At 48.1% G+C, this 71,208-nt stretch overlaps 7 protein-coding genes and 1 pseudogene across 7 annotated transcripts; 4 read left to right on the top strand and 4 right to left on the bottom strand.

Moving 5' to 3' along the window:
* Positions 1-91: 91 nt before the first annotated feature.
* On the top strand, positions 92-753 carry LOC142246389 (histone H1.3-like). Its single transcript, XM_075319437.1, has one exon. The coding sequence runs from the start codon at positions 118-120 to the stop codon at positions 751-753; it is 636 nt and encodes a 211-aa protein (XP_075175552.1). The 5' UTR covers positions 92-117.
* A 714-nt stretch (positions 754-1,467) lies between these two features.
* LOC142246734 (histone H3) lies at positions 1,468-1,878 on the top strand. The gene has a single exon (XM_075319785.1). The coding sequence runs from the start codon at positions 1,468-1,470 to the stop codon at positions 1,876-1,878; it is 411 nt and encodes a 136-aa protein (XP_075175900.1).
* A 2,304-nt stretch (positions 1,879-4,182) lies between these two features.
* Positions 4,183-4,494, top strand: LOC142246388 (histone H4). The gene has a single exon (XM_075319436.1). It carries the CDS (start codon positions 4,183-4,185, stop codon positions 4,492-4,494), a length of 312 nt encoding a protein of 103 aa, XP_075175551.1.
* A 30,326-nt stretch (positions 4,495-34,820) lies between these two features.
* Positions 34,821-35,231, bottom strand: LOC142246387 (histone H3). Its single transcript, XM_075319435.1, has one exon. The coding sequence runs from the start codon at positions 35,229-35,231 to the stop codon at positions 34,821-34,823; it is 411 nt and encodes a 136-aa protein (XP_075175550.1).
* Positions 35,232-35,945: 714 nt separating this feature from the next.
* On the bottom strand, positions 35,946-36,581 carry LOC142246385 (histone H1.3-like). Its single transcript, XM_075319434.1, has one exon. The coding sequence runs from the start codon at positions 36,579-36,581 to the stop codon at positions 35,946-35,948; it is 636 nt and encodes a 211-aa protein (XP_075175549.1).
* Positions 36,582-55,605: 19,024 nt separating this feature from the next.
* Positions 55,606-56,070, bottom strand: LOC142246384 (histone H3). Its single transcript, XM_075319433.1, has one exon. It carries the CDS (start codon positions 56,014-56,016, stop codon positions 55,606-55,608), a length of 411 nt encoding a protein of 136 aa, XP_075175548.1. The 5' UTR covers positions 56,017-56,070.
* A 677-nt stretch (positions 56,071-56,747) lies between these two features.
* LOC142246383 (histone H1A-like) lies at positions 56,748-57,383 on the bottom strand. The gene has a single exon (XM_075319432.1). It carries the CDS (start codon positions 57,381-57,383, stop codon positions 56,748-56,750), a length of 636 nt encoding a protein of 211 aa, XP_075175547.1.
* Positions 57,384-57,885: 502 nt separating this feature from the next.
* Positions 57,886-67,104, top strand: LOC142246732 (high mobility group protein B1 pseudogene; annotated as a pseudogene).
* The last annotated feature ends 4,104 nt before the right edge of the window (positions 67,105-71,208 follow it).

Here is a 71,208-nt window from a genome sequence, read left to right as displayed (position 1 = left end):
GCAGCTCAGCAGCCAATCAGTGCGCAGTAAGACTGTATATAGAACAGACGCCTCCAGCTCCGGCCTCAGTGGTTTCCTCACAGGAGATTTTTTTGTGTTTTATTTCCGCATCACACGATGGCAGAGACCGCACCAGCCGCCGCTCCTCCTGCCGCCGAACCGGCCGCCAAATCTAAGAAGCAGCCGAAGAAATCCGGGGCCGCCAAGAAAAGCAAGAAATCCTCCGGTCCCAGCGTCTCCGAGCTGATTGTCAATGCCGTGTCCGCCTCTAAGGAGCGCAGTGGGGTCTCTCTGGCCGCCGTGAAGAAGGTCCTGACTGCCCGAGGCTACGATGTAGAGAAGAACAACAGCCGGGTGAAGCTGGGCGTCAAGAGTCTGGTCACCAAAGGCGTCCTGCTCCAGGTGAAGGGCAGCGGCGCCTCCGGATCCTTCAAGCTGAACAAGAAGCAGGAGACCAAGGACAAGGTGGCCAAGAAGAAGCCAGCAGCTGCGGCCAAGAAACCCGCTGCAGCCAAGAAAGCGGCCAAATCTCCTAAGAAGCCCAAGAAGGCCCCGACCGCGGCCAAGAAGAGCCCGAAAAAGGCCAAGAAGCCCGCAGCTGCCAAGAAGGCGGCAAAGAGCTCCAAGAAGAAGGCCGCTCCGAAGCCCAAGAAGGTGACAAAGAGCCCGGCTAAGAAGGCGGCAAAACCCAAAGCTGCCAAGAGTCCGGCTAAGAAAGCGGCGAAAGCCAAGAAGCCCGCGGCTAAGAAATAAGCTGCAGCCGCCCTGATACTTCCTCACAAAGGCTCTTTTCAGAGCCAACACCTTGTCCCGGCAGAGCTGTGATCAGGAGCGGACATTGTATTTTCATTCTTCCGCACAGTGTCGCCATCTACAGGATCCCGCACACTGGTGTCACTATAATGAGGGTTATTTCCCCGGCTCTGGCGCTGTATTCCCGCCATATCACGTGTGCAGCTGATCACACCCCGGCCGCGTCCTGCAGGTCACAGCAGCGGGAGTGATGCGCGTGTAATGAGCTCTTCTGTCGCTGCTCCCTTGTGAGCGCAGATTAATGCCTACAAGTCACATGTACCCGCATCACTATCATCAGATTTTGGAGCCGGGAACATAGAAACCCGCGTTAGGATGAGGAGGGGGAGCGGCGCTGTACAGCTCTGCGGGAATATACAAATATAGGCACATCGTCGGCTCCTGTAACACCCGCTGCTCTGATACAGACACTACCCACAAGGGGGAGCTGCGGAGACCCCACCCGCATCTGTAGGGCGGGATTACTGGCCCTCAGGCTCCGCCTCCTGTGAGCAATGATTGGTCGCGGACATCACACCCTATTGGCAGCTCGTGATATTTTATAAAATATCCAATGGGGGTGCTCTGCATGAAGCGGGAAAACGAGCAGCAGAGTATAAATCTCCTGCTCTCTGCGCTGCTCCTCATCACATCTGTTCTCCTCTATACTGAGCTATGGCCAGAACTAAGCAGACCGCCCGTAAATCCACCGGAGGGAAAGCTCCCCGCAAGCAGCTGGCCACTAAGGCCGCCAGGAAGAGCGCTCCGGCCACCGGCGGAGTGAAGAAGCCTCACCGCTACCGGCCAGGCACAGTCGCTCTCCGTGAGATCCGCCGGTACCAGAAGTCCACGGAGCTGCTGATCCGTAAGCTTCCCTTCCAGCGCCTGGTAAGAGAAATCGCCCAGGACTTCAAGACCGATCTCCGCTTCCAGAGCTCGGCCGTCATGGCCCTGCAGGAGGCCAGCGAGGCTTATCTGGTGGGGCTGTTTGAGGACACAAATCTGTGCGCCATCCACGCTAAGAGGGTCACCATCATGCCCAAAGACATCCAGCTGGCCCGCCGCATCCGTGGGGAGAGGGCTTAGATCTGTCCTGCACCCCGAGTACAACACAAAGGCTCTTCTCAGAGCCACCACATCCTCCTCATCAGAGCTGGTGCCGCTTATATCCGCCATTATGTTCCGTACTAGTGTCTGCACCAGACGGTTTATATGGCAATGTCGGTATCTACATCCATCCTCCATTACTGCGATTACTGCGGAGCTGGAAGTCAATGCGGGAAATAATCGGATTGATCTTAGTCCATATCCCTGGGATCAGACACGTGCGGGCAGTGAGTGATACAATCTTACATTAATGGGTGAAATTTACTGTAAGTGACCGCCCGTGTGCGCAGGTACATAGCGGACTACAGCTTGGATCTGTCCTGATCACCTCAATATCAGTCTTATCACCACAAAGTTCACTTTGAAGAGCTGATCCTTCACATCTGCCTGTTATTTTCCTCTTAGTCCTTTTGTTCTACAAAGTGTCATAACAATTGTAGTCACACAACCATAAAGTCATTCCATGCAACAATAAACATTGTTATATTATGTACTACAATGCAGGAGGATTTTTTTTTTTGCAAAAAAAACGGATTACATACCTAACCATAATAGTTTAAATCAATGCAGGGATAAAGTGCCAGCAGTGCAAGGTTTTGGATCTAGCAACAAAACTGCCACACACCTGCTTAATTGCATGAATGGTATATAGGTAAGTACTACCCTTCAAAAAAAAAAGTCATAATTGCAGTCCCAAACGTGCAGCCATTTCATCAAATACTAAGTATTGATTGACATATTGAGTGCAGCAAAGCAGGAGGAATATTATTGCAAAAAAACAGGGATTAAATACCTAAACATGATAGGTTGAATAGAATAGACTCCCCTCATTTCTGGTCTGATGAAGCCTGCTCTGTGACACGCAAACTGCTGTTACCTCTCCTGAGGGGACTCCACACTCTTGCACTTTATCCCTGCATTGATTTACATTCTATTCTGTTTTGGTATGTAATCCCTGTTTTTTTGGGTTTTTTTTTGTTTCTTTTTTAAAAATCTTCCAGCATTGCAGCACCTGTCAGTACTTAATATTTGATGAAATGACTGTATGTTTGTGAGTACATTTTTTTTTCTTTAAGGAGGGCAGTACTAATTGTTTAAGTTTGTAGGGGTTTTGTTAATATCCAGACCCTTGCACTTTATCCCTGCATTGATTTAAACTCTTGTTTTTTGGTATGTAATCCCTAGGGGTTTTTTTTTCATTTTTTTTTTATTCCTCCTACATAGTATAATTTTATATATAAATAATAATTATTTAATGGAATGACTACATGGTTGTGACTACAATTGTTATGACTTTGGCAGCAGGGTGGTACTTACCCATATGTAATTACACAGGTCTGTAGTGTTTTTTTTTCCTGCCAGAAGTCTATTGCATCTGTCATCTTTTCCTCTTTATTATATTCAATATTTGTATCTGATATGGTTTTTGTACCCAAATCAATGTCATAGTTTTGCAGGATACCCCACTTGTTTCTCCGGTTTTTCTTTTCATTTTTTTATTAGTGGTTTTGCAATCACCCCATGGGTAACCAAACAGGTCTCCCTGAGGTCTCTCTATTTACTCGATCTTTTTACTAGTATTTACTTGGATAATATCTGAAGGATTTAGTTTTTTCTAAGCTTCTATTGCTATGGACCTCTCACGCTCCGGTCAGGAAGAGCCTCCGCCAGTCGGAGCATTATGTGCGATCCCCGCCCCAGTTATACGGCCGTGTGACTGCTGCCTAACTACTGCTCCCATCATCCAGTGCCTGCTCTGCACTACTACTCAGCAATCTTCATACTCTGGCTGGTGATAGATGAAGCCGTTTATATCTCTCCACACACCGGACATTGGCGCCTGAGTGTGAGGCCGCTTCTCTGGGAAAATATAAGATCATGTTATAGCACGGACCTCCTGCTTGTAGCTGTGGAACTGATCTGTACATAGACTGCAGGAATAAGCGACTGGGGAGATAATGACGGAGATCTGGAAAGCTGCTTACATAACACATTAGTGTTCGGTGGATTTTATCTATGGACTGTATTTGGGATAATTCTCATGGGGAAGAAGTTATATTAGAGTCAAAAGAACTGCAGAAGAAGCAGAAAGGGCGGTAAATTCAAACTCCCTAACAGTTCCGTATTCAGCTAATCAGCAGAGGAAAGGGCGGAGTTCTCAGTCTATAAAACACGCCCAGGACACGCGTCATCTCCTCAGTTCTCCTTCTGGTCCGACCATCCTCTACATAAAGGAGGAGTCGGCGGCCGTTCATCACTTGTTCTGTTCTCACTTCTCTGAAAATGTCTGGTCGTGGTAAAGGAGGAAAAGGTCTCGGGAAAGGAGGGGCCAAGCGGCACAGGAAGGTGCTCCGTGATAACATCCAGGGCATCACCAAGCCCGCCATCCGCCGTCTCGCCCGCAGAGGAGGCGTCAAGCGCATCTCCGGCCTCATCTACGAAGAGACTCGCGGAGTCCTGAAAGTTTTTCTGGAGAATGTGATCCGTGACGCCGTCACCTACACCGAGCACGCCAAGAGGAAGACCGTCACCGCCATGGACGTGGTGTACGCGCTGAAGCGCCAGGGCCGCACTCTCTACGGCTTCGGAGGTTAATTCTGCTCTATTCTGTTCTCACAACACAAAGGCTCTTTTCAGAGCCACCCACATCTACCTGAAAGGCTACAATGTCCTGCTGCTGTGGGGTGAGCGGAGGGCGGATCTCCTGTGCCCTGGTGAATGCTGTTCGCTCTCACTGATCTATCATGTGGCTGATCATATAACACCGGGGTACATGATGGGGGTGGTATAGCCGAACATGGCGATATCTGAGCACAGTCCATATCCTGCTGTGCTGCGGTCACTACAGAGTAAGAAGCTAAGTTCTGCTGTGAGATGAATGTGTTAATGCCGCTTAATGATATTTTTAGGATCAGACCCGTGTGGGTGATCGGGTGCAGCGAATATTCACCGGAAATAACGCTGTATGAGGCAGCTGGATAGATGGACGAACTGTACCGGGTTTATAGACTCCGTGTAATCACCGCGTCTTGGGCACTTTAATCTCGGATCGATGGCGTCCACCGAAGATTAATGATAACCCTTCAGAATAATAATGGCGGCTTATCCTCCATCCAGCGCGATCACCGTGTGCGGGGGCAGCAGGTCTGGAGGACAGGACTGCGCTGTATCCGGAGTATTGTAGAGCTGCCCCAGACCTGAACCCTCACAATATAATCTCCCCTATATGCAGAGGCGCAGGCTATAATCAGATGGACGGAGAGCAGCGATTGGGGGGATGTTCACAATAACGGCAGGAGGGTCACAGCAGCGGAGACTGAAAAGTAACTGTAAACGAAGATGAATACGGTCACGGTGACACCAAAGGGTTAACACACGGATGAGCGCTCTTAATGACATGACGTGTATATAGGCGGAGCTACAACGAATTTGAAATTCCCGCTCAGTGGTGATGGTTTCTTCTGTCCCTTTTCTGTGACACGTGCTCCTGCCTTCTTTACAGTTTGTCCTGCTGCTGTGGGGTGAGCGGACTGCCGATCTCCGGGGAATGCTGTAACTGTCACTGATCTGTCATGTGTCTGATAATACAGATAAGTCCGGGGTGTATAGTCCAGTACAAGTGTCTCCTTCCCGTATTTAACTCATTACTGGCCAAGTATCGGCCGATCCCGCTCTACAATAGTACCCGTTGCCCTGACATATGGCGACTGAGGAGAACGGGTATTATTGTACCCCCCAAACCCCTGCAGCGCCCACATCCTGCTAGAACCATACGAGGTGATCGGGCAGATCTACCTGTATCCATAGTTCCGGCTGCGCATGACTGTGACCCTATTTAGCGGGGAAGTTTGTGACTTCTGTAAGATTGCTTCTAGGTAGCCGCACTAAGTTATATGAAAACCCGGCGTCTCCACTTCACGGCAAAGACAATACATTTCTGTCCTCAGCACAAGACCCTCCCTCCCCTGTATATACTGAGCGCTGCTGTATACACTATAGAATTGTGCCAACTGAAAAGCAACCGCTGCTCCATCGCCACATGTCAGCTCTGGAGCAGATCAGCCCATTCATTTCACGCCCTGAATATCTGCTCTGTAGGAAACGCAGCACAGGAGTGCGGGAAGTACATATATCTATACACCGCCTGGTGCTCCTGTTCTATCAGACAATCCGATAAGTTCAGACATCGGCTGATATCAGCGGCACCAGCTCTGATGAGGAGGATGTGGTGGCTCTTAGAAGAGCCTTTGTGTTGTGGATGATGCGGATCAGCGGCGTCACTTTCCCTTCTTGCCGCTCTCGGTCTTCTTGGGCAGCAGCACGGCCTGGATGTTGGGCAGGACGCCTCCCTGGGCAATGGTCACCCCACCCAGCAGCCTGTTCAGCTCCTCGTCATTGCGCACGGCCAGCTGCAGGTGCCGGGGGATGATGCGGGTCTTCTTGTTGTCCCGGGCAGCATTGCCGGCCAATTCCAGGATCTCAGCGGTCAGATACTCGAGCACAGCGGCCAGGTAGACCGGAGCGCCGGCGCCCACTCTCTCGGCGTAATTGCCCTTGCGGAGAAGCCTGTGCACACGACCGACCGGGAACTGCAGTCCTGCCCGGGATGAGCGGGTCTTGGCCTTAGCGCGGGCCTTCCCTCCTTGTTTGCCGCGTCCAGACATCGCTGCGGTTTCAAAGATCAGCAGATAAAGAACTGTAATGTGACGCGTGTGCGGCTCCGGAGTGTTTTATAAGCGGCTGCTCCGCCCTCCTCTCCTGTCATTGACTGAATCTGAAGTCAGCCATGGAAATGAGACTTGTGGATCCTCCAATGAGCTGCAGGGGCGTTGATCATGATGTTTCCACAAGTCACATGCCTTTTTCCCCCAATGGAACAGCGATGTGGATCAGTGCTCATTTGCATGGCCGGTCTATAAATACGGCCGCTCTGGGAGGAGCAGGATCATTATTCTCTTCTCTTGTGACAAGTTCTGTCTGTGCTCATCATGCCTGATCCCGCCAAGTCCGCCCCAGCCGCCAAGAAGGGCTCCAAGAAAGCCGTGACCAAGACTCAGAAGAAGGACGGCAAGAAGCGGAGGAAGAGCCGGAAGGAGAGCTATGCCATCTACGTGTACAAGGTGCTGAAGCAGGTGCACCCCGACACCGGCATCTCCTCCAAGGCCATGGGCATCATGAACTGCTTCGTGGGTGACATCTTCGAGCGCATCTCAGGGGAAGCCTCCCGCCTGGCTCATTACAACAAGCGCCACACCATCACCTCCCGGGAGATCCAGACCGCCGTGCGCCTGCTGCTGCCGGGAGAGCTGGCCAAGCACGCCGTGTCCGAGGGCACCAAGGCCGTCACCAAGTACACCAGCGCCAAGTGATCACCACCGCTGCTCCCATCCTCCACACCACAAAGGCTCTTCTAAGAGCCACCACATTGTCTACAGCAGAGCCTGATACTGGAGAGACTGGGTATATACAGCACAATGACGCGGTATATAGTGTTATATAGTTGGAATGTCAGTATACACAACCATTTTGAGATTTAGGAGGGTATGGAGAGAACAGTACTATATGGGGGTACTAGAAAACTGGGAACATCGCGGGCAGTAACAGGTTAACACAGCGTTTATGGGCGGAGCCAGAGCCTTACTGACTGCTGATTGGCTGAGCGTTAAATTTGAAATTCCCGCTTTATGGCTGAGAGTTTCCGTTCTTTGTTCTCGGTACACGCGGTGATTCGTTTTATTTCATCTTCTCGAATAAGGAATAACATTTGGAACACCATTCTAAGTCTGAACTGGGTGCAAGAACCTAAAAAAAATCACTAAATTCATGTCAGTATTCACACAGCAGTTTCTGCTATTACATGTACATACCTCCCAACTTTTAAAGAAGGAAAAGAGGGACAAAGTTTGCGGCGCGCGTAGCGCGCCGCGGCAAATTTTTAAGCCACGCCCCCTAACCACACCCATTTCACAGTCACGCCCATATCCACTCCCCATCCACACCCATTCAGCACAAACACGCAGGCAGCCGGCGGGCCTCCAGCACGGACACGCAGGCAGCCGGCGGGCCTCCAGCACGGACACGCAGGCAGCCGGCGGGCCTCCAGCACGGACACGCAGGCAGCCGGCGGGCCTCCAGCACGGACACGCAGGCAGCCGGCGGGCCTCCAGCACGGACACGCAGGCAGCCGGCGGGCCTCCAGCACGGACACGCAGGCAGCCGGCGGGCCTCCAGCACGGACACGCAGGCAGCCGGCGGGCCTCCAGCACGGACACGCAGGCAGCCACAGTGAGGCGGCCGGTCGCCTTCACAGACAGGCGGCCGGCCGCCTTCACAGACAGGCGGCGGGCCGCCCGCACAGAGAGGCGGCCAGCCGCCCGCAGAGAGAGGCGGCCGGCCGCCCGCACAATGAGGCGGCGGGCCGCCCGCACAGACAGGCGGCGGGGGGCGCCCGCACAGACAGGCGGCAGGGGGGCGCCCGCACAGACAGGCGGCAGGGGGGCGCCCGCACAGACAGGCGGCAGGGGGGCGCCCGCACAGACAGGCGGCAGGGGGGCGCCCGCACAGACAGGCGGCAGGGGGGCGCCCGCACAGACAGGCGGCAGGGGGCGCCCGCACAGGCGGGGGGCGCCCGCACAGACAGGTGGCGGGCCGACCGCACAGACAGGCGGCCGGCCGACCGCACAGACAGGCTCCGGCCGGGGGTGAGGGGGGAGGGAGGGAAATCAGCGCTGGGGAGATTAGTTTACTGTACCAGCAGCAGCACAGGCAGCGCTCCTCTCTATGCCACGTCTACTAGGATGGTAGGAGGGAAAAGCAGGGAGGCGGAGAGAGAGTGGGTGGGCGGAGCCCGGGAGCCGGCCGTCCCGCCCGTGGCAACGGGACAAACAACGTAAAGCGTGAAAGTCCCGCTGTATCCGGGACGGTTGGGAGGTATGCAGCATGTTAGAATGTGTACATAAGATCCCGCTGGTGGTGGCCGCAGCTTATAGGCCCCAAATCTGGTGACAGGTTCCCTTTAAAGTGAACCTGTCAGGTGCAATATGCACTCAGAGCCAGGAGCAGTTCTGGGTGTATATTGCTAATCCCTGCCTAACCGTCCCTGTATACACTAGCATAGATAAAGAGATCAAGAACAAATATTTTTAAAGATCTTATATCTTATGCTAATGAGCGCGGGGACTAGTCACAAGGGCGTTACTTCACTTGGCTAGTCGGCTCGCATAGCATGTTAGCATGTTATTACGCCCCTGTGTGAGTACTAACACGCTATATGAGCCGACTAGCCAAGTGAAGTAACGCCCTTGGGACTAGTCCCCGCGCTAATTAGCATAAGATATAAGCTCTTTAAAAATACTTTTTCTATAGATGCCTTTATCTATGCTAGTGTATACAGGGACGGTTAGGCAGGGATTAGCAATATACACCCAGAACTGCTCCTGGCTCTGAGTGCAGATTGCACCTGATAGGTTCCCTTTAAAGGGAAACTGTCACCAGAAATTTAGCAAAAAAAATAAAAGATTCCCCTCTGCAGCTCCTGGGATGAATTCTGGAAAGGTTCCTGTTGCTATTGTGCCCCCTTTGAGACCTAAAATAATACTTTATGAAGTCTTACCTTTTTGTATGCAAATCTGTTTTTATGGTCACGGGGGCGGGCTGCCTGGCGTCCGTTATTCCCCCTCCTGCCGTTGTACGCCGTCCCCCATTGCTCATTTCCATACATGAGGACGCCTTCCTCATGTAACTGTCCTCCTGAAGTTTTGTGCATGCCCAGTGCCACTCTCGCGGGAGTGAGCACTGTGCAAAGTGTGAACGCTTTTGAGGTGATTGCGCAGGCGCGAGATTATGGGCGGCGCTGTGATTGTCATCAGCAGCGTCATCCAAGTACCCGCCCATAATCTCGTGCCCGCGCTTCTCACTCTGCCTCCACCGTTATGCGCAAGCACTGGCCATATGAACCACGTTACCTATTACCATGGGCGCGAGATTATGGGCGGCGCTGTGATTGTCATCAGCAAAGTCATCCAAGTACCCGCCCATAATCTCGTGCAAGCAGTAATAGGTAACATGGTTCATATGGCCAGCACTTGCGCATAACGGTGGAGTCAGAGGGAAAAGTGCGGGCACGAGATTATGGGCGGGTACTTGGTTAACGCTGCTGATGACAATCACAGCGCCGCCCATAATCTCGCGCCTGCGCAATCACCTGAAAAAGCGTTCACATGCGCAAAACTTCGGGAGGACAGTTACATGAGGAAGGCGTCCTTGTGTATGTAAATGAGCAATGGGGGACTGCGTAAAGCGGCAGGAGGGGGAATAACGGACGCCAGACAGCCCGCCCCCGTGACCATAAAAACACATTTGCATACAAAAAGGTAAGACTTCATAAAGTATTTTTGTAGGTCTCAAAGGGGGCACAATAACAACAGGAACCTTTCTAGAAGCAGCCCAGGAGCTGCAGAGGGGAATCTTTTATTTTTATTGTGAAATTTCTGCTGACATGTTCCCTTTAACTGGTAGAGGAGCCAGGATAAAGCAGAGCTGAAGCTGTTGGGAAGCTAGGACCCAGCAGCTCTGCTCCACAGGCAGGAGACCACTGATCGGTAAGCTAATAGAAGCCTGCAGATGTCACTCTGCATAGGTTATTGTCACTGCTATCTGCAGGAGATAAGTGCTGATTGCACGGTCTCCTCAGCTTCCTGACTCCCCGCGTGTCTGCAGCAGTGAGAAGCCGCACACGGGGAATCAGAGAACAGCTGCCGACAAACGCAGGCTCCGGGACTGGGGGGGTCGGCTCTGGTGCAGGGGGGGGGCTCTGGTGCAGGGGGGGGGCGGCTCTGCTGCAGGGGGTGATTCATACCTCAGCAGCAGTCACAGGAGTAGGTGCGCGCTCGGCTCTGTGCGCGCTCGACTCTGTAATGAATAGTAGAAGGGAGAAACAGCGAGGCGGGGCTACAGTGGGTGGGTGGAGCCGGGATAAACAGCCTCACGGGCGGGACCCGGGATCAAAGGCTCAGAAGAGGGACTGTCCCGCTGTATCCGGGACGGTTGGGAGGTATGCATGTATTCCCCTTGCATAGTCACTGGTGTGCATACCTTCTCTCCATATATTTAGTCCTCAGGCCGGGAGTGATTGATCTGTCCGCACTATATTGCTGTATACAGCGCTGTATGGGCTTTTCATATTCTACTAATACTGGACTGTTTGGAGTAACACTGAATATTACTATGAAAGCTTTATATGGGTGTAAAAAGTACAATATGGGAAGTAGCATGGAAGGTGCACAGCAGTATATGCATGATAAGGCCTTAATTTAGGTTGATGCCATTCCGTCGTGCATCCCTCTTAAACGGTCTGCAGTCCAAATTATGAGTCACCCGTGGTAGCATGCATAACCACTCTCTCTCACACTAGAGACGGGCTCAGATATGAATAGAAAGTAAGACTCCTCTTATATATAAGATCAGGTCCGTTCAAGGCCTTATCAAACATCAACTATCGACCGGACTTGTCACACTAGTGTATACACTATATACATAACAGTATACATAAACAGCATACTTCAAAGTACAGCTTCAGAGTTTTTTTTTTTCTTCACTCATAGAAGAAACAGCTTCAATATATCAAAGTACATTCTCGTGACACTTCCTCTTTTTCCGTAAACCAGTAAGTACGAACAAAGCACATAGAACTTCCTCTTTTTCAGGCAGCCAGCAAGTACTCCGCTTGCTGCAAATAAACAGACATTTCAACAGGTAAACACAAGTAAACACAATGACATAACAATAAGGACACTATATACACCATCCAGGTGGCTGATCTCACCTGCAGATATAACCATATATATCCATATAGCCAGCGTATATAACAACTTCCTCATTTTCCCCTGCAGTTAAGTCAGAGAAAAATAACATAGAACTTCTGCTTTTCTCCAAAGAGCAGACAAAACCTCAAACCACATTACATTTCATGTGATTTAGAATTACATTACAGACAGCTTAAGGTGAACCTGACCACCTTGGTGTGGGATCTCTTAGGACGGCTTATCTCATGCGAGATGGCGGTCATTAGGTGTCTAGACTGGGACAGCCCAACCCCCCCTTCGAAATGCAAGTACACGCATGAGGTTTGCAAGGTGAGATCATACAAATGTTCTCACCTGCAGCTGGAGTGCGCATCTCCACCTATCGCGTAGTTGCCTTTCGACTGAAGGTGTCAGCACGGCCGTCCGCCATCCAGAGCTCCGTCCTAAGGTACGTTGGGCGCCAAATGATAAGGCCTTAATTTAGGTTGATGCCATTCCGTCGTGCATCCCTCTTAAACTGTCTGCAGTCCAAATTATGAGTCACCCGTGGTAGCATGCATAACCACTCTCTTTCACTCACACTAGAGACGGGCTCAGATATGAATAGAAAGTAAGACTCCTTTATTCCGGAAGTTTGTACAGATATATATAACCAGCTTCTTGGCTAGGTGCCAAGAATACGTAACACGTCTCCTATTGGATAAAATAGAACAGCTTATTCTGTGATATACAATTTACTGTAATATGCTTGGTTCCTCATTTATATTAAGCAATGTCAGCATGATTCACTAGTCACAAGAATAGCCCAGACTGTCTGTCTGAGTCTTATGCCAAGAGATATGTGTGGTACAGTTCAAACACCATCTTAAATCCTGTTCTTTATGAATATCTCCATGTAACTCTTATATACTCATAATAATTCATAATCTTGTCCATAACATGCATACCTCACAACTTTTGAAATAAGGAAAGATGGACAAATCATGCGTTGCGCGCAGCAGCAAATTTTGACCCCGCCCCTAGCCACACCCATTTGGCAGTAAGGGTCATTCAGTAGATGCCCCGGACTGTTCGTTAATAGTCATAGCAGCCAGATTTTTCTTATTTCTATGTGTCACTATATGACATGTTGCTTATTTGTGCCTATAAGGCCATGTTCACACGTTGCATCAATTGTTTATTTTTGTTTCTGCCGCTGTCTGCACTATACTATGCAATAACAATCTTCTCTGATTTTTCCTGCATTTTTTTCTGCCTTTTCTCTATTATTTAATGCGTTTTTGGTTCAGATGTGAATCTGCGTTTTTAAGTGTTTTTATTGTAGAGAGGCTTTTTCCTGCGTTTTTTTAAGTTCCACATAGAAACCTCCAGAGAAAAAAAGCATCAAAATTGCAGAGATCAGCGGCGTGTTCTCATGGAATCCACTTTACTTGGACAATTAAACACAGCAAAATATGTGTGCAAAAAAACAGCAGAAAAAAAATGCAGCATTTACACTACATGTGAACACGGACTAAATGTCCAAGCAAAGTGGATGAGACGTAATGAAATCTCCGTCCTCGGTCTGAAGTCGCTGCTGAACTGTGCGGATTTGGTGTTTTTATTCTTTATAATCTTCAGGATTCACATCAACACAAAACGTATCAAATAAGGGGACAATGCATAATAAATACCGCAAACACGCAATAATCAGAGAAGAATGTTATTGCGTTCGTGGTGCGGACACCTGCAGATAAAATGCAGCATTTACACTACGTGTGAACACGGCCTCAGCGATGCATTTTTATTACATTTTTATGGGATTTAATAAATAAAAATAATTTGCGCTATTTTTTTCCCGCCATTTACCAATCCCCATAAATAGTCTGATCGCTGTCTTGTTCAAGTCTTTACGATTACAGGGACACCAAATATGTCCATGTTATTTGCTGATTTGTGATGTTTATTATTTTATAAAAAGTGTAATAAAATGACATTCTATTTTTTTTTTATTATTTTTAGTAATTTTAATAGAAGAAAAAAACCCTCTTTTCCTCTCCCTCTAGAATAAAGGACACAGAGACGCTGCTCTGTACAATGGAGCTCTGTGCCCTGTGCAATCAGAGGCTTCATTGTAGGTTTATTCATATAAAATCCTCCCTATTACATCATCAATTCCTAGTGGAACAATAGCTAGAGCAGCGGTGGGGAACCTCCGGCCCGAGAAGACTTTTTCTGCGGCCCCCTGGCTGATTCCTGGGAACTGCAGTCGCATCTTGCTGGCTGCTGGCCCTTTAAAACCCCACACAGCGCGTTCAATGCTGAACACTGCATTTCCTGTACCTGAAAGACTACGTCCCCACGCTGGCACTGCCTACGTGAGGACATACTTTGTAGGTGGGGTCGGCGTGAGGAGCGCTAGAATCAAACAGGAGAGGATTGACTGCCAATCCTCCCCCAGGTCTGTTCCCGGCGGCGGTGGCGGCTCCCTGTGCCCGGCCGTGGCTCCCTGTACCCGGCGGTGGTGGCTCCCTGTGCCCGGCGGTGGTGGCTTCTTGTGCCCCGCGGCAGCGCCTCCTCTCCATGCCTGCAGCCACCTCCAGCACTCAGTGATCCAAGCCTCCCCCAGTTCTCTAACTGCCACCAAACTCCCCCAGGTCTGTCTGTGTCCCCAGCGCTCTGTGCCCCTCTTTTTCCCAGTGATCTGTGCCCCCCCCCCAGTCTCCCCAGTGATCTGTGCCATCTCCCCAGTCTCCCCAGTGATCTGTGCTGTCTCTCCAGTGATCTGTTCTGTCTCCCCAGTGATTTCCGTGCCCCCCCTAGTCTCCCCAATGAGCTCTGTGCCCCCCCAGTCTCCCCAGTGAGCTCTGTGCCCCGCGCCTCTCCCAGGTCTGTCTGTGCCTTCAGCCTCTCCCATCCTTCTCTGTGCCCCCAGCGTCCCCCAGGTTTGTCTGTGCCTCCATCCTCTCCCATCATTCTCTGTGCCCCCAGGGCTGTCTGTGTCCCTCCGGCATCCCCCAGGGCTGTCTGCCCTTGGCTATGTCTATAACCCCAGCAATGTTTGTGCCCCCAGCTAAGTCTGTGCAACACAGTGATGTGTGTATATACCCCCAGTACAGTCTGTGCTGCCCAGTGATGTTTGTATCCCCGGTGACGTCTATGCCCTGCTACTTCCCTAGTGATGTATATTCCTCCCAGCCCTCCCCAGCAATGTTTATGCCCCCCCAGCTATGTCTGTGCTCCCCATCAATGATGTATGTACCCCCCAGTGATGTCTAATCCCCCAGCCTCCCCAGTGATCTATATTCCTCCCCACCCTCCCCTGTGATGTATATACAGCAGTCCCAGACAACTCAAATTTGGAAAAGCAACAAGAACATTGCCTAATATTACAGCTGCACCGAAGAGTAGAAGCTCCAGCCGCCACAGTGAGTTAATTGTTTTAACAAATATACAGTGCCTACAAGTAGTATTCAACCCCCTTCAGATTTAGCAGGTTTGATAAGATGCAAATAAGTTAGAGCCTGCAAACTTCAAACAAGAGCAGGATTTATTAACCCCTTCACCCCCGGCCACTAAAACACCCTAATGACATGGCCATTTTTTGCAATTCTGACCAGTGTCATTTTGACAGGTTATAACTCTGGAACGCTTCAACGGATCCTGGCGATTCTGAGATTGTTTTTTCGTGACATATTGTACTTCATGTCAGTTGTAAATTTAGGCCGATATTTTTTGCGTTTATTTGTGAAAATTTAGGAAATTTGGCGAAAATTTTGAAAATTTCGCAATTTTCAAACTTTGAAAATTTATGCCCATAAATCTGAGAGATATGTCACACAAAATAGTTACTAAATAACATTTCCCACTTGTGTACTTTACATCAGCGCAATTTTCGAAACAAATTTTTTTTCCGTTAGGAAGTTAGAAGGGGTCAAAGGTCATCAGCAATTTCTCATTTTTCCAACAAAATTTACAAAATAATTTTTTTTAGGGACCACATTACATTTGAGGTGACTTTGAGAGGCCTAGGTGACAGAAAATACCCAAAAGTGACCCCATTCTAAAAACTACACCCCTCACACTGCTCAAAACCACATCCAATAAGTTTATTAACCCTTTAGGTGCTTCACAGGAACCAAAGCAATGTGGAAGGAAAAAATGAAAATTTTACTTTTTAACACAAAAATGTTACTTTAGCCATAAAATTTTCATTTTTACAAGGGAGAAAAGAGAAAGTACACAATTCAATTTATTGTGCATGTTCTCCTGAGTACGCTGATACCCCATATGTGGTAAAAATCAATTGTTTGGGCGCACGGCAGAGCTCGGAAGGGAAGGAGCGCCATTTGAATTTTTGAACGCAAAATTAGCTGCACTCATTAGCGGACGCCATGTCGGGTTTGAAGACCCCCTGAGGTGCCTAAACAATGGAGCTCCCCCACAAGTGACCCCATTTTGGAAACTAGAGCCCTCAAATAATTGTTCTAGATGTTTGGTGAGCACTTTGAACACCTGGGGGCTTCACAGAAGTTTATAGCGTTGAGCCGTGAAAAGAAAACATTTTTTTTTTACAACAAAACGGTTGCTTCAACTAGGTAGCTTTTTTTTTCACAAGGGTAACAGGAAAAAATGCACCATAAAATGTATTGTGCATTTTCTCCTGAGTACGCAGATACCTCATATGTGGTGGAAATCAAATGTTTGGACACACAGCAGTGCTCGGAAGGCAAGGAGCGCCATTTGAATTTTTGAGTGCAAAATTAGCTGCACCTGTTAGCGGACGCCATGTCGGGTTTGAAGACCCCCTGAGGTGCCTAAACAATGGAGCTCCCCCACAAGTGACCCCATTTTGGAAACTAGAGCCCTCAAATAATTTTTCTAGATGTTTGGTGAGCACTTTGAACACCTGGGGACTTCACAGAAGTTTATAGCGTTGAGCCGTGAAAAGAAAAAAATTTTTTTTTACAACAAAACGGTTGTTTCAACTAGGTAGCTTTTTTTTTCACAAGGGTAACAGGAAAAAATGCACCATAAAATGTATTGTGCATTTTCTCCTGAATACGCAGATACCTCATATGTGGTGGAAATCAAATCTTTGGACACACGGCAGTGCTCGGAAGGCAAGGAGCGCCATTTGAATTTTTGAGTGCAAAATTAGCTGCACTCATTAGCGGACGCCATGTGGGGTATGAAGACCCCCTGAGGTGCCTAAACAATGGAGCTCCCCCACAAGTCACCCCATTTTGGAAACTAGAGCCCTCAAATAATTTTTCTAGATGTTTGGTGAGCACTTTGAACACCTGGGGGCTTCACAGAAGTTTATAGCGTTGAGCCGTGAAAAGAAATTTTTTTTTTTTTTACCACAAAACGGTTGCTTCAACTAGGTAGCTTTTTTTTTCACAAGGCTATCAGGAAAAAATGCACCATAAAAAATGTATTGTGCATTTTCTCCTGAGTACGCAGATACCTCATATGTGGTGGAAAGTAATTGTTTGGGCGCATGGCGGGGTTCAGAAGAGAAGGAGCGCCATTTGACAGCAAAATTGGTTGGAATCATTAGCGGACGCCATGTCACGTTTGGAGACCCCCTATGGTGCCTAAACAGTGGAGCTCCCCCGCAAGTGACACCATTTTGGAAACTAGAGCCCTCAAATAATTTTTCTAGATGTTTGGTGAGCACTTTGAACACCTGGGGGCTTCACAGAAGTTTATAGCGTTGAGCCGTGAAAAGAAATTTTTTTTTTTTTACCACAAAACGGTTGCTTCAACTAGGTAGCTTTTTTTTTTCACAAGGCTATCAGGAAAAAATGCACCATAAAATGTATTGTACATTTTCTCCTGAGTACGCAGATACCTCATATGTGGTGGAAAGTAATTGTTTGGGCGCATGGCGGGGTTCAGAAGAGAAGGAGCGCCATTTGACAGCAAAATTGGTTGGAATCATTAGCGGACGCCATGTCACGTTTGGAGACCCCCTATGGTGCCTAAACAGTGGAGCTCCCCCACAAGTGACACCATTTTGGAAACTAGAGCCCTCAAATAATTTTTCTAGATGTTTGGTGAGCACTTTGAACACCTGGGGGCTTCACAGAAGTTTATAGCGTTGAGCCGTGAAAAGAAATTTTTTTTTTTTTACCACAAAACGGTTGCTTCAACTAGGTAGCTTTTTTTTCACAAGGGTAACAGGAAAAAATGCACCAAAACGTATTGTGCAATTTCTCCTGAGTACGCAGATACCTCATATGTGGTGGAAAGTAATTGTTTGAGCGCATGGCGGGGCTCAGAAGAGAAGGAGCGCCATTTGACTTTTCAAACGCACAGACGCAGTGCACTGATCGGTCGCTGCAGGACGCACGGTCGGATGCGATAAAAAAAGCGTCGGGGATACGTAAAAAAAAAAGTCAAAAATTGACCATGGATGCAGATACGTTATGTGCATCCCTGATCAGCGCTTGGCGGGACGCACGGACGGATGTGATACAAAAAGCGTCGCAAATACGGAAAAAAGTCACGCCAAAAATTGAGCAGGGATGCCGATCCGTTATCTGCATCCCTAATCAGCGCTCGGCGGGACGCACGGACGGATGCGATACAAAAAGCGTCGTGAATACGGAAAAAAGTCACGCCAAAAATTGACCATGGATGCCGATCCGTTATGTGCATCCCTGATCAGCGCTTGGCGGGACGCACGGACGGATGCGATACAAAAAGCGTCGGGGATACGGAAAAAAAAGTCACGCCAAAAATTGAGCAGGGATGCCGATCCGTTATCTGCATCCCTGATCAGCGCTTGGCGGGACGCACGGACGGATGCGATACAAAAAGCGTCGGGGATACGGAAAAAAAAGTCACGACAAAAATTGAGCAGGGATGCCAATCCGTTATCTGCATCCCTGATCAGCGCTTGGCGGGACGCACGGACGGATGAGGTGTAAAAATGGACAAGGGATACGGAAAAAAAAAAAAAGTTATACTCACAGTACCCACAGGACTAGCAGGAGGATCACTGACCAGAAGAGCTGCAGAGGAACAGATGGCAGAGAGATGGACAGCTTTACAGGAGCAGCAGGCAGATCAGCAGAATGCCCAGGAAGGACCCAGCGATGGACGCAGATGTGATCAGGCTGGTGAAGACAGGTAAGAGGACGTCGGGGGAGAGCAGAGGGGGACAGGGGGGGGGAGAGCAGAGGGGGGGCTGAGAGCAGAGGGGGGGCTGAGAGCAGAGGGGGGGCTGAGAGCAGAGGGGGGGGAGCAGAGGGGGAGGGGGTAGAGCAGAGGGGGAGACCGGAGAGGGAGCTGCAGAAGCAGAACAGAGATAATGGGGGAGGCAGTCAGAGGGGGGGGGGGGTTGGGGGTAGCAGATCGCGGGGGGGGGGCACGGCAGGGGCTATCACGGCAGCGCGCAGGGGCACCACGGGAGCGCGCACGGGCTGCAAAGTGAGCACAGTACTCACGGGCAGCAGCAGCAGCGGCGGCGGTGGCGTGGTACCACAAGTACCAGCCACTGCACGCTGCAGACATGTTGGGGGAGGGCTCGCAGCGGCAGGGGGCATATCGCAGCAGGGAGGCAGATGGCAGCAGGGGGCAGATTGCGGCAGGAGGCAGATCGCAGCAGTGGGGCACATCATGGCAGAGGACAGATCGCAGCAGGAAGCAGATTGCAGCAGGGGGGCACATTGTGGCAGGGGGGCAGATCGCAGCAGAGGGGCAGATCGTGGCGGGGAGCAGATCGGGGGGACACATCGGCAGGGGGCAGGGCCATCACAGGAGCGCGCAGGGGCTATCAGGCGCGCAATACTCAAGTGGGGCAGGAGCGGCGATCGGGCGGCGGCAGCAGCGTTGTGTGGTACTACAAGTACCAGCCAGTGCACGCCGCAAACATGCTGGGGGAGGGCTTCCCAAACCAACACAGGCCTGGGGAGGGCGGCCACCTCCAGATCAGACCGCCCCACTGCACACTGATTGGAGCGATTGCGCGTCATAGCACGATCGCTCCAATCAGTGCTGCAGGGGCTGGGGGCGGCATGTTTGAGGTCCACCTATGATATGCTGCAGCAGCTGCGGCATCTCATAGCTGGATCTCACAGGATCGCACTAATTCGGGCATTATTTTTGCCGAAATTAGTGCGATCGATGTGGTTGGCGGTTCAGATTTGAACAGCCAATCACATCGATCGTCGATAGGGGGTGGCGATGCCGCCCCCCCTGGGGTCAAGCAAAGGTCCCCTGCTGTAAGAAACAGCAGGGGACATCATTTGAAAGCCGTTGCTATGGCCACGGCAATCAAATGAAGTTTAGGCCGTAAAATTACGTCCCTGGTCGTTAAGTCACGTTAAAATAGGACGTAATTTTACGGCCCGCGGTCGTGAAGGGGTTAACAGATGCATAAATCTTACAAACCAACAAGTTATGTTGCTCAGTTAAATTTTAATAAATTTTCAACATAAAAGTGTGGGTCAATTATTATTCAACCCCTAGGTTTAATATTTTGTGGAATAACCCTTGTTTGCAATTACAGCTAATAATCGTCTTTTATAAGACCTGATCAGGCTGGCACAGGTCTCTGGAGTTATCTTGGCCCACTCCTCCATGCAGATCTTCTCCAATTTATCTAGGTTCTTTGGGTGTCTCATGTGGACATTAATCTTGAGCTCCTTCCACAAGTTTTCAATTGGGTTAAGGTCAGGAGACTGACTAGGCCACTGCAACACCTTGATTTTTTCCCTCTTGAACCAGGCCTTGGTTTTCTTGGCTGTGTGCTTTGGGTCATTGTCTTGTTGGAAGATGAAATGACGACCCATCTTAAGATCCTTTATGGAGGAGCGGAGGTTATTGGCCAAAATCTCCAGGTAGGCCGTGCTATCCATCTTCCCATGGATGCGGACCAGATGGCCAGGCCCCTTGGCTGAGAAACAGCCCCACAGCATGATGGTGCCACCACCATTCTTGACTGTAGGGATGGTATTCTTGGGGTCGTATGCAGTGCCATCCAGTCTCCAAACGTCACGTGTGTGGTTGGCACCAAAGATCTCGATCTTGGTCTCATCAGACCAGAGAACCTTGAACCAGTCTGTCTCAGAGTCCTCCAAATGATCATGAGCAAACTGTAGACGAGCCTTGACATGACGCTTTGAAAGTAAAGGTACCTTACGGGCTCGTCTGGAACGGAGACCATTGCGGTGGAGTACGTTACTTATGGTATTGACTGAAACCAATGTCCCCACTGCCATGAGATCTTCCCGGAGCTCCTTCCTTGTTGTCCTTGGGTTAGCCTTGACTCTTCGGACAAGCCTGGCCTCGGCACGGGTGGAAACTTTCAAAGGCTATCCAGGCCGTGGAAGGCTAACAGTAGTTCCATAAGCCTTCCACTTCCAGATGATGCTCCCAACAGTGGAGACAGGTAGGCCCAACTCCTTGGAAAGGGTTTTGTACCCCTTGCCAGCCTTGTGACCCTCCACGATCTTGTCTCTGATGGCCTTGGAATGCTCATTTGTCTTTCCCATGTTGACCAAGTATGAGTGCTGTTCACAAGTTTGGGGAGGGTCTTAATTAGTCAGAAAAGGCTGGAAAAAGAGATAATTAATCCAAACATGTGAAGCTCATTGTTCTTTGTGCCTGAAATACTTCTTAATACTTTAGGGGAACCAAACAGAATTCTTCTGATTTGAGGGGTTGAATAATAAATGACCCTCTGAATAAACTTTTCACAATTTGAAAAAAGAAATAACATTCTTTTTTGCTGCAGTGCATTTCACACTTCCAGGCTGATCTACAGTCCAAATGTCACAACGCCAAGTTAATTCCGAATGTGTAAACCTGCTAAACCTGCAGGGGGTTGAATACTACTTGTAGACACTGTATTAGGGTAATTTTCAAGTTGATAATTTTGTGCGGCCCCCGAAGGTTGGTAGAAATTTGCAAATGGCCCCCGGCAGAAAAAAGGTTCCCCACCCCTAAGCTAGAGCAACTAGAAAGCCTAGGAGGCTGCTAGACACATGTTTGAAAGTTGCTGGTTTGAATCCAAGGTGGTGAAAATAAAAAACGTATTTGTCTTTTTTTACTCATTTCTTTATAATAGTTTTATCAGAAGAAATGCATCTGACTCTTTCCTTCACCTGCAAAGAGATGCAGTATTTATCTATCCCTCTATCCTCTATTTATCATCTATCCATGTATCCTTTACCTATCCTCTATCCTTCTATATAATCTATCCTCTATCTTCTGTCCTTCTATCTAATCTATCCTCTATCAATCCTATCTAATCAATTCTCTATCTTCTATCCTTCTATCTCATCTATCCTTCATCCTCTATCTAGCCTCTATCTAGCCTCTATCTATCCTTCTATCTAATCTATCCTCTATCTTCTATCCTATCTAATCTATCCTCTATCCTTCATCCTCTATCCTTCTATCTAATCTATCCTTCATCCTCTATCTTCTATCCTTCTATCTAATCTATCCTCTATCAATCTATCATCTATTCTCTATGGCCTTGTGCGCACACTGCGTTTTTACCGGCAGTTTTACCCGCGATTTTGCTGCGGAAATTTCTTGAGAAATGTTTGAAATCTTTCTGCAGACATTTCCCAGAAAAACCTATGGGAAAAAATTAGATGTCCGCACACTGCGTTTTTTTCTAAAGAAAATTCTTTCTGCAGAATTTCTTGAGAAAATGTGCATGTCCCTTCTTTTCCGCAGGGACCTGCAGTATTTCACTCCATTCACTGTAATGTAATCGCGAAATACCGCGGGTATACCGCAGGTAGCAAATGCTGTGCGGTATACCCTCGGTATAGCCGCGATTTACCTGCGGTAATGTTTATCACTTCCCTGCATTTTGCAGGGAAGTGATGCCATTACGACAGGAAGAGGAAGTGGAGCAGAGTATAAACACACACACACGTCACACTCCCTGGATGCCGCACAGAATCACTTCCGTGTGACCTCCTGGTGCCCGTGTAGTCTGTGTCCCACTCCAACCCCGCGGCTGCCTGCACTGCAGCGTTTTAGTGTCTGCCCGCAGTATCAGCAGCTTCTCACGCTGCAGTGCTGGCAGCCGCGGGGATGACGAGCGCTGCTGTCAGGAGGTTAGGATGAGATCATTACCTGCTGTGACGATCTCCTGCTCTCCTGACATCAGCGCTGTCACTGACTTCTATGGTATGGATCGGATCGCCGTAGGACGCCATTATTGGATTACGCCGGACCTTGAATTGATTGTTCTTTTCAATAAATTGGTGAAAGAGGGAATGTTTTGGGGGAGTGTTTTTTCAAATAAAACTTTTTTTGTTGTCTATTTTTTATTTCTTACGGACTGGGTTGGTGATATCAGGTATCTGATAGACGCCGTGACATCACTAACCCCAGGGCTTGATGCCAGGTGACATTACACATCTGGCATCAACCCCATATATTACCCTGTCTGCCACTGCACCAGGGCAATGGGATGAGTTGGGGCGAAGCGCCAGGATTGGCACATTCAATGGATGCGCCACTTCTGGGGCGGCTGTAGCCTGCTATTTTTAGGCTGGGGAGTGTCCAATAATGGTGGACCTCCCTAGTCTGATAATACCAGACCACAGCTGTCCGCTTTACCTTGGCTGGGGATCCAATTTGGGGGGGACCCCACGTTTTTTGTTTTAAAGTATTTATTTAATGTAAAATAATAGCGTGGGGTGCCCTCTGTTTTGGATTACCAGCCAAGGTAAAGCTGCCAGCTGTGGTTTGCAGGCTGCAGCCGTCTGCTTTACCCTAGCTGGCTACAAAAGATGGGGGGACCTCACGTCGTTTTTTTTTTAAATTATTTATTTATTCTTTGGCTAAATACAAGGCTAAGCACCCTTTAGTGCCACATGAAAGTCACTAAAGGGTGCCAGCTTAGAAAATGCAGGGAGGTGGGACATTATATAGGTCTTTCTCATCTATTATCTATCCCTCTATCTATTCATCTATCCATCTTTCCCTCTATCTATTATCTGTAAGCATAAAAAAAAACCGCAGGGACCAACCTGCGGAAAAAATGCATGCGTTTTTTCCGCGGTTTTGGTGCATTTTTTTACCGCAGGTGCGGTAATCTTCAACTCCCAGAAGATTCCTGCTATGTGCGCACTAGAAAAGTGATTTTTCTCAAGAAAATTTCTTGAGAAACTTCTGGGAGTTGAAGATTACCGCATTTGCGGAAATAAAAAGCACCAAAACCGCAGTTTTGCTGCGTTTTTGCCCCGTTTTTTCCGCAGGTTGGTCCCTGCGGTTTTTTATAAATAAAGCATGTTGAAAAAGTGAAAAAAAAGGTAATGTCCTTCTGATATAGATAGATAGAGAAATAGATAGATATGGATAGATAGAAGAATGGATAGATAGATAGATAGATAGATAGAGGGATAAATAGATAGATAATGGATAGATAGATAGCTAGAAGGATAGATAGAGAAATAGATAGATATGGATAGATAGAAGAATGGATAGATAGATAGATAGATAGATAAATAGATAGATAATGGATAGATAGATAGCTAGAAGGATAGATAGAGGGATAGATAGAGGACAGATCAATCAATAGATAGAGTCCCTGTGAGCACACACTGCATTTCTCACGAGCGGTAGTGTGTTCACATTACCGAACGTGGGAAATGACCTGTAATTACCTCTGCAGTCTCATTGCGAGCTTGCATTCTGCACAGTGTCAGTCGCGGCTGGATGCAAGCGTCGTGGGACCTACTTGGATTACGCCGGAGCTGTGTGTTGGGGGGTTAATAAAGGGGTGAAAGAGGGGGTTTTTGTCTTTTATTTAAAATAAAGGATTTTTCCGTGTGTGTGTTTATTCACTTTACTTACAGGTTAATCATGAAAGCTGTCTCATAGACGCTGCCATGATTAAGCCTGGAGTTAAATGGCAGCGATCCGCTGCCATTTAAGGCTACTTGTACACTTGTGTTGGACGGCTTCCGTTACTATCCGCAGCTTTGAAGAATTACGGTAAACATTGCAGGAAACCATTATATTCCTCATAGACTACAATTAGCTACGGATAGCAACGGATGGTCTTGCGTTGCATCTGCTGCATGACGCATCGTCGTTATTTTGATACTGTGTTGGGTGGAAGGAACGCTGCATGTAGCGTTTTTGTGTTGTTAAATAGCTCACCTTGATGGATTCTATTGGAATCTGCCACGGTGTCAAATGATTGTCTATGGTGGCAGTTTCCGCCGCTAAGCGCTAAGCGGCGGAATCCGCTGACGGATTTCGTCACGTTCTACTGCGCATGCTCAGCATGTCCAGCAGAACGATTAAAATCGTTTATAATCACTCCTGGTCTCTGTCCCCCCCTCTCCCCTCCTCTCTCATACTCACCGATCACGGGCGTGATGCTGCACAGTTGTCACAAAGCTCCGGCGGCTTTTCCTCTTTTGAAAAAGCCAGCCGCCCATTATTCAATCTCGTATTCACTGCTTCCCCTGCCCACCCTCGCCTATGATTGGTTGCAGTCAGACCCTCCCCCACGCTGAGTTACAGCTGTTTCACTGCAACCAATCACAGCCGCCGATGGGCGGGTCTATATCGTGCAGTACAATAAATAAATAAATAATTAAAAAAACAAGCCAAACTGCTAAAGGCTGGTATTGTCAGGATGGGAAGCCCCACGTTATGGGGAACAATAACGATATCAGCCAGCAGCCACCTGGATTTGCCCCATCCATTAGATGCGACAGTCCCGGGACTCGACCCGGCTCACCCCGAATTGCCCTGGTGCGGTGGCAATCGAGGTAATAAAGAGTTAATGGCAGCAGCCCATAGCTGCCACTAAGTCCTAGGTTAATCATGGCAGGCGTCTATGAGACACATTCCATGATTAACCTGTAAGTGAAAGTAAATAAACACACACACCCAAAAAAATCCTTTATTTGGAATGAAAGAAAAAAAAAAACACCCTCTTTCACCACTTTATTATAATCCCCAAATACCCCTCCAGGTCCGGTGTAATCCACACGAGGTCTGGCGACGCATCCAGCTCTGCTACATGAAGCTGACAGGAGCGGCAGTAGAACACGACCGCTCTCTATCAGCTCCACGCAGCAACTGAAGTGAATTGCTCTGTCAGCGGGGACGTCACTGAGGTAATGCCGGTGTGTGTGTGGTGATGATGGGTGCGGTAGTGCCTGCGTGTGCGGGGATGATGGGTGCTGTAGTGCCGGTGTGTGTGCGGGAATGATGAGGGCTGTAGTGTCGGGATGTGTGCGGTGATGATGTGGGCGGTAGTGTCGGGATGTGTGCGGTGATGTGGGCTGTCTCTCCATAAGGATGTCATCTCCTTTGTCTACACTTGTCCATCCTGTGCGCGGAACAAGACGCCCAAACACCTGACCTATGGCCGTCTCCTGCCTCTACTGATTCCCTCCATTCCATGGCAACACATTGCCATGGATTTTATCACGGACTTGCCGTTATCTTCTGAATATATGGTCATTTGGGTCGTGGTGCACAGATTCTCCAAGATGGTTCATTTCGTCCCCATGGTCGGTCTACTCTCTGTTCCGGAACTCGCCGATGCCTTCATTCAGCACATCTTCCAGCTGCACGGATTTCCCTTGCATATACAGTCATGGCCAAAAGTTTTGAGAATGCTACAAATATTAATTTTTACAAAGTCTACTGCTTAAGTTTTTCTAATGGCAATTTGCATATACTCCAGAATGTCATAAAGAGTGATCAGCTTAACAGCAATTACTTGCAAAGTCAATATTGGCTAAGAAAATGAACTTTAACTCCCAAAAGACATTTCAACATCATTGAATTTCTTCCCTTAAAAGGAGCAGCTAACATTGTTTTAGTGATTGTTCCATTAACACAGGTGTGGGTGTTGATGAGGACAGGGCTGGCGATCAGTCATGATTAAGTAAGAATGACACCACTGGACACTTTAAAAGGAGGCTGGTGCTTGGTATCATTGTTTCTCTTCAGTTAACCATGGTTACCTCTAAAGAAACACGTGCAGCCATCACTGCTCTGCACAAAAATGGCCTAACAGGGAAGAGTATCGCAGCTACAAAGATTGCACCTCAGTCAACAATCTATCACATCATCAAGAACTTCAAGGACAGAGCTTCCATTGTTGCCAAAAAGGCTCCAGGGCGCCCAAGAAGGACCAGCAAACGCCAGGACCATATCTTAAAACTGTTTCAGCTGTGAGATCGGACTACCAGCATTGGCGAGCTAGCTCAGCAATGGCAGCAGGCTGGTGTGAGTGCTTCTGTACGCACTGTGAGGCGGAGACTCTTTGAGCAAGGCCTGGTTTCAAGGAGGGCAGCAAAGAAGCCACTTCTCTCCAGAAAAAACATCAGGGACCGACTGATATTCTGCAAAAGGTACAGGAAGTGGACTGCTGAGGACTGGGGTAAAGTCATTTTCTCAGATGAATCCCCTTTTCGATTGCTTGGGACATCTGGAAAACAGCTTATTAGGAGAAGAAGAGGTGAGCGCTACCACCAGTCTTGTCTCATGCCAACTGTTAAGCATCCTGAAACCTTTCATGTGTGGGGTTGCTTCTCAGCCAAGGGAATCGCACCACTCACAGTCTTGCCTAAAAACACAGCCATGAATAAAGAATGGCACCAGAATGTCCTCCAAGAGCAACTTCTCCCAACTGTCCAAGAGCAGTTTGGCGCCCAACAATGGCTTTTCCAGCATGATGGAGCACCTTGCCATAAAGCAAAGGTGATCACTAAATATATGGCAATATATGGGGTTAATATCAGCTGTGATTTGACAAAAAACAGCTGCATCAAGGATAGTAATGGGGAGGCGCATGAGACTCCCTATAATCAACCCTATAAGTCAAAAGAAATAAACACAAACACAAGGGAAATCCTTTATTTGAAATAAAATAGACGCACACCCTCATTCCCTCCGCAGCTCTGTGAGGAGCGGTGACGTCACTGAAGCCACCGGAGTTCACACCCGGAGACTCCCAGGGTATCATGTGTGACCGCCGGTCACCTCTGCCGGATTGCGGGACACGGCGGCAGGGCAGTCCGGCAATCAGGTCACCGGAGATCACAGCCCGAATATCACCACATCCGCTCCTGTCTACAGCCTCACATTGTATAATTACACAACAGGACCACACACAGGTCTGTTTACCCCATATACTCCTGAGAGCTCCTCATATACATCCATACAGGGCCATATACTGCTGTGCACCTTCCATGTTGTCTACTTCCCATATTGTACTTTTTACACCCATATAAAGCTCCTTCATAGTAATATTCAGTGTTACTCCAAACAGTCCAGTATTAGTAGAATATGCAAAGCCCATACAGCGCAGTATACAGCAATATAGTGCGGACAGATCAATCACTCCCGGCCTGAGAAGAGGAAATAAACCGAATCACCGCGTGTTACCGAGGACAAAGAGCGGAAACTCTCAGCCATAGGGCGGGAATTTCAAATTTAACGTTCACCCAATCAGCAGTCAGTAAGGCCCTGGCTCCGCCCATAGACGTTTAGTTAACCAGTTACTGCCCGCGATGTTCCCAGTACCTCCATATAGTACTGTTATCTCCATATGCTACAAACCTCCATAAAATCTCAAAATGGTTTTGTATACCGACATTGCCGTATAACCCCATAGCTCTGTATAATGCAGTATATTCCTAATCTAGGACTGTGAACCGCAATATTACGCAATATATCTGTATAAAAGGTACTTTATATTCCCACTATAACACTATATACCGCGTTATTGTGCTGTATAGCCAGTCTCTCCAGTATCAGGCTCTGCTGTAGACAATGTGGTGGCTCTTAGAAGAGCCTTTGTGGTGTGGGGGATGGGAGCAGCGGTGGTGATCACTTGGCGCTGGTGTACTTGGTGACGGCCTTGGTGCCCTCGGACACGGCGTGCTTGGCCAGCTCTCCCGGCAGCAGCAGGCGCACGGCGGTCTGGATCTCCCGGGAGGTGATGGTGTGGCGCTTGTTGTAATGAGCCAGGCGGGAGGCTTCCCCTGAGATGCGCTCGAAGATGTCACCCACGAAGCAGTTCATGATGCCCATGGCCTTGGAGGAGATGCCGGTGTCGGGGTGCACCTGCTTCAGCACCTTGTACACGTAGATGGCATAGCTCTCCTTCCGGCTCTTCCTCCGCTTCTTGCCGTCCTTCTTCTGAGTCTTGGTCACGGCTTTCTTGGAGCCCTTCTTGGCGGCTGGGGCGGACTTGGCGGGATCAGGCATGATGAGACCAGAAATACCTCGTCACAAGAGAAGAGATTAGTGATCCTGCTCCTCCCAGAGCGGCCATATTTATAGACCGGCCATGCAAATGAGCACTGATGCCACATCGCAGTGCCATTAGGGGAAAAAGCATGTGACTTGTGGAAACATCACGATCACCGCCCCTGCAGCTCATTGGAGGATCCACAAGTCTCATTTCCATGGCTGACTTCAGATTCAGTCAATGACAGGAGAGGAGGGCGGAGCAGCAGCTTATAAAACACTCCGGAGCCGCACACGCGTCACATTACAGTTCTTTATCTGCTGATCTTTGAAAACGCAGCGATGTCTGGACGCGGCAAACAAGGAGGGAAGGCCCGCGCTAAGGCCAAGACCCGCTCATCCCGGGCAGGACTGCAGTTCCCAGTCGGTCGTGTGCACAGGCTTCTCCGCAAGGGCAATTACGCCGAGAGAGTGGGCGCCGGCGCTCCGGTCTACCTGGCCGCTGTGCTCGAGTATCTGACCGCTGAGATCCTGGAATTGGCCGGCAATGCCGCCCGGGACAACAAGAAGACCCGCATCATCCCCCGGCACCTGCAGCTGGCTGTGCGCAATGACGAGGAGCTGAACAGGCTGCTGGGTGGGGTGACCATTGCCCAGGGAGGCGTCCTGCCCAACATCCAGGCCGTGCTGCTGCCCAAGAAGACCGAGAGCGGCAAGAAGAGCAAGTGAGCGCCGCTGATCCGTCACCTGCCCGTACAACCAAAGGCTCTTCTAAGAGCCACCACATCCTCCTCATCAGAGCTGGTTCCGCTGATATCAGCCGATGTCTGAACTTATCGGATTGTCTGATAGAACAGGAGCACCAGGCGGTGTATAGATATATGTACTTCCCGCACTCCTGTGCTGCGTTTCCTACAGAGCAGATATTCAGGGCGTGAAATGAATGGGCTGATCTGCTCCAGAGCTGACATCATGTGGTGATGGAGCAGCGGTTGCTTTTCAGTTGACACAATTCTATAGTGTATACAGCAGCGCTCAGTATATACAGGGGATGGAGGGTCTTGTGCTGAGGACAGAGATTTATTGTCTTTGCCGTGGAGTGGAGACGCCGGGTTTTCATATAACTTAGTGCGGCTACCTAGAAGCAATCTTACAGAAGTCACAAACTTCCCCGCTAAATAGGGTCACAGTCATGCGCAGCCGGAACTATGGATACAGGTAGATCTGCCCGATCACCTCGTATGTTCTAGCAGGATGTGGGCGCTGCAGGGATTTGGGGGTACAATAATACTCGTTCTTCTCACAGTCGCCATATGTCAGGGGAACGGGTACTATTGTGGAGCAGGATCGGCCGATACTTGGCCAGTAATGAGTTAAATACGGGAAGGAGACACTTGTACTGGACTATACACCCCGGACTTATCTGTATTATCAGACACATGACAGATCAGTGACAGTTACAGCATTCCCCGGAGATCGCAGTCAGCTCACCCCACAGCAGCAGGACAAACTGTAAAGAAGGCAGGAGCACGTGTCACAGAAAAGGGACAGAAGAAACCGTCACCACTGAGCGGGAATTTCAAATTCGTCGTAGCTCCGCCTATATACACGTCATGTCATTAAGAGCGCTCATCCGTGTGTTAACCCTTTGGTGTCACCGTATCCAGCTGCGGTTTCAGTTACTTTTCCGTCTCCCGCTGCTGTGACCCTCCTGCCGTTATTGTGAACATCCCCCCCAATCGCTGCTCTCCGTCCATCTGATTATAACCTGCGCCTCTGCATATAGGGGGGATTATATTGTGAGGATTCAGGTCTGGGGCAGCTCTACAATACTCCGGATACAGCGCAGTCCTGTCCTCCAGACCTGCTGCCCCCGCACACGGTGATCGCGCTGGATGGAGGATGAGCCGCCATTATTATTCTGAAGGGTTATCATTAATCTTCGGTGGTCGCCATCGATCCGAGACTATAGTGCCCAAGACGCGGTGATTACACAGTAGTTTATAAACCCGGTACAGTTCGTCCATCTATCCAGCTGCCTCATACAGCGTTATTCCCGGTGAATATTCGCTGCACCCGATCACCCACACGGGTCTCACCCTAAAAATATCATTAAAGCAGCATCAACACATTCATCTCACAGCAGAACTTTGCTTCTTACTCTGTAGTAACCGCAGCACAGCAGGATATGGACTTTGCTCAGATATCTCCATGTTCGGCTATACCACCCCCATCATGTACCCCGGTGTTACATGATCAGCCACATGATAGATCAGTGAGCGAACAGCATTCACCAGGGCACAGGAGATCCGCCCTCCGCTCACCCCACAGCAGCAGGACATTGTAGCCTTTCAGGTAGATGTGGGTGGCTCTGAAAAGAGCCTTTGTGTTGTGAGAACAGAATAGAGCAGAATTAACCCCCGAAGCCGTAGAGAGTGCGGCCCTGGCGCTTCAGCGCGTACACCACGTCCATGGCGGTGACGGTCTTCCTCTTGGCGTGCTCGGTGTAGGTGACGGCGTCACGGATCACATTCTCCAGGAAAACTTTCAGGACTCCGCGAGTCTCTTCGTAGATGAGGCCGGAGATGCGCTTGACGCCTCCTCTGCGGGCGAGACGGCGGATGGCGGGCTTGGTGATGCCCTGGATGTTATCACGGAGCACCTTCCTGTGCCGCTTGGCGCCGCCTTTCCCGAGACCTTTTCCTCCTTTACCGCGACCAGACATCTTCAGAGTAGTTACAACAGAACAAGTGATGAACTGCTGCCGGCTCCTCCTTTATGTAGAGGATGGTCGGACCAGAAGGAGAACTGAAGAGATGACGCGTGTCCGGGCGTGTTTTACAGACTGAGAACTCCGCCCTTTCCTCTGCTGATTGGCTGAATACGGAAATGTTAGGGAGTTTGAATTTAGCGCCCTTTCTGCTTCTTTGCCGTTCTTTTGACTCTAATATAACTTCTTCCCAATGAGAATTATCCCAAATACAGTCCATAGATAAAATCCACCGAACACTAATGTGTTATGTAAGCACCTTTCCAGATCTCCCTCATTATCTCCCCAGTCGCTTATTCCTGCAGTCTATGTACAGATCAATTCCACAGCTACAAGCAGGAGGTCCGTGCTATAACATGATCTTACATTTTCCCAGAGAAGCGGCCTCACACTCAGGCGCCAATGTCCGGTGTGTGGAGAGATATAAACGGCTTCATCTATCACCAGCCAGAGGATGAAGATTGCTGAGTAGTAGCGCAGAGCAGGCGCTGGATGATGGGAGCAGTAGTTAGGCAGCAGTCACACGGCCGTATAACTGGGGCGGGGATCGCACACAATGCTCCGACTGGCGGAGGCTCTTCCTGACCGGAGCGTGAGAGGTCCATAGCAATAGAGGCTTAGAAAAAGCAAAATCCTTCAGATATTATCCAAGTAAATACTGGTAAAAAGATCGAGTAAATAGAGAGACCTCAGGGAGACCTGTTTGGTTACCCATGGGGTGTTTGGAAAACCACTAATAAAAAAAATGAAAAGAAAAACCGGAGAAACAAGTGCGGTATCCTGCAAAACAATGACATTTATTTGGGTACAAAAACTATACGAGATACAAATATTATATATAAAAAAAGAGGAAAAGATGACAGATGCAATAGACTTCAGGCAGGAAAAAAACCACTACAGACCTGTGTAATTACATATGGGTAAGTACCACCCTGCTGCCAAAGTCATAACAATTGTAGTCACAACCATGTAGTTATTCCATCAAATAATTATTATTTATATATATATAATTATACTATGTAAGAGGAATAAAAAAAAAAAATCAGGGATTACATACCAAAAAAACAAGAGTTTAAATCAATGCAGGGATAAAGTGCCAGCAATGCAAGGTTCTGGATATTTTAACAAAACCCCTACAAACTTACACAATTAGAACTGCCCTCCTTAAAGAAAAAAAATATGTACTCACAAACATCATCATTTCATCAAATATTAAGTATTGACAAGTGCTGCAATGCTGGAGGAATGTTTTTGCAAACAGGGATTACATACCAAAACAGAATAGAATGTAAATTAATGCAGGGATAAAGTGCCAGCAGTGCAAGGGTCTGGAGCCCCCCCAGGAGAGGTAACCACATTGTGCGTGTCACAGAGCAGGCTTCATCAGACAAGAAGTGAGGGGAGTCTATTCTAGTCAACCTATCATGTTTAGGTATTTAATCCCTGTTTTTTGCAATAATATTCCTCCTTCTTTGCAGCACGTTATATGTCAATCAATACTTAGTATTTGATGAAATTGCTACACGTTTGGGACTACAATTATGACTTTTTTTTTAGCAGGGTAGTACTTACCTATATACCATTCATGCAATTAAGCAGGTGTGTAGCAGTTTTGTTGCTAGATCCAAACCCGTGCACTACTGGCACTTTATCCCTGCATTTATTTAATCTCTATTATGGTTAGGTATGTAATCCCTGTTTTTTTTTGTTTTTTTTTTTTTTTGCAAAAAAATTCCTCCTGCATTGTAGTACATTATATATCAATGCTTATTGTTTCATGGAATTACTTTATGGTTGTGACTACAATTGTTATGACTTTGTAGAACAAAAGGACTCCGAGCAAAATAACAGGCAGAGGTGACGGATCAGCTCTTCAAAGTGAACTTTGTGATGATAAGACTGATATTGAGGTGATCAGGACAGATCTAAGCTCTAGTCCGCTATGCACCTGCGCACACGGGCGGTCACTTATAGGTGAAATTCTACTTTATCACTCACTGCTCGCATGTGTCTGATCCAGAGATATAACAATCAAAATGACTGCTGGAACACCATTGTAAATGTGAACAGGGTGCTAGCCAAAAAATACATAATCTATATGAAGTGAAAGCTGCACACCAAATTCAGAGTAATATGAACAAGCATAACTGCTTTATGATACATAAAGAATGAAAAATACAACTAGCCATATGAAAAATGGAAAAAAGTATTGTTGGTGATATTGCATAACTGCTGAGTATTATTTTGAAAAAAAGATATTTAGCAAATGTATTGATCAATTCATTACTGCCCCATAACCAATTCACGGTAATCACTTATTTATGGGGTCCCTAACAAAAGGTTAAAACCTGCTTGTGTGCATGGGTACCTAACCAAATGTTACCTCTATGTGCAGCTGAAACCTGCTGTGTATGGGAAGCAAGGGACCTGGCTATATAGGAAGTTGAATAATCATGGCTAAAGGGCGGGACTGGGTTCTCAGACAGGAAAAAAAAAAAAAAAAAAAAAAGATTGTTATGCAGGTTTTTTTCCTGTCTGAGAACCCAGTCCCGCCCTTTAGCCATGATTATTCAACTTCCTATATAGCCAGGTCCCTTGCTTCCCATACACAGCAGGTTTCAGCTGCACATAGAGGTAACATTTGGTTAGGTACCCATGCACACAAGCAGGTTTTAACCGCATATAGAGGTAACCTTTTGTTAGGGATCCCATAAATAAGTGATTACCGTGAATTGGTTATGGGGCAGTAATGAATTGATCAATACATTTGCTAAATATCTTTTTTTCAAAATAATACTCAGCAGTTATGCAATATCACCAACAATACTTTTTTCCATTTTTCATATGGCTAGTTGTATTTTTCATTCTTTATGTATCATAAAGCAGTTATGCTTGTTCATATTACTCTGAATTTGGTGTGCAGCTTTCACTTCATATTGATCCAGGGATATGGCCCAAGACCAAACCGATTATTTCCCGCATTGACTTCCAGCTCCGCAGTAATGGAGGATGGATGTAGATACCGACATTGCTATATAAACCGTCTGGTGCAGACACTAGAACGGAACATAATGGCGGATATAAGCGGCACCAGCTCTGATGAGGAGGATGTGGTGGCTCTGAGAAGAGCCTTTGTGTTGTACTCGGGGTGCAGGACAGATCTAGGCCCTCTCCCCACGGATGCGGCGGGCCAGCTGGATGTCTTTGGGCATGATGGTGACCCTCTTAGCGTGGATGGCGCACAGATTTGTGTCCTCAAACAGCCCCACCAGATAAGCCTCGCTGGCCTCCTGCAGGGCCATGACGGCCGAGCTCTGGAAGCGGAGATCGGTCTTGAAGTCCTGGGCGATTTCTCTTACCAGGCGCTGGAAGGGAAGCTTACGGATCAGCAGCTCCGTGGACTTCTGGTACCGGCGGATCTCACGGAGAGCGACTGTGCCTGGCCGGTAGCGGTGAGGCTTCTTCACTCCGCCGGTGGCGGGAGCGCTCTTCCTGGCGGCCTTAGTGGCCAGCTGCTTGCGGGGAGCTTTCCCTCCGGTGGATTTACGGGCGGTCTGCTTAGTTCTGGCCATAGCTCAGTATAGAGGAGAACAGCTGTGATGAGGAGCAGCGCAGAGAGCAGGAGATTTATACTCTGCTGCTCGTTTTCCCGCTTCATGCAGACCACCCCATTGGATATTTCATAAAATAACACAAGCTGCCAATAGGGTGTGATGTCCGCGACCAATCATTGCTCACAGTAGGCGGAGCCTGAGGGCCAGTAATCCCGCACTACAGATGCGGGTGGGGTCTCCGCAGCTCCCCCTTGTGGGTAGTGTATGTATCAGAGCAGCGGGTGTTACAGGAGCCGCCGATGTGCCTGTATTTGTATATTCCCGCAGAGCTGTACAGCGCCGCTCCCCCTCCTCATCCTAACGCGGGTTTCTATGTTCCCGGCTCCAAAATCTGATGATAGTGACTCTAGTACATGTGACTTGTAGGCTCCAATCTGCGCTCACAAGGGAGCAGCGACAGAAGAGCTCATTACACGCGCATCACTCCCGCTGCTGTGACCTGCAGGACGCGGCCGGGTGTGATCAGCTGCACACGTGATATGGCGGGAATACAGCGCCAGAGCCGGGGAATAATAACCCTCATTATAGTGACACCAGTGTGCGGGATCCTGTAGATGGCGACACTGTGCGGAAGAATGAAAATACAATGTCCGCTCCTGATCACAGCTCTGCCGGGACAAGGTGTTGGCTCTGAAAAGAGCCTTTGTGAGGGAGTATCAGGGCGGCTGCAGCTTATTTCTTAGCCGCGGGCTTCTTGGCTTTCGCAGCTTTCTTAGCCGGACTCTTGGCAGCTTTGGGTTTTGCCGCCTTCTTAGCCGGGCTCTTGGTCACTTTCTTGGGCTTCGGAGCGGCCTTCTTCTTGGGGCTTTTTGCCGCCTTCTTGGCAGCTGCGGGCTTCTTGGCCTTTTTCGGGCTCTTCTTGGCCGCGGTCGGGGCCTTCTTGGGCTTCTTAGGAGATTTGGCCGCTTTCTTGGCTGCAGCGGGTTTCTTGGCCGCAGCTGCTGGCTTCTTCTTGGCCACCTTGTCCTTGGTCTCCTGCTTCTTGTTCAGCTTGAAGGATCCGGAGGCGCCGCTGCCCTTCACCTGGAGCAGGACGCCTTTGGTGACCAGACTCTTGACGCCCAGCTTCACCCGGCTGTTGTTCTTCTCTACATCGTAGCCTCGGGCAGTCAGGACCTTCTTCACGGCGGCCAGAGAGACCCCACTGCGCTCCTTAGAGGCGGACACGGCATTGACAATCAGCTCGGAGACGCTGGGACCGGAGGATTTCTTGCTTTTCTTGGCGGCCCCGGATTTCTTCGGCTGCTTCTTAGATTTGGCGGCCGGTTCGGCGGCAGGAGGAGCGGCGGCTGGTGCGGTCTCTGCCATCGTGTGCTGCGGAAATAAAACACAAAAAAATCTCCTGTGAGAAAACACTGAGGCCGGAGCTGGAGGCGTCTGTTCTATATACAGTCTTACTGCGCACTGATTGGCTGCTGAGCTGCACCGTCCTGAGCTTCTATTGGCTGACATTGAGCACAGACCCCGCCTTCTCCCGACCGTACCAGGGTGAAGCTCCGCTCTCCCATTGTGCTTCCCTGCCCGGGATAAAAGCCCTTTATCGGCTACAGCCGGACGGGTGAGCGCGCTTTCTCCAGCACTTCCCATCCTCCAACATCTCCACTGAGCGTTTGTAGCCGTCACTACCAGAGAAGCCGGGAAACAGCGGAGAGAAGGTCCCGGGATCATCGCCGCCGTCCTCCCGATCTGCTCATCACTAAGGTGTCCGAGAAAATAAAACTACTGCGGGAGCTCGTCCTCCTATTCCGGGTCCTTGTTACCACCACGGGGATCTTCACTACAATTTACATCGTACAGGCTGCAGATTATACTATGTGCGACCGACCTGGAGCTGCTGAGAGCGCAGAAGGGTAACACAGGCGATGGTCTCCACTGCCTGCACCCCCCTGAGCTGGAATATAAATCTACCCCGTGTGTGCAGCGTATTGGGGTAACCAGGTCTCCACATTAGTAGATCATGCCCATAGGTAGATGAGTGCAATCTCCTGCAGAATATTGTGTCTTATCCTCTGTGAAGCTTTTGTCTCTGAGGCCTGTACTGGTGGGAAGAGCTGTGATGAGGCGATGACTTCACAATGAGACTCACTCCATCATCTAAAAGCAGAAAAATCCCCGTGTAATCACGGAAATATTAATTCACGCATGTGAAACAAATTGCTGTGGAAATGGTGAAATACTGAGGAAGTAGCAGAAACATAAAATGCATAACACCCACACACAGCACAGCTGTATATACTGCACAATCAGCAGCCTTATGTGTCCATAATAATAATTGAGCAGTGTATAGAGCATATACAGCAGTGTGTGCATGATATACAGCAGTGTGTGCATGATATACAGCAGTGTGTGCATGATATACAGCAGTGTGTGCATGATATACAGCAGTGTGTGCATGATATACAGCAGTGTGTGCATGATATACAGCAGTGTGTGCATGATATACAGCAGTGTGTGCATGATATACAGCAGTGTGTGCATGATATACAGCAGTGTGTGCATGATATACAGCAGTTTGTGCATGATATACAGCAGTGTGTGCATGATATACAGCAGTGTGTGCATGATATACAGCAGTGTGTGCATGATATACAGCAGTGTGTGCATGATAAACAGCATTCTGCGCAGTGTGTTCAGGCTACACGGTAATGTATACACTATATACAGCAGTGCATACATGACATACAGCAGTGTATACAGTACTGTATACACAGCAGTGTGTTGAAGATATTCAGTAGTATACAATATATACAGCAGTGTGTACAGTATATATAGCAGTGTGAAACGAGGGCTTCTCAATGCGACTCACTCCCCCATCTAAAACAGGAAAAGCCCTGTGTGATCACTGAAATATTAATTCACCCATCTGACACCAACTATTGTGCAAAAGGTAAAATACGGAGGAAGAAGCACAGACCAAAAATGCAGAATTAGCACAGAGCACAGCTGTATACATTGCACAGACTGCACAACTAGCACAGCACACATCAACAGTCTTATTTGTGTCTATAATAATAATAAAGCAGTGTGCACATTATATGCAGCAGTTTACAGTGTGTACAGAATAGGCAGCAGTATTTCCAGTATATACAGCAGTGTATACAGTACAATTTCCTCTTATGCTTACTTTCTGCAGACTTGCAGAGAAGAGCACACGGAACATCTTCCTGATGCATCTGTGAACTTTAACAATTCTCCAAAAAGTGCTCCAAACGGTCGAAGACTGCTAAAGAGAAGGGAAGGTTTGAAGACATGGAGAAATCTGACAAGGTTCATTATCAACGAGAAATCTAAGCTTACATGACACCAAAAAGAAATAAAAAAAGATGTTAAAGGACCCAGACGCACTAAAGAGACCACCCTCTGCTTTCTTTTTGTTTTGCTCCAACTTCCGTCCTGAAGTAAAAGGAGAGTGGCCAGGTCTGACCATTAGGAACATTGCAAAGAAAGTAGGAGAGATGTGGAATAACATTTCATCAGATGACAAGGTGCCTTAGAAGAAAGCATCCAAAGTGAAGGAGAAGTTCAAGAAGAAAAGCAAGGAAAGAATGTCACAAAACAAGCATTACCATGTATAACTGTAATATAACAATCTGTATTAGAACACATAACACAAGTTAAAAACAATTACAAAAAACATCCAAATGGTGCCTAGGTATCCGTTAGCAATAGATAAATAGATTGAAAGATATATATATATATATATATATATATATATATATATATATATATATATATGTCCAACAATGTAGACCAGCTCACTCCTGTGAGCCACCTGGAGCCTCAGCTGACCTGGTTAACTCCGTTGTGTCCGGATCAGGATGTAGGAGTCCATCCATACAAATGTGAACAACAGAGCAAAGTCCAGCAATAACGTGAGCAATCTAGGATGCTGTTAAAACAAATTTTCTTTCCATTTCCAGAAAGAATTTTTTTTTAACAGCATCCTGGATTGCTCACGTTATTGCTGGACTTTGCTCTGTTGTTGTTCATATATATATATATATATATATATATATATATATATATATATATATATATATATATATATATATATATATATACACAGATCATACTTCAGCAGACCTTGCAATAATGCCTGCTAACAGCAAATATGTGTTTGGTTTGATCCAAGCCAACAAAAGATCAAGATAAGAAGTGCGGGGAAATGTCTATTGTAAATGGGAGTGAACAAAACAACCCATGAATAAATCACGGATAACGGACAAAGACGCTAATTAGCAAAAAAAATCAATATGCATATCTGTAGGTGCTATTGACCCCTATGAACGGAAATAAATAATGACGGCAATGTACATGAAAAACTGCTCAAGTGGGCGATAAGCAGTTGCAAGGTAAAAATGCATGTAATACAGACCATCTATAGGCGAGAAGCAAGATGGAGATAAGTCAAGTCCACGGAGAACAAAACACTTGGTCAGAAACCATTAGAAGCACATATGGGCAAAATGCGCTATATAATACCACATTTGCTATTAGCAGGCACTATTGCATGGTCTGTTGGAGTATAATCTGTACAAATTTGTGGCTGGCTATATCTATATATACACACACTTTTATTCTATTTATCTGTTGATAAGGGACACCAAGCATCATTTGGATTTTTTTTTTGTTACTCATTTGTTGTGTCATGTGTTCTACACTTTATACAGATTGTTATTTTACAGTTATGCATGGTGATCCTTGTTGTATGACATTCTTTCCTTGCTTTTCTTTCTGAATTAGTCTTTCTGCCATAAGAGAGCCCATATTATGGGGTAGTGCCCTCCCTCTCTTTACATTAGAAGTTAAGAAGGATAGAGCAAAATTAGGCCCGTGCTGAACCCCAAAAAAGTAAGAGAGCTTTTCTAAAGTTAAAAACCAAAGAAAATCTATGAATATGTAGTTTTGTTTCTAAAACTGTATTTATTTCCGTTTTATTTAAATTCAGTGTATACAGCAGTGTGTATGATATATACAGTCGTCTGCACAGCGGGCGCAGCCTGTGACATCTGGGAGTGTCATAGGCTGCGCCCGCTGCATCTCATTGGTGTCTTCACTAAACAAGAGGCTTTAGATCCATCCAATGGTGAGAAGGGAGGGCGGGGCAGCACCCGATAAAAGCGAATGAGGAACCAGCACTGACATCACACAAGAATTGTGTTTACTTTGAGCTGTTGGAGAGAAGATCAGAGCGATGTCTGGACGCGGCAAACAAGGAGGGAAGGCCCGCGCTAAGGCCAAGACCCGCTCATCCCGGGCAGGGCTGCAGTTCCCGGTCGGTCGTGTGCACAGGCTTCTCCGCAAGGGCAATTACGCCGAGAGAGTGGGCGCCGGCGCTCCGGTCTACCTGGCCGCTGTGCTCGAGTATCTGACCGCTGAGATCCTGGAATTGGCCGGCAATGCTGCCCGGGACAACAAGAAGACCCGCATCATCCCCCGGCACCTGCAGCTGGCCGTGCGCAATGACGAGGAGCTGAACAGGCTGCTGGGTGGGGTGACCATTGCCCAGGGAGGCGTCCTGCCCAACATCCAGGCCGTGCTGCTGCCCAAGAAGACTGCTGTCATGACCACCACCAAACCTCCTAACTTATTAATCCCTCCCTTATTTCCAATCGACGCAAAAAGGCACACATACCACACGATCTCTTTAGTGGACGGGGTCGGCCACAGCTTTATTTATTATATTTCCTTTCACTTCTCTTTATAAAAACGTCTCCTTTAAAACTTCAACTTCTCAGAATACTTGAAACGATTGTTTCACCATCTTTTTAACTCCAACACGGTGTGGCCCTCCGGACTCCCAGAGGCCAAGTTCGCACTCGGTCTCATTAACATTGATTGAATTTACCGCCAGCTGTGACTTGAGCATCAACTCTGTAATAAGAAAGACCATATCACCATCTTTTTAACTCCGACACGGTGTGGCCCTCCGGACTCCCAGAGGCCAAGTTCGCACTCGGTCTCATTAACATTGATTGAATTTAAGACCATATCATACACCAGAAAGGAAAATACCATTTAAGGGAGGGAGGGAGGGACGCTTGTCAGCCGATGCTGGAAAAGAGGCCGATTCCCCTTGCTTCAAGCCTCATAAACACCAGGAACGTACCATCAGGAAAAGTAAGGGTGGGGGAATCCAGCCAGGTCCCATATACCATATAAGGGGAGGGGAAGACACAGCCACTGGCCTGTATAAGCACTGTGGGAAAAGCCTGAGCCAGGCACCCCCACTAAATGAAATGGGTATTGAACTGTTCTTAATTAACCACTCAATTCCTGTCCCAGTCTTAAGGGAGGTAAAAGGAAGGTGTAAGCCCAATCCTGAAGCCCTGCAGACAGCAGTCAGTGACCACTTCCTTATGCAGTTTGTAGTCCTCCAGACTGCTGTCATGACCACCACCAAACCTCCTAACTTATTAATCCCTCCCTTATTTCCAATCGACGCAAAAAGGCACACATACCACACGATCTCTTTAGTGGACGGGGTCGGCCACAGCTTTATTTATTATATTTCCTTTCACTTCTCTTTATAAAAACGTCTCCTTTAAAACTTCAACTTCTCAGAATACTTGAAACGATTGTTTCACCATCTTTTTAACTCCAACACGGTGTGGCCCTCCGGACTCCCAGAGGCCAAGTTCGCACTCGGTCTCATTAACATTGATTGAATTTACCGCCACGAAGGGGCTGGTGTACCCCTACACCACGCCCCGACCGCCACCACACAAAGAACCGCCTGCTCGACCCCGTCCAGTAAACCACAAACTGTGACAAACAATTCGTATCCTGCCACTTTTCTCCATGTCAATACGTCTAACTCACCCTGTCGTGTAACTCTCGGGTTATCTAGAACCAATAATAATAACCCTAAAGTAGTTGTTACCCCAACCCACTCTGCTGACGTACATTGCCACTGACAGCACCTGGATCCAATACCGACCAAGACTCCCCTTCCAACACACGCAGGTGTTCCCAAAACCAAAAACCTTTGGTCCTGGCCTACTCGCAGCCTTCTGGGCAGCCCAACATATGCCTGACAACAGACACTAGGCCAGCGGTGACCTGCCGAAATACAAACGCTAACTTCGGAGCATGCAACTACAGCAAAACGGTCTGGCTTCCATTTACAAACCCACCAACACGTTTAACTTGATTCCCGACAAGCCCACTCCGTATACCTAGAGCTGATCCTGAACAAATGGGTTCAAAATCCCTCGGAGATACCATGATCAAAGTTCGGAAAATGAAAAGCGCAAAGAGACCAGGCGCCTTGCCACGTAATCCAGACTGCATAATAGGGTACTTTTGGCCAGGCACAGATTTTAATATAATCCACGCACCCAGGATTGTCCTGGAGCACTTAATTTGAACCGCAGCATTTAAATGGTTACTAGGACAACATTATACGCATTGGTAATCAGTAACCAGGGCAACATATGCGCTCATCCACCTGCCCTGGTCCCTGATACAACAAAGTCCTGTACCCAAAGAACGCCAAAAAGGAAACCGCTCCAAAACCACCAGAACAGACCACAACACGCGCCGCCTGCTGCCTCGTTAATAGTTCTTGTGAAAGCTGAAACCAACCGTTTTCTCTAACACTGTCGAATACGAAGCCCTTTGGGACCTCAGCTGTTGCAACTAGCGAACTATATTCTTTTAAGGGGGAACTGTCGAAACAGTGCCTGCAGTTACGAGAATCACTCTTACCAACGTACACCGCTCCCTCTACATCTTACCATATGTGTCCCAAGTTGTTACTGCACCAATGATCTGACCGAGGTCATAGCTTATTCCTCCGCTACCCCATATCACCTTCAAACGTGCCCAAAAGTTTCCTGGTATGCCTCTGGCAGCAACCGATGAAATTCCTGCCAAAGCGAAAGAGAGAATCAGCACATTTATTTTAGACACCTGTGACATGTCTAGTGCGAGGCCAAAATATATATGAAGAATATATATGTGAAGTGAACTGGGACCGAAAATACCCCTTTTTTTTTTATTATTATTATAATATTTATCCGAGCAGCATAGACCCGATGGCGCATGATACAACCGTAAACCGAACAGCTCCTTGAGGACCACAGGGAGTGCATGTTGTTCAATATTACCTTAAGATACAGTCATAAAACCATCTACAGGTCCCTTAATCCTCTCAATTTTGCCTTTGGGGGCCAGAAAACCGTGGCCACGAAATCTAGCTCAATATCTAAAACAGGGGGGAAGGAAGGGTCACCGAGACGCCGCATTAACCGCTGAACCAGTCGAACAAACAAGGAGATATTCACAACTAAAGGTATCCAGAATGAGAGCTGTCTTCAAGCCTGACTACCACCAACGAGCCACGAGAAACTATAAGTGTTGAGTTAAACAATATCTGTTAAGTTCTTTTGCCACAAGACCCAACGGTAAATGTGCATGTTGTGAAAAGGGGGTGTTCTAAAACAGCTGCCGTTCTGGCCAAAAATTTTTAGCTTTTTTTTTTTTTTTTTTTTGTGGTTTATCTAGTAGTTTAGTTACTGTTGATTTCAAGTCCGAAAAGGCGGAGCGCTAGAAAACGGAAGGCATGAAAAACCGAACGTAAGGGCCGCTCACAGGCTGGCCTCTGCCATATTATTGGTGTACAAGTCTAACTCCCTACCTATCTCTACACAGGGGACCTTCGGCCGGGAAGACTTACCTGGTCTGGATCAACGGCTGCACGTGAATAACATTCGCGCTTTTATCACCCAAGCTGCTATCACAAAGAAACCTATTGGGTACCAAACTGAACCCTGAAACTCATGCGTCGAATTGAGATTACAGACCCCTTTCATTAAATTGTTTTCATAACTATTTATATTATATGTTTTATACTAAAATTAAGGGGTGTTTTAACCTACTTTAGTATCATATATCATATGCACTTTAGGTTTTTTTTTTTTTTTTTTTTTTTTTTTTTGTTTTTTTTTTTTTATAATGTGAGCTTATATTCAATGAACCTATTTACCTAATTACTTCAATGTATTGTATAACAATAGTTCAGATGTATTGCCTACCTCTTTGCCGCTATTTTTTTTTTTTTTTTTTTGTAAGATATAGTATGTGCGTTAACGTTACAATATTGATGGTCTATTACACACTACTGCACACAGCTTACTGATATGTATGCTGTAAACTCTCTCCCTAGTAACACCAGCCGCACACAGCTCACTGACCCATATGCTGTAAACTCTCTCCCTAGTATCACCAGCCACCCACATACTGATATGTATAGCTGTAGGCTCTTTCATCTTGCAAAATTCCTTAAACTACACATGTCATGCGTTACAACTGTGTAATCTGCACTGTGCACTGAATCCATATATGTGAGCTCAGATTAGCACTCCTCGGCCATCTAATAATTTGCCTATGCCTTCTCTTTTTATTTTGATCTTTGGAAACAAGCATCCAAATATCAACCTACTGATTCAACCAGAGACTCTCATGTAACCAGAGACTCTCATGTATTACAGAATTCTCTCTTGGTCTGTTTTTTTCTTTTTTTGAGGAGCACATTGGACTAAACCGACAGTTTTAAAAAAGGCGCAGCTTGGGGTAAAACAATTTTTTTTTTTTTTTTTTTATAATATTACTTGAACACTGTAAAGGCTTAGCTAAGGGTTCTCTCCACTAGCTTTGCCATAAGGGCTTAATGGTTGATACTAAACTACTACCGTAACCCCATGCCCCAGCAAAGGTAACTTACCATCCTGTTCGAATGCAGCAGAAGTGAACCCATGCAGGTACAGCAGCACTGCGCTGCAGCAGCAAGAGCCCCATGCAGGGACAGCGGCCCTGCGCTGCAACAGAAGTGGACCCCATGCAGGGACAGCGGCACCGCGCTGGCAACATGGCCACGCGGGACGGCCCACTGGCCGACAACGATGATCCAGGCTGCTTCATTCTTGGTCTGTTGGAGCTGCTGGAGCAGAAGACCCATGCAGGGACAGCGGCACCGCGCTGCAACGTAAGTGTACCCCATGCAGGGACAGCGGCCACTCGCTGCAACATAAGTGGACCCCATGCAGGGAGAGCAGCACCGCGCTGGCAACACCGCCTCGCGGGACAGCCCACCGGCTGACAACGATGGTCGGGACAAGCGTGCACATGAACATCCACTGTCTCTGGAGGAATGCCTGCAACAGCGCCTTCAGCCCGAGGCCGAACTCCTTCCACATCCATCTATCCCACCACAGCATTCACGTGACCTCAACCACGTCCTGCAATACCTGCGCACCATACCCGGAGCAAGCGAATCCTTTAGGCGGGAATTGGGATCAGAGGCGGGCTGGAGACTGCTGCGGCGGTAGGTGGAAATGGGGGGAGGGGTGCTAATGGCTCACCTGCTGAAGATAAGAACTGATCGTTCTCCCTTAGAGCCTGCACTGAAGAGCTGCAGTGTCAGTTTACATTAGCAGCTTTGTCCGTCGAAAATGGCGCAGCAGGGATTGGAGGGGCACGGCTACAGGACAACTCTTGAGAGCACGGGCATAATGTGAGAAACTAAGAGGGGGTTGGGCGGTACCCGTCACTCACACAGAGGGGGAATGGTTATCTACCACTCGCGCCGCCGCTCACGGAGACCAGCGGAGGCCTATGGTGGCCGACGCTCAGTGTCCCTAGGTCGTTGGTGAGTACAGCAGGAGCTGAGGCAGAGCCTATGAGGTGGGTCAGGCGCACCGAGCGCTCTCGTCGTGACTGAAAATGCGAGCCCTACCTGCTGCATCACCCAGCAAAACAGACAGACACGCTTTAAGCTGAACATCATCGGTCTTTAGGCGCACGGCCATACTTGCTATTCTGCCTTTGTCAGCCATCACTGGAAAGCTGACACGCTTGTCAGCCGATGCTGGAAAAGAGGCCGATTCCCCTTGCTTCAAGCCTCATAAACACCAGGAACGTACCATCAGGAAAAGTAAGGGTGGGGGAATCCAGCCAGGTCCCATATACCATATAAGGGGAGGGGAAGACACAGCCACTGGCCTGTATAAGCACTGTGGGAAAAGCCTGAGCCAGGCACCCCCACTAAATGAAATGGGTATTGAACTGTTCTTAATTAACCACTCAATTCCTGTCCCAGTCTTAAGGGAGGTAAAAGGAAGGTGTAAGCCCAATCCTGAAGCCCTGCAGACAGCAGTCAGTGACCACTTCCTTATGCAGTTTGTAGTCCTCCAGACCGAGAGCGGCAAGAAGGGAAAGTGAGCGCCGCTGATCCGCATCATCCACAACACAAAGGCTCTTCTAAGAGCCACCACATCCTCCTCATCAGAGCTGGGGCTGCCGATATCGGTCGATGTCAGCACTTCTCCCCGTGTTTAACAGAAGCACCAGGCTGTGTATAGATTCCTGTACGATCCGCACTTCTGTGCTGCGTTTCTTATAGAGCAGATATTCAGGGTATTATTATTTATAATTATAGCGCCATTTATTCTATGGTGCTTTACAAGTGGAAGAGGGTATACCTACAACAGTCATTAACAGTACAAAACAGACTGGTATAGGAGGAGAGAGGACCCTGCCCGCGAGGGCTCAGTCTACAGGGAATGGGTGAGGATACAATAGGTGAGGACAGAGCTGGTTGCCCAGTGGTGTACTGGACTGAGGGCTATTGTAGGTTGTAGGCTGCTTGGGTCTTGAGGTTCCTCTTGAAGCTTTCCACAGTAGGGGAGAGTCTGATGTGCTGAGGTACAGCATTTCAGAGTATGGGGGATACACGGGAGAAATCTTGTACACGATTGTGGGAAGAGGAGATGAGAGGAGCAGAGAAGGAGATCTTGTGAGGATCTGAGGTTGCGTGCAGGTAGGTACCGGGAGACTAGGTCACAGATGTAGGGAGGAGACAGGTTGTGCATAGCTTTGTATGTCATGGTTAATGTTTTGAGTCGTTGGGTGATGGGAAGCCAGTGAAGGGATTGGCAGAGTGGCAAGGCTGGGGAGTAGCGAGGGGAGAGGTGGATTAAGCGGGCCACAGAGTTTAGGATAGATTGGAGGGGTGCAAGAGTGTTGGGAGGCCAGAGAGCAGGAGGTTGCAGTAGTGAAGGCGGGCGATGATGAGGGCATGCACTAGTGTTTTTGCTGATGAAATGAATGGGCTGATCTCTCCAGAGCTGACATGTGGAGATGGGGCAGCGGTTGCTTTACTGGTCTCACAATTCTATAGTGTATACGACGCAATATATACAGGGGATGGAGGGTCTTGTTCTTCCGAGGGCGGAAATTTGTCTTTGCTGTGGGTAGATAGACCGGGTTTTCACATACACTTAATGCGGCTACTAACCAGCAATCACCTGCCACAAATTTCCCCACTAAAAGGGTCACAATCATGCGACACTAGATCTGTGGGTAAAGTGTAGATGTGACCGATCACCCTGAATATTCCACGAGGATGTGGGGGTAAAGTCGCTGCATGTGTGAGAACATGTGGAGCGGTATCTGCCAGTAAGGTGTTAATCCGGGAAGAAGACACTTGTACTGGATTATACACCCCGGCGTTATCTGTATTCACATAACAGATCAGTGACAGTTACAGCATGTACCGGAGATCGGCAGTCAGCTCACCCCACAGCAGCAGGACAAACTGTAAAGAAGGCAGGAGCACGTGTCACAGAAAAGGGACAGAAGAAACCGTCACCACTGAGCGGGAATTTCAAATTCGTCGTAGCTCCGCCTATATACACGTCATGTCATTAAGAGCGCTCATCCGTGTAACCTTTTGGTGTCACTGTATTCAGCTGCGGTTTCAGTTACTTTTCCGTCTTCCGCTGCTGTGACCCTCCTGCCGTTATTGTGAACATCCCCCCAATCGCTGCTCTCCGTCCATCTGATTATAGCCTGCGCCTCTGCATATCGGGGAGATTATATTGTGAGGATTCAGGTCTGGGGCAGCTCTACAATACTCCGGATACAGCGCAGTGCTGTCCCCCAGACCTGCTGCCCCCGCACACGGTGATCGCGCTGGATGGAGGATGAGCCGCCATTATTATTCTGAAGGGTTATCATTAATCTTCGGTGGCCGCCATCGATCCGAGACTATAGCGCCCAAGACGCGGTGATTACACAGGAGTCTATAAACCCGGTACAGTTCGTCCATCTATCCAGCTGCCTCATACAGCGTTATTCCCGGTGAATATTCGCTGCACCCGATAACCCACACGGGTCTAATCCTAAAAATATCATTAAGCAGCATCAACACATTCATCTCACAGCAGAACTTTGCTTCTTACTCTGTAGTGACCGCAGCACAGCAGGATATGGACTGTGCTCAGATATCGCCATGTTCGGCTATACCACCCCCATCATGTACCCCGGTGTTACATGATCAGCCACATGATAGATCAGTGAGAGCGAACAGCATTCACCAGGGCACAGGAGATCCGCCCTCCGCTCACCCCACAGCAGCAGGACATTGTAGCCTTTCAGGTAGATGTGGGTGGCTCTGAAAAGAGCCTTTGGGTTGTCAGAATAGAGCAGAATTAACCTCCGAAGCCGTAGAGAGTGCGGCCCTGGCGCTTCAGCGCGTACACCACGTCCATGGCGGTGACGGTCTTCCTCTTGGCGTGCTCGGTGTAGGTGACGGCGTCACGGATCACATTCTCCAGGAAAACTTTCAGGACTCCGCGAGTCTCTTCGTAGATGAGGCCGGAGATGCGCTTGACGCCTCCTCTGCGGGCGAGACGGCGGATGGCGGGCTTGGTGATGCCCTGGATGTTATCACGGAGCACCTTCCTGTGCCGCTTGGCGCCGCCTTTCCCGAGACCTTTTCCTCCTTTACCGCGACCAGACATTTTCAGAGATGTGAGAACAGAACAAGTGATGAACGGCCGCCGACTCCTCCTTTATATAGAGGATGGTCAAACCAGAAGGAGAACTGAGGAGATGACGCGTGTTTTACAGACTGAGAACTCCGCCCTTTCCTCTGCTGATTGGCTGAATGCGGAACTGTTAGGGAGTTTGAATTTACCACCCTTTGTGCTTCTGCAGTTCTTTTGACTCTAGATATCCAGCTGGCCCGCCGCATCCGTGGGGAGAGGGCTTAGATCTGTCCTGCACCCCGAGTACAACACAAAGGCTCTTCTCAGAGCCACCACATCCTCCTCATCAGAGCTGGTGCCGCTTATATCCGCCATTATGTTCCGTACTAGTGTCTGCACCAGACGGTTTATATAGCAATGTCGGTATCTACATCCATCCTCCATTACTGCGATTACTGCGGAGCTGGAAGTCAATGCGGGAAATAATCGGATTGATTTTGCTCCATATCTCTGAGATCAGACACGTGCGGGCAGTGAGTGATAAAGTAAACTTCACCCATTAATGTAAGATTCTAGGTGACCGCCCATGTGCGCAGGTACATAGCGGAAAAACAAAAGAAACTCCTAAAATTCAAATTTTAATGGTATCCGATTAAAAGGGAAGGGAATCTTCCAACACCAAATCATAAATTTCCTTCAAATTGAAATAAATATCAATATTAAGAAAATACAAGGGGGGGGGGTTTGACCCTTACAATGCCCTAGATTCACCCCTTCCTTGCCGCGGAGGTCGGCGCCCTAAGAACCTGCGCAATTGGCGCCCCCGCTCTACGTCGATTATCCCTCCTGGCCCTAATATGGCCCTAGGAATTGTTCTCTGGTGTTCGGGGCAGTCTCCGCACCTTACAGAAAGATCACGTGATCGCATAACTCTGGCGGGGATCCCACCCAATGTCTGGACTGGCGGCGGCTCTCCGGGCCGGAGCTTCAATTTCTAATGATAAAACCGAAGCAAGTGGGGTATCATGCAAAACAATGACATATCTCTTTGGGTACAAAAATCTTATGAAATATAAATATGTAAAAAAGAGGAAAAATGACAGATGCAATACACGTCTGGCAAAACCATATTACAAATTGGTAAGTAATACACTGCTGACAAAGTCAAAACAATTGTAGTTACAACCATAAAGTAATTCCATGAGATATTAAGTATTGACATATAAAGTGCTACAATGCAGGTGTAATTTTTTTTTTTTTTGCAAAAATAAACCGACCATAAAAAAACAAAGTAGAGTCTAAATCAATGCAGGGATAAAGTGCCAGCAGTGCAAGGGTCTGGATCTGGCGACAAAACTCCTACAAACCTATATAATTACATGAACGGTATATAGGCAAGTACTACACTGCTAACAAAGGCATAATTGTAGTCACAAACATGCAGTCATTCCATCAAATAATAAGAATTGATTGACATGTAAAGTGCTTCAATGCAGGAGGAATGTTTTTGCAAAAAAACAGGGATTATATTAAACAAAATAGAATGAATAGAATAGACTCCCCTCACTTCTGGTCTGATGAAGCCTGCTCTGTGACAAAATGCGGTTACCTCTCCTGGCGGGACTCCAGACCCTTGCACTGCTGGCACTTTATCCCTGCATTGATTTACATTCTATTCTGGTATGTTATCCCTTTTTTTGCAAAAAAAATTCCTCCAGCATGGTAGCACTTTATATGTTATTACTTGATATTTGATGGAATGACTACATGGTTGTGACTACAATTGTTATGACTTTGTCATCAGGGTGGTACTTACCCATATGTAATTACACAGTTCTGTAGTGGGGTTTTTTTGCCAGAAGTCTATTGCATCTGTCATCTTTTCCTTTTTTTACATATTTGTATTGTACCGCCCCGCGCTCGGCTGCAGCCGAGCCGCTCGGATCCGGGTTCGTGTGTCGGTGGCTCGAGCATCTCCGGATCGGGGGTCACGTTGCTCTGTAAATGGGACTGGCGTGTCGAGTGGGGGTTTTGTGTAGATTAAAGTGACGCCACCCACTGGTTGTGGTGAATGTAGGCACCACCGCTGCCGGTTACTGGGCACCCCGGGGAGATGTTGGGGGCAGCTTGTGATGTTAACCCCTCCGTGGGCAGGGGATGGTGGCCCCAGGACCCGGTTGATGTGGTGCAGTGTTGGTGCACGGCCCGCGGGCCCAGTAGTACTCACTCAGACAAACAAACAGGAGTCTCTGGTAAGCCAAACGGTGGATAGTCGGTGCCTGCAGCCAGTCGCTTCGGTCCCCAAATGGTTGATGGTGTCCGTCTTCTCCTGCACCTTTTTGTAAGATTGGACAACCGCGCTTCAGCGACGGGAGTCCCGCTCCCTGGCATGTACGTCGGGAGAGCCCGTTGCTTGCAGGCGCTGGCCCGTTGGATCTCTTGGACATTGGCGGTGGCCGTTATCCGGAATCGGTGGGCTGTTTCCTTCTTTCAGGACTTTGGGTGGGAAAGGACCTAAAGTTCAGATCTCAATCTGTCAGCTTCTCTGGCCACAAGTTCCGCTCTTCCAAGGGCAGGGTCTTAAGGAGATTAAGGACCAGATGGTTCATTTTCTCGCACATCCCATTAGTTTGGGCATGGTAGGGCGTGGTCCGGATCTTCTTTTACCCGTACAATTGGCAAAACTTCCGGAACACCTCTGCTTCGAAGGCCGGGCCTTAGTCTGTGCGCACCTTCTCCGGATAGCCATGCGGTCGGCAGAAGTAGGCCTGAAAGGCTCGGGCCGCCGTGCGACCTGTCAAATCCTTAACGGGAACAACCACCATGAACCTGGAGTAATGGTCCACAATGGTCAGGGCATAGGTATACCCACTCCGGCTGGGAGCGAGCTTAACATGGTCTAGGGTGACCAACTCCAGTGACTGGTGGGTGACAATTGGCTGTAGTGGGGCTATCTGGCTGGCTTCGTCCCGTCTTCTCAACGTTCAGGGACCACACTCTCGGCACCAGGCTTCCACGGACTCCCGCATCCCACTCCAGTAAAACCGCTCCCTTAGCAGCATCTCCAGCTTCTTCCATACGAAGTGTCCTGCACAGTCATGGTAGTTCTGCAGGACCTTAGGCACACATACCTGGGCACCACCAGTTGGCGAACCTTCTCGTGGGTCTTTGGGTTGATTGATCCCCTATACAGCTTCCCTTGATGTAGATACAGGCGGTCTCTCTCCTTCCACAACTGCTGGGCCTAAGAGGGGGCTGTGGGACTCATCCTGGAAGAACCCTGGGGAAACAGCATTTTGACCAGCTGGACTGCAGGCTCTTGGTCTTGGGCATCCTGCCACCCCTGGCTGGACAGCGGATCCAGGCTTGCTTGTTGTTGGTTAGTGCGAGGCTTCTCACCATGTAGCCGATGGAACGCGGGCAACTCGATCACTTCCAAATGGTCTTCCTCCATCCCCTCGTCGGGTAGATGGGGCATCCGAGATAGGGCGTCCGCGTTGGTATTCTTGCGGCCAGCCCTGTACTTGATAGTGAAATCGCAGTTGGACAGTCGGGCCATCCACCGCTGCTCCAGGGTGCCCAGCTTGGCCGTGTCTAGGTGAGTCAACGGGTTGTTATCGGTATAGGCCGTAAACTTTGCCGCCGCGAGGTAATGTTTAAATATTTCTGTTATTGCCCACACAAGGGCCAGGAACTCGAGCTTGAAGGAGCTGTAATTCTCGGGGGTTCCTCTTGGTGGGTCGGAGCTTCCTACTGGCGTAGGCAATCAACTTCTCTTTTCTGCCTTGGACCTGGGACAAGACTGCACCCAGGTCTACATTGCTGGCGTCGGTGTAGAGGACGAAGGGAAGGCCGTAGTCCGGAAAGGCTAAGATTTCATCTCCTGTCAGGGCCGACTTCAACTGTTGGAAGGACTCCTCGTGCTTGGCGTCCCAGACAAACGGGGGTCCCCGAGATCTGCGATTCTTGGTCTGTCCCACGAGGAGGTCCTGCATCGGCGCAGCCATCTTCCTATATTCATTGATAAAGCGGCGGTAGTAACCCACCAGGCCCAGGAACTGTCTCACCTCCTTCACCGAGGTTGGCCGCGGCCAGCTTTGGATAGTAGTGATCTTCTCGGGATCCAGGGCTACGCCATCCGCACCCACCACATATCCGAGGTACTGCACTTTGGGCTTTAGCAGATGGCACTTGGAGAGTTTCAACTTCATCCCATACTTGGCTAGGGCCACAAACACTTCTGCCAGGTTTTCCAGGTGGGCCTCGTACGTCTTAGAATACACAATCACATCGTCCAAGTACAAAAAAGCGGTCTCGAAGTTCAGATGCCCCAGACAGCACTCCATCAGCCTCTGGAAGGTGCCTTGGGCTTTGCACAGCCCGAACGGCATACTGTTCAACTCACAGAGTCCCATGGAAGTAGCAAACGCGGTCTTCTCGCGGTCCTCCGGGGCAACCGCCACCTGCCAGTAGCCGCTGGTGAGGTCAAGGGTAGAGAAATAGATAGCAATTCTTAATGCAGCAAGCAATTCAATGCGTGGGAGTGGGTAAGCGTCTTTATGTGTTATCTGATTGATCTTCCGGTAGTTCACACACATCCTCATGGTGCCGTCCTTATTCCTTACCAGCACCAAGGGAGCTGCACAGGGACTACAACTATCCCGAATGACCCCTGGCTCTTTCATGTAACTCAGCATATCCTTAGCGCACTGGTAGTGCGTTGGGGGAATGGGCCTATACCTTTCCTTAATGGGCGGATGGGCTCTCGTGGGGATATGGTGTTGAACCCCTTTTATCGTCCCGAAATCTAGTGGATGCTTGCTGAAGACCTGCCCGTACTCCTGTACTACTCTATACACCCCTTCTTTGTGATGTGTGGGCGTGGCCTCAGTGTCAACATGCAACTCCTGGCACCACTCCTCCTTGTATGCGGGTTGAGGATCACTATCGGGGTAGAGTGTAGTGGTCGTGGGAGTGGTGGTGTGGATATCATGTGCATTTATCATGAACAACTTGGCTATGGTGGCGTAGCGGAGGAGCCTGACCTCTTCCTCTCCGCAATTCATCACTCGCACGGGCACTCTCCCCTTCTTGACATCAATCACTCCCCTGGCTGCCATAACTGTGGGCCAATGCTCCGACGGCAAGGGCTCCACCACTGCCGGGTAATCCTGTCCTTGGGGTCCTATTGCTACCCTACACCAGATTACTATTTCGCTCCACGGTCGCACCACCAAAGGCGCCGCCATCCATCACCCGCACGCCACCAATCTCTCCGCCTGTCACGTTCACCTGCTGAATAGATGGATAGAAGATAGAGAATAGATTAGATAGAAGGATAGAAGATAGAGGATGAAGGATAGAAGATAGATTAGATAGAAGGATAGGAGATAGAGGATAAATTATATAGGATAGAAGATAAAGGATAGATTAGATAGACGGATAGATAGATAGATAGATGATAGATATATAGAGGATAGATAGAGGCTAGATAGAGGATGAAGGATAGATGAGATAGAAGGACAGAAGATAGAGGGTAGATTAGATAGAAGGATAGAGGATAGATAGATGATTGATAGAGGATAGATGTGGATAGAGGGATAGATAGATAAATACTGCATCTATTTGTAGGTGAAGGAGTCGGATTCATTTCTTCCGATAAAACTATTATAAAGAAATGAGTAAAAAAAAGACAAATACATTTTTTATTTTCACCACCTTGGATTCAAAGCAGCAACTTTCAAACATGTGTCCAGCAGCCTCCTAGGCTTTCTAGTTGCATTGGGTCTCTCCTTGCTAGCAATCTTTTGCACTTGCATGTGGATAATTTTTTGCTTATCCAAACATGTGTGCATATCCTCTGTGAGATCTGACATCCTTCCCTGGGCCACGTGGGGTTTCTTCCCTTCTATCACTTACTCACTTTGGTTTTCTCCTCTTGATCATTGTTTATGTATATCCTATGCATTTATAAAAATAAAAATGTTTATACATTTGAATTACGGTGTCTCTTGGGTATTTTCATACTTTGGTAAAACTAAAGACTCTTATTTATGAATATAGTAATTTATTGAGTTGTTGCCTTTAACTGTTATCCACGGTTCCTTATGTTTTACAATTGTTATGACTTTGAAGAACAAAAGGACTCAGCGCAAAATAACAGGCAGATGTGAAGAATCAGCTCTTCAAATTCATCTTGGTGAGAAGACTGATATTGAGGTGATCGGGACAGCTCTAATCTCTATGTACCTGCGCACACGGGCGGTCACCTAGAATCTTACATCAATGGGTAAAATGTACTGTATCACTCACTGCCCGCACGTGTTTGATCTCAGGGATATGGCCCTAGACCAGTCCGATTATTTCCCGCATTGACTTCCAGCTCCGCAGTAATCGCAGTAATGGAGGATGGATGTAGATACCGACATTGCTATATAAACCGTCTGGTGCAGACACTAGTACGGAACATAATGGCGGATAGAAGCGGCACCAGCTCTGATGAGGAGGATGTGGTGGCTCTGAGAAGAGCCTTTGTGTTGTATTCGAGGTGCAGGACAGATCTAGGCCCTCTCCCCACGGATGCGGCGGGCCAGCTGGATGTCTTTGGGCATGATGGTGACCCTCTTGGCGTGGATGGCGCACAGATTCGTGTCCTCAAACAGCCCCACCAGATAAGCCTCGCTGGCCTCCTGCAGGGCCATGACGGCCGAGCTCTGGAAGCGGAGATCGGTCTTGAAGTCCTGGGCGATTTCTCTTACCAGGCGCTGGAAGGGAAGCTTACGGATCAACAGCTCCGTGGACTTCTGGTACCGGCGGATCTCACGGAGAGCGACTGTGCCTGGCCGGTAGCGGTGAGGCTTCTTCACTCCGCCGGTGGCGGGAGCGCTCTTCCTGGCGGCCTTAGTGGCCAGCTGCTTGCGGGGAGCTTTCCCTCCGGTGGATTTACGGGCGGTCTGCTTAGTTCTGGCCATAGCTCAGTATAGAGGAGAACAGATGTGATGAGGAGCAGCGCAGAGCAGGAGATTTATACTCTGCTGCTCGTTTTCCCGCTTCATGCAGAGCACCCCATTGGATAATTCATAAAACAACACGAGCTGCCAATAGGATGCGATGTCCGCAACCAATGTCCGCGACCAATCATTGCTCACAGGAGGCGGAGCCTGAGGGCCAGTAATCCCGCCCTACAGATGCGGGTGGGGTCTCCGCAGCTCCCCCTTGTGGGTAGTGTATGTATCAGAGCAGCGGGTGTTACAGGAGCCGCCGATGTGCCTATATTTGTATCTTCCGCAGAGCTGTACAGCGCCGCTCCCTCCTCCTCCTCCTCATCCTAACGCGGGTTTCTATGTTCCCGGCGCCAAAATCTGATGATGGTGACTCTAGTACACGTGACTTGTAGGCTCCAATCTGCGCTCACAAGGGAGCAGCGACAGAAGAGCTCATTACACGCGCATCACTCCCGCTGCTGTGACCTGCAGGACGCGGCCGGGTGTGATCAGCTGCACACGTGATATGGCGGGAATACAGCGCCAGAGCCGGGGAATAATAACCCTCATTATAGTGACACCAGTGTGCGGGATCCTGTAGATGGCGACACTGTGCGGAAGAATGAAAATACAATGTCCGCTCCTGATCACAGCTCTGCCGGGACAAGGTGTTGGCTCTGAAAAGAGCCTTTGTGAGGAAGTATCAGGGCGGCTGCAGCTTACTTCTTAGCCGCGGGCTTCTTGGCTTTCGCCGCCTTCTTAGCCGGACTCTTGGCAGCTTTGGGTTTTGCCGCCTTCTTAGCCGGGCTCTTTGTCACCTTCTTGGGTTTCGGAGCGGCCTTCTTCTTGGGGCTTTTTGCCGCCTTCTTGGCAGCTGCGGGCTTCTTAGCCTTTTTCGGGCTCTTCTTGGCCGCGGTCGGGGCCTTCTTGGGCTTCTTAGGAGATTTGGCCGCTTTCTTGGCTGCAGCGGGTTTCTTGGCCGCAGCTGGTGGCTTCTTCTTGGCCACCTTGTCCTTGGTCTCCTGCTTCTTGTTCAGCTTGAAGGATCCGGAGGCGCCGCTGCCCTTCACCTGGAGCAGGACGCCTTTGGTGACCAGACTCTTGACGCCCAGCTTCACCCGGCTGTTGTTCTTCTCTACATCGTAGCCTCGGGCAGTCAGGACCTTCTTCACGGCGGCCAGAGAGACCCCACTGCGCTCCTTAGAGGCGGACACGGCATTGACAATCAGCTCGGAGACGCTGGGACTGGAGGATTTCTTGCTTTTCTTGGCGGCCCCGGATTTCTTCGGCTGCTTCTTAGATTTGGCGGCCGGTTCGGCGGCAGGAGGAGCGGCGGCTGGTGCGGTCTCTGCCATCGTGTGATGCGGCAATAAAACACAAAAAAATCTGTGAGGAAAACACTGAGGCCGGAGCTGGAGGCGTCTGTTCTATATACAGTCTTACTGCGCACTGATTGGCTGCTGAGCTGCACCGTCCTGTCCTTTTATTGGCTGACATTGAGCACAGGCCCCGCCTTCTCCCGACCGTACCAGGGTGAAGCTCCGCTCTCCCCTTGTGCTTCCCTGCCCGGGATAAAAGCCCTTTATCGGCTACAGCCGGACGGGTGAGCGCGCTTTCTCCAGCACTTCCCATCCTCCAACATCTCCACTGAGCGTTTGTAGCCGTCACTACCAGAGAAGCCGGGAAACAGCGGAGAGAAGGTCCCGGGATCATCGCCGCCGTCCTCCCGATCTGCTCATCACTAAGGTGTCCGAGGAAATAAAACTGCTGCGGGAGCTCGTCCTCCTATTCCGGGTCCTTGTTACCACCACGGGGATCTTCACTACAATTTATATCGTACAGACTGCAGATTATACCATGTGCGACCGACCTGGAGCTGCTGAGAGCCCAGAAGGGTAACACAGGGATGGCCTCCGCTGCCTGCACCCCCCTGAGCTGGAATATAAATCTACCCCGTGTGTGCAGCGTATTGGGGTAACCAGTAGTGATGAGCGAGTACTAAAAAGCTCGGGTGCTCGAAGCTCGGGCCGAGCCTCCCAAGATACTCGTGTACTCGGCCCGAGCAACGAGCCCAATGTTATCCTATGGGAGACCCGAGTATTTTTGTGAAATGACCTCCCGGCAGCATGGAGAAACCCTAAAAATGTCACAAAAGTCTCAGAAGAGTGCTCAAATGACATGGCAACAGCATGGGGAAGACCCCTTGAAGCATTTATCACTCAAAAGTCACAGCTGTGAACAATTTTGTCCGCGTTTTACGCCATTTTTACGGACTCACCAGAAAACCTTCCAAAATGACCCCAAAATGATTTTTCATGGCGGAAATGTTAAGGGCACATACCCAATAGTGAGATAGATCTGGTGTATGTTACTTTTTGAGATCAATACATGAAAGATTTTACGTGAAAACATTGTGTGGCACTCCGATGTCCCTGAGAAGAGACGTACATGAAGGCCTCTTGAGTCTAATGTGCCCATTTTGAGGAAGTGAGTCTTTGTAGTATTTTCCTTTGCCAGGGCAGTCCTAAATTGTGAGGTTCACCAATGCCCCTGCATACAGACGTGCATGAGGGCCTCAAAACATTAAGTGTCCATTGTCAGGAAGTGGGTGTATTATAGTATAGCCCTTAGGCAGGGCAGCCAAAAATTGGGAGGCTCCACATTGTCCCTGGGTAGAGACGTGCATGATGGCCTTTAAACCTGAAGTGCCCATTGTAAGGAAGTGGGTCTATTTCAGTATAGCCCTTTGCCAGGGCAGCCAAAAATTGGGAGGCTCCACATTGTCCCTGGGTAGAGACGTGCATGAGGGCCTCAAAACATTAAGTGTCCATTTTAAGGAAGTGGGTGTATTTCAGTATAGCCCTTAGGCAGGGCAGCCAAAAATTGGGAGGCTCCACATTGTCCCTGGATAGAGACGTGCATGATGGCCTTTAAACCTGAAGTGCCCATTGTAAGGAAGTGGGTCTATTTCAGTATAGCCCTTTGCCAGGGCAGCCAAAAATTGGGAGGCTCCACATTGTCCCTGGGTAGAGACGTGCATGAGGGCCTCAAAACATTAAGTGTCCATTGTCAGGAAGTGGGTGTATTATAGTATAGCCCTTAGGCAGGGCAGCCAAAAATTGGGAGGCTCCACATTGTCCCTGGGTAGAGACGTGCATGATGGCCTTTAAACCTGAAGTGCCCATTGTAAGGAAGTGGGTCTATTTCAGTATAGCCCTTTGCCAGGGCAGCCAAAAATTGGGAGGCTCCACATTGTCCCTGGGTAGAGACGTGCATGAGGGCCTCAAAACATTAAGTGTCCATTTTAAGGAAGTGGGTGTATTTCAGTATAGCCCTTAGGCAGGGCAGCCAAAAATTGGGAGGCTACACGTTGTCCCTGGGTAGAGACGTGCATGAGGGCCTCAAAACATTAAGTGTCCATTTTAAGGAAGTGGGTGTATTTCAGTATAGCCCTTAGGCAGGGCAGCCAAAAATTGGGAGGCTCCACATTGTCCCTGGATAGAGACGTGCATGATGGCCTTTAAACCTGAAGTGCCCATTGTAAGGAAGTGGGTCTATTTCAGTATAGCCCTTTGCCAGGGCAGCCAAAAATTGGGAGGCTCCACATTGTCCCTGGGTAGAGACGTGCATGAGGGCCTCAAAACATTAAGTGTCCATTGTCAGGAAGTGGGTGTATTATAGTATAGCCCTTAGGCAGGGCAGCCAAAAATTGGGAGGCTCCACATTGTCCCTGGGTAGAGACGTGCATGATGGCCTTTAAACCTGAAGTGCCCATTGTAAGGAAGTGGGTCTATTTCAGTATAGCCCTTTGCCAGGGCAGCCAAAAATTGGGAGGCTCCACATTGTCCCTGGGTAGAGACGTGCATGAGGGCCTCAAAACATTAAGTGTCCATTGTCAGGAAGTGGGTGTATTATAGTATAGCCCTTAGGCAGGGCAGCCAAAAATTGGGAGGCTCCACATTGTCCCTGGGTAGAGACGTGCATGATGGCCTTTAAACCTGAAGTGCCCATTGTAAGGAAGTGGGTCTATTTCAGTATAGCCCTTTGCCAGGGCAGCCAAAAATTGGGAGGCTCCACATTGTCCCTGGGTAGAGACGTGCATGAGGGCCTCAAAACATTAAGTGTCCATTTTAAGGAAGTGGGTGTATTTCAGTATAGCCCTTAGGCAGGGCAGCCAAAAATTGGGAGGCTACACGTTGTCCCTGGGTAGAGACGTGCATGAGGGCCTCAAAACATTAAGTGTCCATTTTAAGGAAGTGGGTGTATTTCAGTATAGCCCTTAGGCAGGGCAGCCAAAAATTGGGAGGCTCCACATTGTCCCTGGATAGAGACGTGCATGATGGCCTTTAAACCTGAAGTGCCCATTGTAAGGAAGTGGGTCTATTTCAGTATAGCCCTTTGCCAGGGCAGCCAAAAATTGGGAGGCTCCACATTGTCCCTGGGTAGAGACGTGCATGAGGGCCTCAAAACATTAAGTGTCCATTGTCAGGAAGTGGGTGTATTATAGTATAGCCCTTAGGCAGGGCAGCCAAAAATTGGGAGGCTCCACATTGTCCCTGGGTAGAGACGTGCATGATGGCCTTTAAACCTGAAGTGCCCATTGTAAGGAAGTGGGTCTATTTCAGTATAGCCCTTTGCCAGGGCAGCCAAAAATTGGGAGGCTCCACATTGTCCCTGGGTAGAGACGTGCATGAGGGCCTCAAAACATTAAGTGTCCATTTTAAGGAAGTGGGTGTATTTCAGTATAGCCCTTAGGCAGGGCAGCCAAAAATTGGGAGGCTACACGTTGTCCCTGGGTAGAGACGTGCATGAGGGCCTCAAAACATTGTTCCCATTGCAAAGGAGCGGGTCTCCTGTCGTTGTAATGTCCATTCTGCAAAGAATGGGCGAAAAAATTTACCACTGGGGGTATACCTGAAACAAAGACCTAACTATTGTAACGGTCATCATGATGGCGCATGAGGAGAAGGAGGAGCAGTCCAGCGATTATCCAAAGTCGAGAAGTGTACCCATGGGTGAGTGGAGGTACATGGCAAACTTTAAATTCCGCTCTCATTTGCTGGTGGTGTGGTGAAGTCTGGCCCAATCCAACCCTTGTTCATCTTTATCAGAGTCAGCCTGTCAGCATTTTCAGTTGACAGGCGGGTGCGTTTATCTGTAATGATTCCACCTGCGGCACTAAAAACACGCTCTGACAAAACGCTAGCAGCAGGGCAGGCCAGGACTTCCAAGGCGTAGAGAGCCAATTCATGCCACGTGTCCAGCTTGGATACCCAATAATTGTAAGGCACAGAGGAATGTCGGAGTACAGTTGTTCGATCTGCAAGGTACTCCTTCAGCATCTGGGCAAACTTAGGATTTCTTGTGGCACTACCCCGCACCTCAGGGGCTGTGGTACGTGAGGGGCTGAGAAAACTGTCCCACATCTTAAAGACTGTTCCCCTACCTCTGGCGGATTGGACTTGTGCCTCTCTCGGCTGTACGCCTCGGTTGTCCACTGATTCCTGACCTATGCCGCTAGCGTTTTGTGAGGGGAATGCTTTGCCTACTTCCGTGAGTATGGCCTTCCGAAACTGCTGCATTTTGGTTGACCTCTCATCCACGGGAATAAGAGACAAAAAGTTCTCCTTGTAGCGTGGGTCTAACAGTGTTACCAACCAGTAATGATTGTCGGCCAAGATGTTCTTAACGCGAGGGTCACGAGACAGGCAGCTTACCATAAAGTCAGCCATGTGCGCCAGACTCTTAACAGCCAGGACTTCAGTAGCCTGACCAACAAGATGACTGAACATGCTGTCCTCCTCCTCCTCCTCCTCCTCCTCCTCCTCATCTACCCTGTCCTCTGGCCAGCCACGCTGAATCGAGGATATGACTGGTGTGCATGTCATATCCTCAATTTGGCCGGAGAGTTGCTCCATGTCTTCATCCTCCTCCTCGTCATAGTCCTCCACTGCACGTTGTGATGAGACGAGGCTGGGCTGTGTGTTATCACCCACACCCACTACTGTTTCTTGCTGCAACTCATCGCGCTCCGCCTGCAATGCATCATGTTTGTTTTTCAAAAGGGACCGTTTTAGAAGGCAGAGTAGCGGTATGGTGACGCTAATAATGGCGTCATCACCACTCACCATCTTGGTGGAGTCCTCAAAGTTTTGGAGGATGGTACATAGGTCTGACATCCATCTCCACTCCTCAGGTGTTATGTGTGGAGTTTGACCCATTTCCCGACGGCTTAGGTGATGCAGGTACTCAACAACTGCCCTCTTCTGCTCACATATCCTGACCAACATGTGCAGAGTTGAATTCCAACGCGTGGGGACATCACACACCAGTCTGTGAGCCGGAAGATGCAAACGGCGCTGAAAGCCGGCAAGGCCGGCTGAAGCAGTAGGTGACTTTCGAAAATGTGCAGACAGGCGGCGAACTTTTACCAGCAGATCAGACAGCTCTGGGTATGACTTTATAAACCGCTGAACCACGAGGTTGAGCACATGGGCCACGCATGGAACATGTGTCAGCTGGCCTCGCCTCAAAGCCGCCACCAGGTTCCGGCCATTGTCACAAACGACCTTTCCTGGCTTTAGGTTCAGAGGTGTGAGCCAGTGATCTGCCTGCTGTTTCAGAGCTGTCCACAGCTCTTCTGCATTGTGGGGTTTGTCACCTATGCAGATTAGCTTCAGCACAGCCTGTTGCCGCTTCGCCGAGGCAGTGCTGCAGTGCTTCCAGCTTGTGACTGGTGTGGAGGGCACAGTGGATGAGGATGCGCAGGAGGAGGAGGAGGCTGAAGAGCATGACATTCCGGAGCTGTAGAGTGTGGGTGAAACACTGACTGAGGTAGGGCCTGCAAACCTTGGTGTGGGAAGGACGTGTTCCGTCCCTCGCTCAGACTGGGTCCCAGCTTCCACAATATTAACCCAGTGTGCCGTCAACGAGATGTAGCGGCCTTGCCCACAAGCACTTGTCCACGTGTCTGTGGTTAGGTGGACTTTGGGTGAAACAGCGTTGTTCAGGGCACGTGTGATGTTTTGTGACACGTGGTTATGCAACGCGGGGACGGCACACCGGGAGAAATAGTGGCGGCTGGGGACCGAGTAACGTGGGACAGCTGCCGCCATCAGGTCACGGAATGCTTCTGTCTCCACCAGCCTAAAAGGCAACATTTCCAGCGCAAGCAGTCGCGAAATGTTAGCATTTAGAACTGTGGCATGTGGGGTGTTGGCAGTGTATTTGCGCCTGCGTTCAAAGGTTTGCTGAATGGATAACTGAACGCTGCGCTGGGACAAGGACGTGCTTGATGATGGTGTTCTTTCTGCGTAGGCAACTGCAGGTGCAGGAGTGGAGGAGGCTTGTTCGCAGGCAGCATGGACAGAGGATTGGCTCGCATGCACAACCAGCGAAGACGTAGCAGTGACATCAGCAAGCACTGCTCCTCGACTCTGTTGTACTTCCCACAAAGTCGGGTGCTTGGCTGACATGTGCCTGATCATGCTGGTGGTGGTCAGGCTGCTAGTTTTGGTACCCCTGCTGATGCTGGCACGGCAGGTGTTGCAAATGGCCTTTTTTGAATCATCTGGATCCAACTTAAAAAACTGCCAGACTCGTGAAGACCTAACATTTGTACAGGCACCTTGTGTCGTCGTGTTGTTACGGGGAACGGTTGCCTGACTTCTGCCTGGGACCACCACCCTGCTTCTTACTGCCTGTTGTGATGCTACGCCTCCCTCCCCCTGTGCACTGCTGTCCTCGCTCTGCATATCCTCCTGCCAGGTTGGGTCAGTTACTGGATCATCCACCACGTCGTCTTCCTCTTCCGCACCCTGCTCCTCCTCCTGACTTGCTGACAATTGTGTCTCATCATCGTCCACCACTTGTTGAGACACGTTGCCAACTTCGTGAGAACGTGGCTGCTCAAATATTTGGCTATCTGTACAGACGATCTCCTCATGACCCACTTCAATATGAGCTGGCGAGAGGCCAGAATGTGTGAATGGAAACGTGAACAGCTCTTCCGAGTGTCCAAGTGTGGGATCATTAATGTCCGAGGAGGACGTGTACTCAGCCTGGTGGTAGGAAGGAGGATCAGGTTCAGAAATGTGCGGTGCAGTATCACGGCTACTGACACTTGACCGTGTGGAAGACAGAGTGTTTGTGGTGGTGCCAATCTGACTGGAAGCATTATCCGCTATCCAACTAACAACCTGTTGACACTGGTCTTGGTTCAAGAGCGGTGTACTGCTGCGGTCCCCAAGAATTTGGGACAGGACGTGCGAGCGACTAGATGTGGCCCTTTGTTGTGGCGAAATTAGAGCTTGCCCACGACCTCGGCCTCTGCCTGCACCACCATCACGTCCACTTCCTTGTTCCTTGCCAATGCCCTTGCGCATTTTGCAATGCTGTGCACTGCTGACGTGTATATTCACTACTTGTGCGTTATATCAAAGTTTCTGGAAATTGCACACCAGTGCACCTGTACGCTGCCACCAACAGGCACACACGTGCGGTTTTAAAAACCAAGCACGGACGCAATAATAACCTAACACAGGTTTTAGGAGCAAAAATTAAGAACTCTGACACTATCAGCCACTGCTGACTGACGTGTATTATACACTACACTTGTGCGTTATATAATAGTTTGGTAAACGCACACCAGTGCACCTGTACGCTGCCACCAACAGGCACACACGTGCGGTTTTAAAAACCAAGCACGGACGCAATAATAACCTAACACAGGTTTTAGGAGCAAAAATTAAGAACTCTGACACTATCAGCCACTGCTGACTGACGTGTATTATACACTACACTTGTGCGTTATATAATAGTTTGGTAAACGCACACCAGTGCACCTGTACGCTGCCACCAACAGGCACACACGTGCGGTTTTAAAAACCAAGCACGGACGCAATAATAACCTAACACAGGTTTTAGGAGCAAAAATTAAGAACTCTGACACTATCAGCCACTGCTGACTGACGTGTATTATACACTACACTTGTGCGTTATATAATAGTTTGGTAAACGCACACCAGTGCACCTGTACGCTGCCACCAACAGGCACACACGTGCGGTTTTAAAAACCAAGCACGGACGCAATAATAACCTAACACAGGTTTTAGGAGCAAAAATTAAGAACTCTGACACTATCAGCCACTGCTGACTGACGTGTATTATACACTACACTTGTGCGTTATATAATAGTTTGGTAAACGCACACCAGTGCACCTGTACGCTGCCACCAACAGGCACACACGTGCGGTTTTAAAAACCAAGCACGGACGCAATAATAACCTACTAACAGGTTTTTTTGGGGAGCGACAATTACAGTACAGACAAGTCAGACACTATCTGGACTGTTTTACACTGTGTACACCAGCCCCAGATATGAAGGCTGGTATACGGTCACCACTACCCTGCCTGCCTGCCTGCCTGTATACTGCTACAATAGTCCTGACAAGGACTCTTTTGGTCACTAGCCTGTATTCAGACCTGGCTATACCCTGCCTGTATATAGCAACAATAGTCCTGAGAAGGACTCTGCTACTGTACTCCGACCTGGCTATACCCTGCCTGCCTGTATACAACTAGAATAGTCCTGAGAAGGACTTTTGGTCACACTGTTTGCAGCCCTGCAACTGAAAAAGCTATAAAGGGCCGCAAAGCTTTCCCTGAATCAGCGACACTCTCCCTACACTCACTGTCAGAATAGCTGTGAGCAGAGCACAGCGCGCCGGCCGATATAAAGGCTCGGTGACGCTGTGCAGGCCGGCCAATCACTGCAATTCCACAACTAACAGGGCTGTGGCATTGCAGTGGTCTGCCAGCCAATCCCTGCATGAGGGCTGGCTCTCAAAAGAGCGCCAACATGCAGAAATGAAGACCACGAGTAAAGCACGAGTATCGCGAGATTACTCGGTCCCCGCCGAGCAGCCCGAGTACAGTGATACTCGTGCGAGTACCGAGTAGTGACAAGCATGCTCGCTCATCACTAGTAACCAGGTCTCCACATTAGTAGATCATACCCATAGGTAGATGAGTGCAATCTCCTGCAGAATATTGTGTCTTATCCTCTCTGAAGCTTTTATCTCTGAGGCCTGTACTGGTGGGAAGAGCTGTGATGAGGCGATGACTTCACAATGTGACTCACTCCATCATCTAAAAGCAGAAAAATCCATGTGTAATCACGGAAATATTAATTCACGTATGTGATTCAAACTCTTGTGCAAAAGGTGAAATACTGAGGAAGAAGCGAATATGCAAAATCCACACACAGAGCACAGCTGTATATACTGCACAGCCAGGTCAACAGTCTTATTATTGTCCATAAGGTCCATAGAGCAGCGTGTGCAGTGTATACAGAATATGCTGCAGTGTGTTCATTATATAAAGCAATGTGCACAGTATATACAGCACTGTACAGTATGGGCACTATTGTGTACAATATATAGAGCAGTATGTATAACATATGCAACAGTGTGTAAAGTATACACACCAGTTTGGACAGTTGTTACAGCAGTGTTTCTAATATATACATCAGCGTGTACAGTACAATTTCCTCCTATGCTTACTTTGTGCAGACTTGCAGAGAAGAGCACACGGAATTTTCCTGTTGCTCCTGTGAACTTTGCCGAATTCTCCAAGAATTGCTACGAACAATGGAAGACTCTGTCTGCTAAAGAGAAGGGAAAGTTTGAAGACATGGAGAAATCTGACAAGGTTCATTATCAAAGAGACATGTAAGCTTACATGCCACCAAAAGGAGGGAAAAAAATAAGTTTAAGGACCCAAATGCAGCCAAGAGACCGTCCTCTACTTTCTTCTTGTTTGCTCCGATTTCCGTCCTGAAGTCAAAGGAGAGCGGCCAGGTCTGACCATTGGGGACGTTGCAAGGAAAGGAAAGATGTGGAATAACATTTCATCAGAGGACAAGATGCCTTACCAGAAGAAAGCCTCCAAACTGAAGGAGAAGCAGAAGGATGTGGCATTGTATCGGTCTAAAGGCAAACTAGATAGAGCAAAAAAACAAACAAACATAAAGATGACGATGTAGATCAAGAGGAGGATTATGAGGATTATTTTTAAGATGAAGAGTAAAACAGGATGATGAAGACGAATTAGAGGTGAAAGACGAAGTACACAGCTCACCCATTTTTTTAGGATATAAAAGCAAACCAAATATAGTAATATATACGATGTGTTTGTTTGTTAAACTCTAGTGTCTATTTTCGTTTTATTTATTTGTATTACAGTGTATGTATCATTGGTATAATATATACAGTTGTCTGCACAGTGTGTATAATATATACAGTTGTCTGCACAGTGTATACAGCAGTGTGTATAATATATACAGTTGTCTGCACAGTGTATACAGCAGTGTGTATAATATATACAGTTGTCTGCACAGTGTATATAGCGGTGTGTATAATATATACAGTTGTCTACACAGTGTATAGAGCAGTGTGTATAATATATACAGTTGTCTGCACAGTGTATACAGCAGTGTATATAATATATACAGTTGTCTACACAGTGTATAGAGCAGTGTGTATAATATATACAGTTGTCTGCACAGTGTATACAGCAGTGTGTATAATATATACAGTTGTCTACACAGTGTATAGAGCAGTGTGTATAATATATACAGTTGTCTGCACAGTGTATACAGCAGTGTATATAATATATACAGTTGTCTGCACAGTGTATAGAGCAGTGTGTATAATATATACAGTTGTCTGCACAGTGTATACAGCAGTGTGTATAATATATACAGTTGTCTGCACAGTGTATAGAGCAGAGTGTATAATATATACAGTTGTCTGCACAGTGTATACAGCAGTGTGTATAATATATACAGTTGTCTGCACAGTGTATAGAGCAGTGTGTATAAGATATACAGTTGTCTGCACAGTGTATACAGCAGTGTGTATAATATATACAGTTGTCTGCACAGTGTATAGAGCAGTGTGTATAATATATACAGTTGTCTGCACAGTGTATACAGCAGTGTGTATAATATATACAGTTGTCTGCACAGTGTATACAGCAGTGTGTATAATATATACAGTTGTCTGCACAGTGTATAGAGCAGTGTGTATAATATATACAGTTGTCTGCACAGTGTATAGAGCAGTGTGTATAATATACAGTTGTCTGCACAGTGTATACAGCAGTGTATATAATATATACAGTTGTCTGCACAGTGTATAGAGCAGTGTGTATAATATATACAGTTGTCTGCACAGTGTATAGAGCAGTGTGTATAATATATACAGTTGTCTGCACAGTGTATACAGCAGTGTGTATAATATATACAGTTGTCTGCACAGTGTATAGAGCAGTGTGTATAATATATACAGTTGTCTGCACAGTGTATACAGCAGTGTGTATAATATATACAGTTGTCTGCACAGTGTATACAGCAGTGTGTATAATATATACAGTTGTCTGCACAGTGTATACAGCAGTGTGTATAATATATACAGTTGTCTGCACAGTGTATACAGCAGTGTGTATAATATATACAGTTGTCTGCACAGTGTATAGAGCAGTGTGTATAATATATACAGTTGTCTGCACAGTGTATAGAGCAGTGTGTATAATATATACAGTTGTCTGCACAGTGTATACAGCAGTAGTTAGGCAGCAGTCACACGGCCGTATAACTGGGGCGGAGATCGCATACAATGCTCCGACTGGCGGAGGCTCTTCCTGACCGGAGCGTGAGAGGTCCATAGCAATAGAGGCTTAGAAAAAGCAAAATCCTTCAGATATTATCCAAGTAAATACTAGTAAAAAGATCAAGTAAATAGAGAGACCTCAGGGAGACCTGTTTGGTTACCCATGGGGTGATTGCAAAACCACTAATAAAAAAATGAAAAGAAAAACCGGAGAAACAAGTGGGGTATCCTGCAAAACAATGACACATATTTATTTGGGTACAAAAACCACATGAGATACAAATATTGTATATAAAAAAAAGAGGAAAAGATGACAGATGCAAGAGACTTCTGGCAGGAAAAAAACCCACTACAGACCTATGTAATTACATATGGGTAAGTACCACCCTGCTGCCAAAGTCATAACAATTGTAGTCACCACCATGTAGTTATTCCAGCAAATAATAATTATTGATATATAAAGTGATACTATGTAGGAGGATTTTTTTCTTGCAAAAATCAAGGATTACATACCAAAAAAAACAAGAGTTTAAATCAATGCAGGGATAAAGTGCCAGCAATGCAAGGGTCTGGATCTTTTAAGAAAACCCTAACAAACTTAAACAATTAGTACTACTACTAAAAAAAAAAACTCATAGCAGTTGTACTCACAAAAAGAAATTTCATCAAATATTAAGTATTGACAAGTGCTGCAATGCTGGAGGAATTTTTTTGCAAAAAAACAGGGATTACATACCAAGACAGAATAGAATATAAATCAATGCAGGGATAAAGTGCCAGCAGTGCAAGAGTCTGGAGTCCCCCCAGGAGAGGTAACCGCATTTTGCGTGTCACAGAGCAGGCTTCATCAGACCAGAAGTGAGGGGAGTCTATTCTATTCATTCTAATTTTGGTTAGGTATTTAATCCCTGTTTTTTGCAAAAATATTCCTCCTGCTTTTCAGCACTTTATAGGTCAATCAATACCTATTATTTGATGAATGACTGCATGTTTGTGACTACAATTATGACTTTGTTAGCAGTGTAGTACTTACCTATATATCATTCATGTAATTAAATAGGTATGTAGCAGGTTTGTTGCCAGATCCAGACCCTTGCACTGCTGACACTTTTTCCCTGCATTGATTTAAACTCTATTTTGGTTAGGTATATAATCCCTGTTTTTTTGCAAAATAAATTCCGGCTGCATTGTAGCACATTATATATAAATGCTTATTATTTCATGGAATGACTTTATGGTTGTGACTACAATTGTTATGACTTTATAGAACAAAAGGACTCAGAGCAAAATAACAGGCAGATGTGAAGGATCAGTTCTTGAAAGTGAACTTTGTGGCGATGATAAGACTGCTATTGAGGTGATCAGGACAGATCTAAGCTCTAGACCGCTATGTACATGCGCTCACGGGCGGTCACTTGTCTCTGGGCGCATGTTGCATTTTTTTCCGCGGAAATGCTGCGTTTTGAACTGCAGCGTGTTCTTTGCCAAATTGCATGCATTCAGCTTCCCCAGCAAAGTCTATGAGAAAGCCGAAAAATTAATGCACACGCTGCGTTTGTAGATGCAGAGTTTTGGATGCCCAAAATCGCTGCGGAAAAAAAAGCAGCATGTCATTTATTTTCTGCGTTATAGTTGCGTTTTCCACCCATTGAAATCAATGATGTGGATCAAAACGCAGCCAAAATGCACTTGGACTGCATTTTTGTTGCGTTCCGCATGCTTTTTTGACAAACAAAACGCAGGACTTTTCAGTCTCTCTCTGTCAATGTCTGTCTGTGGATGTCGGTGAATCTCCCTCTATCTGTCAGTCGGTCTCTTTCTCTGTCAGTTGGTTGCTCTGTCTGTCTCTGTCTGTCCCTCTCTCTGTCTGTCAGTCAGTCTCTCCCCCTCTCTCATACTCACCGATCCCCGATCACCGGCGCGGCCCTGCACGGGTGTCACACTGCTCCAGCGGCTTTGCCTCTTTTAAAAATACCGGCCGCTCATTATTCAATCTCGTATTCCCTGCTTTCCCCGCCCACCGGCGCCTATGATTGGTTGCAGTCAGACACACCCCCACGCTGAGTGACAGCTGTCTCATTGCAACCAATCACAGCCGCAGGTGGGCGGGTCTATATCGTGCAGTAAAATAAGTAAATAAATAATTAAAAAAAAACGACGTGCGGTCCCCCCCATTTTAATAACAGCCAGGGTAAAGCCACACAGCTGAAGGTTGGTTTTCTCAGGATGGGGAGCCCCACGTTATGGGGAGCCCCCAACCTACCAATATCAGCCAGCAGCCGCCCGAAATTGCCGCATACTTTAGATAGCACAGTCCCGGGACTCTACCCGGCTCATCCCGAATTGCCCTGTTGCGGTGTAAATAGAGGTAATAAGGAGTTAATGGCAGCAGCCCATAGCTGCCACTAAGTCCTAGGTTAATCATGGCAGGCGTCTATGAGTCACATTCAATTAAGTGAAAGTAAATAAACACACACACACGAAAAAATCCTTTATTTGTAATAAAAGA

Source organism: Anomaloglossus baeobatrachus, chromosome 7 (assembly GCF_048569485.1).
Source record: "Anomaloglossus baeobatrachus isolate aAnoBae1 chromosome 7, aAnoBae1.hap1, whole genome shotgun sequence".
Taxonomy (NCBI): domain Eukaryota; kingdom Metazoa; phylum Chordata; class Amphibia; order Anura; family Aromobatidae; genus Anomaloglossus; species Anomaloglossus baeobatrachus.
Note: the sequence above shows the minus strand (reverse complement) of the source record. Positions and strands in the feature narration are given on the sequence as shown.

Bases quoted from the DNA above. Each gene is read 5' to 3' on its own strand.
- LOC142246389 (XM_075319437.1), top strand. From the start codon at position 118: ATGGCAGAGACCGCACCAGCCGCCGCTCCTCCTGCCGCCGAACCGGCC.
- LOC142246734 (XM_075319785.1), top strand. From the start codon at position 1,468: ATGGCCAGAACTAAGCAGACCGCCCGTAAATCCACCGGAGGGAAAGCT.
- LOC142246388 (XM_075319436.1), top strand. From the start codon at position 4,183: ATGTCTGGTCGTGGTAAAGGAGGAAAAGGTCTCGGGAAAGGAGGGGCC.
- LOC142246387 (XM_075319435.1), bottom strand. From the start codon at position 35,231: ATGGCCAGAACTAAGCAGACCGCCCGTAAATCCACCGGAGGGAAAGCT.
- LOC142246385 (XM_075319434.1), bottom strand. From the start codon at position 36,581: ATGGCAGAGACCGCACCAGCCGCCGCTCCTCCTGCCGCCGAACCGGCC.
- LOC142246384 (XM_075319433.1), bottom strand. From the start codon at position 56,016: ATGGCCAGAACTAAGCAGACCGCCCGTAAATCCACCGGAGGGAAAGCT.
- LOC142246383 (XM_075319432.1), bottom strand. From the start codon at position 57,383: ATGGCAGAGACCGCACCAGCCGCCGCTCCTCCTGCCGCCGAACCGGCC.